This window comes from Sciurus vulgaris (assembly GCF_902686455.1).
Source record: "Sciurus vulgaris genome assembly, chromosome: 11".
Classification (NCBI taxonomy): Eukaryota; Metazoa; Chordata; class Mammalia; order Rodentia; family Sciuridae; genus Sciurus; species Sciurus vulgaris.
This window is the reverse complement of record NC_136472.1, coordinates 100814380-100886468: the sequence shown is the minus strand read 5'-3', so window position 1 is coordinate 100886468 and position 72089 is coordinate 100814380. Positions and strand designations below refer to the sequence as shown.

Sequence of the window (72089 nt, the reverse complement as noted above, 5' to 3'; positions counted from 1 at the left end):
CTCTGTATATTCTTTCTCATTTCTTTCTTATTCTCACTTCGTACCCTCAAGGAATTGTAAAACAAATTTCTCATGGGCAGAGTTCCTGCTATAATCTAAGATTCTGTGACCTGAAAGTACCTTGGGAAATGAAAATAACTAGAAACTACTTAGGAAATAATACTAGTAAACACAAATAAGTAGGTGTAATCATTATTTCTCAACCTGTGTACATGCCCTGCCTATAAAATAGGACTGCCTTGCCTGTCATTCCAACTGTACACCCAGTGATAATGTGAGAGGCCATGGCTGGTGATTCTCATCCTCAGAGCAGAGGTCTTGGGGATGAACTAATCTAAGAAAGAGCTGTCTTTCTCATTACTTTTGGTGACGATTCATGAAAGTAGCCTTGGGATGGCAGAAAGAAATGGGAGAATTGAGGGAGGAGGGGAGAAACTCAGTAAGGCTTTTACTGAATTCTGAAGAAAATATAAGGCTGAGAGGAGTCTAGGACTCTATCGGTTGCTTTGCTTCTCTTATCTGAATTCGAAGAGTCATGAGTTAGCTGAGTATTGAGAGTGGACACAAGATGTGAATCAACAGCTACTGTTCCCAAAGGAAAATGCTTGTCAACCCATCTAAGAATTCAAAACATCAAAGAGTATAAGACCAGAATGACTTCTGATATTCAGGAGGTTAACAAACAAAAAAATTATGTGGAGTAGAAGCCTCAAAATTCAAAGGTGTTAGATCATACCTTGAGATTTCTGTTCCCTGTGGAGAGGAAAATTTGACTAGAAAAGACAAAAGTAATCACTTTGATGTTGGTGAATTAAGAGTGAAATTGTCCTATGTTCATTATTTGAGGGTTTTTTTTTTTTTTTTTTTTTTTTTTCACTCCCTGGAGATAAGACCCGAGTAACAAGAGGCTGTTGATCTATTTGGTGAGCAAGGTGCAGTTCATGCTGGCTGCATGACCTGTTAGAGACTGGAGTGATTTGCCAGGAGACAGACAAATGTTAGAAATGATGCTGCCACAGTCACAGAAAAGGCTCCATTCTTGATTGGCCCTGAGATTAGAAAAGGAGGTCAAGCTTGCCACATCAAGTACCACTGTGAAGAATAGCCTGGACTTGCATGGAAGAGGGGGCTTCACTCAGGAGAGGTCCAGGGGTTCAACCTCACACCTAAAGTAGTGCCTATATCCTGAGCCCAATTACTGTTATCCTCTTTAGTCTTGCCAGTGTAGAAAAGGCTTCCTATCATCTCAACCTCATATTCTATTCCTGTGTGTGTGTGTGTGTGTGTGTGTGTGTGTGTGTGAGACCCTGGTGCATATCTCCTGCCTCTCCTCCTCTGGGTCCCTTGCTCCTTATCTTTCCATTTTCTCTGCTGATTATGATGCATCATATCCAGTTCTGGGTAGGCAGTTGCTCATGATTGTGGTAGTTCTTGCTCAGAGTCAGGGTGTCTTCATTCTCAGTCCTTCTGAAGTCCCTGGGGACTAATGTATATTCTCTCCCTGAGCCTAAGAAGCTGATGAATTTATTGATATACAAATTTAGTATAATCTGTTTCTTGTTACCACCCTGTTCTTAACCTATATCCCTATTAGGTGCTTTTCAGAATATACAGTGATAACGGGTTTGTCAGAAAATAAAGTAAATGCATACATAAAATTTTGTGTGCATTAAATAATCATACTTGCATTAAAAATTGTGCATGGGTTCTGTTTGATGGTCAAATTTTTTACTTTGTGTATGTGTGTGTGTATAAATGGTCTCTGGCACAGTCCCAGTCTATGGGCCATTCTTTGAAACCTGCCCTCTCTGATTATTGTTCTGGCAGTAGGATAACAAGACTAGAGATAAAAGGCAGAAAAGTCAACTCAGCTTTTGAGATTATATGGTCAGCAGAAAGAAACTGGAGCCACGCAAAGCAAAGTCACAAAGGCAAGGCCACTGAGATGAGGCAATAGTCTGTCCCACACTGAAAATAATATCAGAGACTTATCCAGATAATAAAGGGCAAATTCCAGGTGGAGAGGGGCACACACATACATAGCATAGTCTCTTAAGTAACCCATAGTTAACCTTTACTTACCAGCACATAGTAAAGCACACCCCTTTATGTGGAAACTTACAGATAGTGAGACATGCCACACATGAAGAGTCATAACAAAGAGTACAGCTGCAAGTAAAATCCCACCTCTACATGGGATCACATCAAGAAACCAAGGAGCTCCTGCCTACCCTGAGGATTCCATACAAGCTGCACAGTTTGTCCTTTGTATGAGCTGGCCTGATACTCTGGGCCCACACTGTCTCACTTCTGAATCGAACAGAAATTCTCAGTAAAGCCTTGACTGTATTAAATTCTTTCTGGGTCCAGTTTTCAATTACTAACTCTCAAACTAAGGACCTGAGTACAGTAATAACAAGTCCACAGAGTGAAGGTGGGATGGCTGGTGGACTTCTGACACTTTCCCAAGTTGCTTCAGGAGGAGAAGATGTTCTTATGAGAGGAAAAAAAATAATTTGCATCAGATGTGAAGCTGATTAGTGTTAACAGTGATTGCATATTTCGAATAAATCTCTTACATTGCTTCTTTGGTCTTTTCCCTCCCCATTCCAAACAAGGTCAATTCATCTAGGGCAATGAAAGTCATGGATGGTTGTATTGTAGTTGAGTCAGTCTCTTCTATTCCTTTTGGTTTTTGCTCATGATCCCCCTGCAATCCTGAAGACACACAAACATCCCACTTTAATGCTTTTAGCACCAGGAATCTGCTCTGAGGGGGGGAACCAAATGAAGCCCCACTCAAACTTTTCAATAGCATTGCATCTTTCTAATGCTTTTATCTATCCTACTGTAATGCTCTTATCTGCTTTTACAGAGCCAGAACTACAATTATTCAATGTAATAAACAAACTTTTCTTGCTGGGAAAACAATAGAGAAGAACCACGGGTAGATATTTCATTGCCAGAAACCAAACTTCCTCAAACAAATGTTCATGAAAACACTGATAATAAATGTAGCCTTTCTAGTCCAAATGGGCAGCTTGCAACAAGATGTGGCTTGCTGCCTGAGGAATGAAGACCGGTGGAGTCAGCGCAACACGCTGACACCCTGTGGCTCTGCACCCTTCACGGCAGGAAATAGCCATTAGTTCTGCTTAGGCTGTCTTTCCCTTGCACACATAGTAATAAATAATGAAGTATTATCTTCTTAAAGGCTTAGGAGGGCTCCTAATTTGTTAGCTCACGCCAATTCCTAAAATTTCTGGCATAGACTAGAGCAGAAGTTTGGGTGTCCAGAATGAAGAGAAAGTATTTACTGGATGTTTCAGGTTGGTTCACTTTAGTTTTGGGGGTGGGCACTGGGGATTGAACTCAGGGGCACTCAAGCAGAGTCACATCCTCAGTCCTTTTTTGTATTTTATTTAGAGACATGGTCTCCATAAGTCGCTTAGCACCTCACTTTTGCTGAGGCTGGTTTTGAACTCACAATCCTCCTGTGTCAGCCTCCAGAGCCACTGGAATTACAGGCATGGGCCACCTTACCCAACTGGTTCACTTTTGATAGGCTTTTACAAGGCTAAACTGAAATTTAATGTGGTTCCTTTCTTTTTTTAACTTGCCAGTCATAAACTGGGGAAAAATCATTGTGGGTTTACACCAAATTCAGGAAGTCAGGGCTTTCAATATTTTCTTCTGCAGCAAAGCCTATGCCACTGATGTGGAATTTTCTATGTACCTGTGAGGTGTCAGAGCTCAGGGCTCTCTTAGTAATCAGATGGTTTCTTTGAGGAAACACCCTTTGAGGATGGTTTGTCTGTATGTTCCGTGATAAGAGTACAGGTTGAGGTCAAGGTAGGTCTGTCATAAGCTCTATGATCATTTGAAAAGTTGTTTGATCTTTCTCAGGCACAGTGTGTTTTTTGTGTAAAGTGGAATTGACATAATCCACATGGAATCCTTGACGAAACCAAGTGATCTTGCAAAGGCTAAGCCTAGTGCTTGCCAACAAGTGAAAAATCAACGTCGTTTGCTGTAAGTAGAATCACTTTATTGCTACTTTTATTCATAGAGATACAGGATCATAACGAAGTAAAACAGAGAAATTCCTGGGCTAGAGAATCATAACCCAAATTGTAGAGTTCACAATTTTTCTCTGATTTTGTGAATAGTATGAAACATAAAAATAATTGAGTCAAGATGGTGAAAACTTGTTTGGTCCATATGATTTATGTGAGGATTAAAGGAGCAGTTAAAGCAAATTAAGGAGTCCAGGAACAACCAATCAGCCCTGAGTTCTGAGATGGTCCCTGAAATGACTGATTTAAAGGAGTAACACCTCCAGGCTGCCCGTTTCCTACTTTACCTGACTTGATTCCTGCAGCTCAGAAACCCTCAATCACCCTAGTTTACATATATCTTAATTAAATAGTAGAACCTGGAAACACACACATACACACACACATACACACACAATTTTTTCTGTTTTCCCCCATATCCCGGTCAGCTCTGAGCTGCACAGCTTCATGCAGGAAATACTTATCATGCAGTGCTGCCCAGTCTGGGATCCATAAGGACATGCCTATTTCAAGAGATGAGTTTCACTTTAAGACATCAATCAGCAAGTGCCTTTGTTTCCAGGTAATCACACCTTGAAGTGGATCATCAGTCAGCCTATGAAAGGAATTGTCGCTGACAAATACCCAGGGTATTTATGAAAATAATCTTTAGGACTGATAAGTAACTGTTTTAATAACTTTAATCCTCTTAATCTAGAAATGATTCTCCTTTTTCAGAAATAAATGTTGTTTTCAAAGCAAGCGCATCCTTTGGAGTCCGTGTCCTTAAGTATTAAACACTCATCCATGAAGTTGATCCATGGTGAGAGACTAATGGAGATTTCTCAGAAATTGATTCTTAGCCACACTCAGATGCTCTTTGAGCTGTCTTTTCCACTTCCATAGCTTAGGTTTTATCTACAGCCTTTTTCTTGCATCAAATTCTCAAATTCAGACAACTCTCCTGAGTTTCTAGCTTCTCTCCTAACTGCCTAGAAGACATCTTCAATCACTTTAAACTCAATGTGTCCAAAGCTAAAATCCCCATCTTTCCACAAGGTTTCTCTTCTACTCAGTCCTATCTACAAATGGCAACACAACTACTCGGCCTTTCATCTGAGTACTTTCAGTTAATCCCTGACTTCTCTTTTCCTGCTGTGGGAACCCAGCATTCAAGCAATAACCAATTTTTTGATTCTTTCATCAGGTTACATTTTCCATCCCTCTGCCACCACCATATTTTACACCACTGATCCTCCAGTTTTGTGCATTGCCTCTGAAAAACTGTAATTGCTTTTTTCATTATATCATTTCATTGCATTTTTATTTTCTAAGTCCATTGATCTTTCTCCCCAATGAGAACAGTGAATGCATATATGTCATATTTGCAATGATACCCTATGTAGCAGATCTGGTTCATAGTAGGTACACATAGTAGTTGTTGAATGGAATGATTAAGTGACTAATACTATAAAATGTAGCAATAGCTGTCCAATAGATATATTTTTATTGCACATCTGCTGTATCAAGGCACTGTTCTGTTGGATAAAAATACTAGGATTATCACAACAAATTAAGGTACTGTTCATATAGACTTCATATAAATAAATTATTCATAAACAAATTAATAAATTATGTACTGAAGATGGAAGGATCGTTAAAAGTCTCTCTGTATGATATAATTAATAAACTAAAAATGTATGATGGTTTAAATGTGACTAACATGTATTTTTTATGCACAGCAATTCCAAAAAGAATATTCCTATTCAGTGCATGGCTCTCCTCCAAGAGGTGATTCAAGAATCAAAGCTCTATTTATTTTTGGCTTGAACATTTTTAGCTTATAGTTGCCAAGATCAAAGTTCTCTCTCATCTAAGTGACAGAAAGTGATATGCGATGGAGTACATATGTGAATCTAGGTACAAAGTCTGGTTCTTTATAATGCCTATTTGCTTAAATTTAAATACAGAATTTTGTAATCTTCCTTTTTGAAAGGCAAAAATTATCACTTAAAATGTGTCATTACTTTTGTTCAAAAATGACTTATCCTAGACAAACAAAAATGGTTCTCTCTTAATAATTTGATCTCTTTGTCAAGTATTTCTGGGGCTATTGCTTTAGGAAACACTTAAGGAGGTAGACTTACTATTGTTTGTTTTTGTCAATTATCAAAAATATATCATTTGTAATCAAAGTGAAAATACTACACTCTGTAAGTCAAATAAAGATAGTACATATTTTTATTACAGATAAAATTTTTTTAATATTAGACATTGTGGTAGAAAAGAGAAAAAAATCAAGAAAAAAATTTAGGGTAAATATATGTTAATATATGTTCCTGATTATAACTACCTAAAAACTAAGGTAAGAGAGTAATTTTGGAGAATAAAAATTATTCATTAAATCCCATTATTATCTTAGGTTGAAGAGGTGGCAATTTCTTATAGGGGTCCAGATATCAGGGACATGAAGGAAAAAATGTATCAAAAGATGATGCTGGAGTGGGAGAAAATCTTAACCACACACACATTTGATAAAGTACTAATCCCCAAGATATATAAAAAACTCAAGGGATGGGAATATAGCTCAGTTGGTAGTGTGCTTGCCTTGCATTCACAAGGCCCTGGGTTCAGTTCCCAGCACCAAAAAAAAAAAAAAAAAAAAAAAAAAAAAAAAAAAAATTCTCAAAAACTTAATACCAAAAATCAAAAAACCCAGATAACTCAATCAATAAATGGGTTAAGGAACTGAGCAGTCACTTCAAAGAAGAAGATGTGCAATTGATCAATAAATATATAAAAAAAAGTTCAACATCTCTAGCAATTAGAGAAATGTGAATCAAAACTACTCTAAGATTTCATCTTACTTCAGTCAGAATGGCAATTATCAAGAATACAAGCAACAATAAATGTTGTCAAGGATGCAGGGAAAAAGGTACACTCATACATTGCTGGTGGGACTGCAAATTGTTACAATCACTCTGGAAAAGCAGTTTGGAGATTCCTTAGAAAACTTGGAATGGAACAACCATATGACCCAGCTATCCCACTCCTCAGTTTATACCCAAACAATTCAAAATCAGCTTACTACAGTGACATAGCTACATGAATGTTTATAGCAATTTAATTCATAACAGCTAAGCTGGAACCAACCTAGATGCCCTTCAATAGATGAATGGATTAAGAAACTATTGGTATATATACACTGTAGAATATATCAGCCTTAAAGGAGAATAAAGTTATGGCATTTGCAGATACATGGATGGAGTTAGAGAATATCATGCTAAGCAAAATAAAACATTCCCAAGAAATCAAAGGCCGAATGTTTTCTCTCATATATGGATACTGATCCATAAAGCGGGGGAGGCAAGGGAAGAATGGAGGAATTTTGGATTGGGCAGAGGGGAGTGAGGGGAGAGGAGGAAACATGGGAGTGAGAGAGATGGTGAATGAGAGGGACATCATGTATAACCAGATAAATGAAAAGTTGTGCTCCATTCATGTACAATGAATCGAAATGCATTGTGCTGTCATGTATAACAAATTAGAACAAATAAAAAAAGAAAAAATTTAAAAAGTGATTCTGAGACAACTGGATTTCCACAAGGAAAAGAATGCAAGTAGATATACTACCTCATACCATATACCAAAAAAATTAAAACAAATTCACTACCAAAACTATTAAAATCTTAGGAAAAAACATGGGGTAAACCTTAACAATGTTGTATTTGGGACACTCTTAGATATGACCCTAAAATTAAGTATATTTATATCTGTACTTTTTATATTAAATTCCATTATTGATAAGGGTTTAAAATCCAGACTATATGAATAATTCCTAGAGCTCAACAATAAATTTCTAAACAACCCATTTAAAAATGGACAATGACCTAAACATTTCTCCAAAGAAGGTATACAACTAGATAATAAATATACAAAAACATGCTAAACACTTTAGTCATCAGGTAAATGAAAATCAAATCACAATGAGATACTATTTCACACCTACTAAGATGACTATAATAAACACAAACAAACAAACCTAGAATAAAAAAAATTGGCAAGGATGTTGAGAAATTGGAACTCTTGTATACTTCTGATGGAATTGTAAAATGGTTCAGCTACTATAGAGGGTAGAACAATGGAATATATACAACTGAACTTTCAGATGCACATATATGAATATACCACAGTGAATCTCAACATTAAGTATATCCACAAGACAGTAATTAAAAACAAAACTATAAGTAAATTGAAGAAATATCAGTAAAGTAGAGGAAGAGGAGTAGGGGAGAGGGGTAAAGGCGGAAGTGTTGAGGACTGAATTAGAGCAAATTCTATTCCATGCCATTGTGATTATGTCAAAATGAATCCTAATGTTTTATACAACTACAAAGAATATATATGTATATGTGTATACACACACACACACACACACACACACAGACACGCACGCACATGAAGAGTTTTGTGTTTTCCAAAAACCTATGTAACTCAGTAAAGAAGTTGAAAATAGGATTTGGATACTTACAATTCAATGTTCATTTTAACAGCCTTATTCACAATAACCAAACAATGGGAACAGTCAAGCATTCATATATGGATATACAATGGATAAACAAATGCATTATATAATACAATGGGATATTATTTAACTATAAAAATGAATGCAGTTCTGATACATGCTACAACATGGATGTATTATAAAAAACATTATGCTGGGTGAAAAGAACCAGATAGTGCTAGACAAAATATTTAATTTTTCCATATGAATTATCTGAAATGAACAATATTATAGGAGACAGAAAGTAGATTAGGGATCACCAAGGTTGGAGATAGGAGTTATTGCTTAACAGAGTTTCTTTTTGGGGGTGATGAAAGTTTTTGGTTTCATTCATATATATATATATATACACACACACGCACGCACACATATATATATACATATATATAATGATTGTCACACATTATAAATGAAATTAAACAATTAAATTATATGATTAAATTTCTTTGAATGGAAAATTCTATGGCATATATATTTTACCATGGTAAAAACAAGTTTAAAGACCAGGAAGAATGAGTTGAAAGGTCAGGTCTTTAATCACAATTTAAAACATCATAGGTCTATGACTTGCAAAAAACACTCATCTGAAAGACAAAATCCCTAATTACTAAAAATATCCATGGAACAAACATCTAAAGTGCCTGTGGTATGCAAGTATTGTGCTAGGTGGTGCAAATACAGTGGTAAGCATGAAAGACATTCCCTGCTTTCAGAGAACTAATATGCAGTGGGAGAATTGACAATAAAAAGTGGACCCATCTGTCCATCTATTTATATTTATCTACCTGTCTACAATCTATCATCTATCAATTTTCATAATTTGTGGTAAGTGCTCTAAAACAAAGAACTAAGTCTCATGAACAAAAACTAAGGAGAAATTTTTATTTACGTGGAGTCATGTTCAAATTTTGAATTTTGATAAAGGATGTGGAATCCATCAGTGAAGATATGGGACATTTCACAAATGAAAGAATCAAATCCAAGTACCTGGTTTGGCACATCGAATGGAAAGTGTGTGCTGTTTCTTGGCAGGAAAACTGTTTCTGATCCGGAGGTGGTAATAGGGGGAGAAATGTCAAATTTAATTGATACCCAAGTAGCACAAACAACAGAGTATGTTAAAAATAGTACATTTTATTCTCTTTAGAAGCCAAGATGGGATCACACAGTCTTTGGTTCCTAATCCCTTGGTGTATGGCCTTGAACATTTACCAAGGTGTAATGATTTTCAGCTGAAACTGACCTGAGTGCTCCAAACAGATCATCTAGTAATCATTAACCCTGACCCAACTGCACTGTCACCAGTTAAAATCAGGACAAAAGAATAACTCTTCACATCCTAGACTCCATAATAAATCATTAATTACTTGGTGTTATTTCAAATATATTTTATTGTATTTTAAGCTTTTAAATTTAAATTCAATTTTTAAATAAAGTTTCCCACAATATTCTGCCCTCTCAGTCACCATTCCCAACCCTAGATAGCCAACCATTGTTATATAATCCTTTTTTAACCTCCCAGGATTTTCATGGAATATATAAGACAATACAAATATATACTCTTTTATCCTAAATATTGAAAAACAGGTAAGGTGTTATTAATACTGTAATATATTTTATTTTTTTCATTTAAAATCATTAAGATGTTTTTGTATAAGTACATTTCAAAAGTACCAAGTTCATATAACTTCTCCCTGTATTGTGAATATTTAATTTGTTTCCAAAGTTTTTCCAGTGCACAAATGACATGATGTAGAGAAACCTTTGCAGATGTATATAACTGTAACTGCAGAGTAGTTTCCTAGAAGTGAATTTCCTGGTTCAAAAGGTCCATGTATTTATATAGTCAATAGTCAAGATTTCCCTATACTCCCTTCAATAATATACAGAAATGCCCATTTTCAAACTACATCACCAAAAGAATGATAGTATCAATTTTGGAGAATTTTAATAACTTGATGTGTGAAAAAGTATTAATTCATTAATACTTTTTATTATGTATACCATACTCAACAAAGTCATAGAACACCTATTATATACTTGCACATTTTGGGGTCTATTAGTAATTTATTTTCTCATGAAGGGAACAAATGATAGCTATAATATTTGTTAACAAATTGGGTAAATTTTATTCAGAGTTTTAATGCTTCTTTGTTTCCTCATTCTGTATGTTGCTTAATAACTTTAATTAAAATAAACTGATAACTAGACACATAAAGTAGAAATAAAGTTTCTGTCTGATTAGGTCAGTGTCCTTACCACTGAAACATTGTTCACATTGTAACACTTAAGAGAAAGTTAGTTTATCAGAACAGGAAGGTTGAAGGGTCTCAGTATGATGACTGAGGACTAGCAGAGCCTAGACTATTAGAGAAGATTTAGGATGTAAATGCTAGGAGACAGGATCACAGCAAAGTGGCATCATATGAATTTTAGAATCCTTGGAAAGTTTATTTCAGCTTTCACAGGATAGAAGTTTACAAAGTTGAAGACTTGATATGCTGTGCTTAGTGGCACAGGCCTATAAGCCTAGTGGTTTGGAAGGTTGAAGCAAGAGGATCACAAGTTCAAAGCCATCCTCAGCAAAAGTGAGGCACTAAGCAACTCAGTGAGACCCTGTCTCCAAATAAAACACAAAAAAGAACTGGGAATGTGGTTCAGTGATCGAGCGCCCCTGAGTTTAATCTCAGTATCAAAATACAAAAAACGAAAAACAAAAAAACTGATATGAAGGACTTGGTTTTAAAATAATGTAGGAGAAGAGAAAGGTTTTTCTGCCTTCTAACTAAAGAGAGAATATCCTAATGAGAATTTCCCATAAATAGTCATATTTCTTAGGTTGAGGTTTTGGAAAGTTAAACCACAATGATATTAAAAATCACCTATTGATCTGTCACAGAACAGTCTGAATCGATGTCAGTAATTGTGTTTTGGAAGCAGATTGAGATATCAAAATTCTGACCACAGCAAGATCAGAAATAAGCTTGAGGATAGGTTGTGAAATCAAGATTCTTAACAATGGTGTCTCAGGGATCAGATGGATGAAAGGGTTTAAGAAGTTCAGTCTTTCATGATAAGAACTTGGGATTTAAACTGGTTTAAATTTAGAAGGAGTCAACCCTTGATGAAATCCAAGAATGGACAAGGTCCTAAAGATGACATACAACCCCAATCTGGTAATTAGAGAAAGGATGACATGAGGTAAGTGACATCTTGAAAAATCTTTATTTGAGGAGTTTATTTTCTGTTAAAGTACAGGTTGTGATCTAAGAGGGTCAGTAAAGAGATTCTGTGACCGGCTTGAATGATCCTCGGAATATCTGCTGACTAGATCTCATTTGGAGCTTTAAAACTCTTCTTCCTTGAAAATTCCATCAATGTTTTCAACTCAAGTTATCTTCTGTGCCCATTTGTGAGTGTACTCTTCTGTTGTTGAATTTTAAAATTTCATATAGATTCTGTATAGTATGCCTTTGCCAGATGAATAGTTTGTAATTTTTTACCAATCTATAGATTGTCACTTCACTCTTGTTGACAGTCTCCTTTGCTGTAAAGAAGTTTCTTAGTATGATATAATTCCATTTGTCTATTTTTACATTTGTTTTCTATGATTTTAGAGTCTTATCCAAAAAATTGCTGCCTATACTCATGTCTTCAAGTGTTTTTTGTATTCTTTTTTCTAGTATTTTAGTAGTTTCAGGGCCTACATTTAGATCTTTCATCCATTTTTAGATTATTTTTGTATAGGTGAGAGAGTGGAGCCAAGCTTCAGTCTTGAGCATGTAAGTAACCAATTTTCTCAGAACAATTTATTAAGGAGACTATCTTTTCTCCAGTGTACGTTTTTTGTGCCTTTGTCTTGAATCAGTTGGCTATAAATGCATGGGATTATTTCTGGTCACCCTGTTCTGTTTCATTGCTCTGGGCATCTGTTTTTATACCAAAAACCATGGTGTTTTGATTGAGTTTTGAAATCAGATAGTATAACTTCGGTTTTATTATTTTTGATTATTTAGATTATTTTGTGTTTCTACATGAAATTTAAGATTGTTTATTGTATTCTGTAGAATTCTGACATTTTAATGGAGATTGCATTGAAACTGTAGATTGCTTTGTGTGGCACAAATATTTAGCAATATTAATCTTCTAATCCATAGGTGGTATTTCCATTTTCTTGTGTCATTAATTTCTCTTATCAGAGCTTTATAATTTATATTGTAGGGGTCTTTCACTTTCTTTGACAAATTTATTCCTTGGTATTGTTTTTATTGTAGCTGTCGTCAATGGGATTCCTTTTGTGATTTCTTTCTCAGCAATCTCATTATTGGTACATAAAAATGCTACTGATTTTGCATGTTGATTTTGTATCCTGAAATATTATTGAGTTTGTTTGGTGGAGTCTTTTATGTATTTTCCTATAGAGAATGATATCATCTACCAGAAAGACGACTTCCTCTCTTCCTGTTTGTTTACGTCTTATTTCCTTCTCTTGCCTAATTGTTCTGGTCAATCTTTCCAGTAATATATTGATGAACAGTGTGAAAGTTGACATCTTTTTATTCCAGATTTTACAGCAAAAGCATTATACTTTCAGTACAAAGTTGTCTGTGGATTTTTTTACATATGTGTTGAAATACATCCCTTGTGCAACTAATTTCTTCAGTTTTTATCATGAAGGAATGATGAATTTTATTGAATACTCTTTTTCCTTCAATTCCTATAATGACATGATTTTTTTTTTTTTGTCCTTTGGTTAATGTAATGTATTGTACTTATTAATATGTAGTTATTGAACCTTTCTTGCATCTCTGGGATCAATCCCATTTGATAGTGATGAACGATCTTTTTGATATGCTGTGTTAGCCAGCTTCCCATTACGGTAACCAAATACCTGAGATCATCAACTTAAAGATTTATTTTGGATCAGAGTTTTGCTTGTTTCAGTCCATGGTCAATCGACCACATTGCCTTTGGTCCTGTGGCAAGGCAACAAGCCATGAAGGGATACATAAAGGAAGAAGCTGCTTACCTTGTCATGCCAGGAGGTGACAAAAGAGATAAAGAGACCAGAGACTCACAATTCCCTCCAATATTATGTCTCCAGTGACCTAACTTTCTCTCACTAGGCTCCATCTTTCCAAGGATCCATTACTTCCTAATAGCTCCACAGGCTGTGTCAAACCTTTAGCACATGGACCTTTGGGGGAGGCTTATCCAAACTGGCATTTCCTATTGAATTCAATTTCCTAGGATTTTGTTGAGAATTCTTTCATGTATGTTCATTAGAGATATTGTTCCACAGTTTGCTTTTATATTGTGTCATGGTCTGGTTTTGGTTTCAGACTAATGCTGGCATTGCCAAATAGGTTTGAAAGAATTTCATGCCTTTATATTTTTAAAAATAGTTTCAGAATAATTGGTATTAGTTCTTTCTTAAAATAGCTAGGTTGTGGAACCAACTTAGATGACCTTCAATAGATGAATGAATTAAGAAACTGTGATATATATACACGATGGAATGCTACTCAGTTAAAAGGAAGAACAAATTTATGGCATTTGCTGGTAAACAGATGGAGTTGAAGAATATCATGCTAAGTGAAATAAGCCAATTCCAAAAACCAAAAGATGAATGTTTTCTCTGATAAGTGGATGATGATACATAACATGGTTGGGAGGCAAAAATGGAGGCAGGATGGATTATGTAGAGGGCAATGAAGTAGGAGAGGTGGGAAAAGGAAAGATAGTGGACTGAGACAGACATTATTGCCCTATGTACATGCGATTACAAGGATAGTGTGAATCCACATTGTGTACAACCATAGAAATGAAAAGTTGTACCCCATTTGTGTATAATGAATCCAAATGCAGTCTGTAAAAATTAAAAAAAAAAAAAGTAAAAAATAAGTTTAGTAAAATTCAGCAGTGAAAGTATCTGATATTGGGGTTTTCTTTGTTGGAAGACTTTCTATTACTGATTTAATTGCATTCCTCATTATTGTTTTATATAGGTTTTCTACGTCTTCATAGCTCAATTTTGGATCATGTGTTCAGAAATATACCACTTTTTCTAGGTTCTTCAATTCATTACTCTATAATTTTTCAATTCATTACTCTATAATTTTTCATAATAGTCTGTAATGACCCTTGGTATTTCTACAGTATCAGTTATATCTAAAGGCAATGATTTCAGTATATCAAGGACACTCCTTGACACCCATGTTTGTTGCTACACTATTCACAATAGATAGTACATGAAATCAACCTAGATGTGCATCAGTGATGAATGTATACAGAAAATGTGATATATTTGTTCCAGATGTTAGAGCAAAAGCATTAAGCTTTCCCCAGTCAGTAGGATATTGGCTGTGGGTTTATTATTATAGCCTGTTGTGTTAGTCAGGCTTCTCTAAAGGAACAGAATCAACAGGAAGTAAGATTATAAAAAGGGGTTTATTAGACTGACTTACAGAACTAGAAGCTGGATAGTCCACAATGGATGTCTGTAGCTAGAGAGCTGGAAGAACCGGCAGTTGCACAGTTAAAGAGGCAGAAGCCTCAGAACTAGAAGGATTAACAGTACTACCCTAGTCCAAGACCAAGGATTCTAGAAACTAACTGGAGAATCAGGCAGAGTCAGCTTTGGAAGAGTGAAGAAGTGGGAGTCTGATATCCTAAGACCACTGAAGCAGCAACAAAGATCCCGTTCAAGAAGCAAGCTTGCATTTGCATCTATTTCCTTGTCCTTCCAAATTTTATTCCATTCAAGCCACCAGCCTTTTGGGTGGTGCTGCCCACACTTAGGGAGGGTCTCCACCTCAGTTCACTATCCCACATTCCAATCATTCCTAGACACGCCCTCATTGGCACACCCAGAAGCCTCTTAATCATTGGCATCTCTTAATCCAATCAAGTTGATGATTCAAATTAACCATTACACCTATATTGTGCTGAAGTATGATCCTTCTATACCTAATAAGTTTTATATATATATATATACATATATATGGATATATACACATATATAATAAGGAATAATATCCTGCCATAAAATGACATTTATGACATAAAATGACATAATTTGTAGCAAAATGGATAGAACTAGAGGTAGTTGCGTTATGTAAAAAATACACAGAATGACAAATACTACATGATCACTATTATAGATGGATTTTTTTAAAAACTTGATCAAAATATATAATAGCTATAATATCAATAAGTGTAGGCTGAGAAGAGCTGAGTAGAGGGAGGTGAAGGGAGATTAGATATCAGGTTCTCAAGCATAGTTATCTAGAACTTCTAGTATTCTGTAGCACAATAGGGTGACTGTAGTTCCCAACAATCTATTATATGTTATGAACAACCAGAAAAGAGTAGCTCCAAGTCTCTAAATACAATAAAATGGTAAGGGGGGATGAAAATATTAATTCCCATAATTTGATCAATACATGTTTCATACTGCACCACATAAATATGTACAATGATCAGGTGTTAATCAAACATTTTTAAACATTAAAATGGATTTTAGGCCTTTCATTATCAGCATACTTATTATTAGTGTTCTGAAATGCAGAGTATGACAGTGATTAAACCACCTGATTTTGACATCAAGTATTTGTCTATTTGTCATCTATCACCCAGTCAAGGGCATTATCAACCCAGCTGAATATCCATCATTATTCGTCTCAAGAATCATTGACCATTCCTCTTTGTTTGAGGGTAATGCTGCTGAATGTCTCTTGTAACTTCTTACCATTCTTGAACAAATAAAGACACATTTGGTGAGTAGAGACTAACAGTATAAACAATGAAGCTACTGTTATTCCAGGCAATGGTTTAAGGTAGCTTTTGACCAAACTCTCATTTCTTTTTCATTTTTGCCAGAAATAACAATTCAACCTTAACATATTAGAATTAAACTTACCAGTTCACCAACTTTATTTTATTTCTTGCTGTATTCCAATAAAACATAAAACAAATTAATGCTTTGTCTTTTGAGTTCTTTAGTGGGAATTACAATTTATACATGAGGAATCGAGTCAGTAACATCTTGAGATGGAAAGAGAGAATTAACTAATTTAAGATTCATTACTGTTTGTTCAACTGGCTTTAATGAGTAAGTTGTTCTTCAGTCAAATCCAAATTCAGTGGTTCTGGAACCTTTCAATATGGGACTTCAGTGTGAAATCATTTACTCCCAACCCAGAACTTTAGTTGCTGTTTGTAACTTTTCTTGTGTTGCTCTATTGTGATATCTCAGAAGGTATTAGCTAGAAGAAGCATTTAGAGCACTGTTTTCAAACTTAAATTTTCAGAAAAGCTACCTGGTGATCTTATAAAATATCATTTTTAAAAGTAGGTATATGTGGTACCTGAGAATATGTATTTCTTGTGAGCTACAGATAATTCCAATGCTGCTGCATTAAGGAAAATTTTCACGGATCTAATGTATGCTCCAAACTCGCTGCAGCACCATCTTCCAAATATGGGACACTTGGTGCTGTTACTGATTTTAAGGAGAAACTAAAGGTCAGAATCATCTAGTACTACCATTGGTAAGTGTTGTGTTGCTTTATTATAGGGAACATGACAAATTTATAATTTAACATGTCACTGTTTTTCACTATGCTGAAATGGTGCTTAAAGCCTGATGAAAGACAAAAAAAGTTTCCAGTGTTTTTTGGACCTTTCTTCCTGCATTTATTATGCATTTAGCTGATTGAACAAACTAAAAATGAATGTTTAAGCTAGGTATGGTGGTACACACCTGTAATCCCAGAGGCTCCAGAGGCTGAGGCAGGAGGATCGCGAGTTCAAAGCCAGCCTAAGCAACTTAGTGAGGCCCTAAGCAACTCAGTGAGACCTTTTCTCTAAATAAAATACAAAATAGGGCTGGGAATATGGCTCAGTGGTTGAGGGCCCCTCGGTTCATCCTCAGTACCAAAAATAAAATAAAATAAAAAATAAAAAATTTGCTTAATCCAATATTTTACTGTTAACGTTAATTTTGTTTTATCCTTTTCAAAGTGTATTGTGCTCATATAGTAGTATTTTCAGGAAAAGATAAATAAAGTCTTGGTGACTGGTGGGAAGTGAGACAATGGGGCAGTAGGTTTTGAGTAAGTGCAAACAAATGTGTGTGTGTGTGTGTGTGTGATGTGAGAGGGAGGGAGAGAGAGAGAGAAACAGAGAGAAGGGATTAGTAGAGTGGAAGGAGACTAAGAAAAAAGAAAATATGAGGATTATTACACCAACATTTACTTGTCAGTGACTAGTAAGGAACATAAACACAGTGTTTTGTGAAAGAAGATTATACTTAGGTGAAAAATTCACTAGAGTACCTGTGGACACTTCCTTATTGGCCCCTGATGATATCACTAATAAAACCCATCAGAGAAAGTTGTTTTCTTCATGTTTCGTTTTTCCTTTCTACCTTTTACGGAGAACCGCTGTTTGCTGCTGGGGCTGCTTCAAGCGGCTCCGCAGCCGCTTCTCTTATGGGAAACCGCAGCTTCTTTGCCCGGCTTGCTCTAAGCGGTTCGGTGTGGCTTCTTGCTCTTTTCGCTTACCTAAAACCACCACTCTCTGCGCTTCCGGCCCGACCAGCGGGACAGAAGACTCGTACACTTCAAAGGTTCATCAAGCAGCTTCCCCTTTATTCAAATAACATCCTCAATATATAAGCAGTCTCATGCATAAGCAATTGTAACGAGATATGTCCATCCAATCCTGTTAAAGGTCAAGCGATCACTGGCTCAAGCATACATGTAAAGTATATCTGTCTACGCGCAAGGCGGCTGAACTGATTATCATGCAGCCAATTGTAAACGCAGTTCTGCCTTTCTCCGTGCATATTCAGATGCCATCTTTGGATGCACGTGTTGTAACCCTGGGCCCCGGTTCCACCCACCACACCTTTCAATCCCAAGGAAGCAGTTCCTTAAAAGTTTTTAAAATCAATGGTCACTAATACCCAGACTTAAATAAACGAAAAAATAGAAGGATCAGGGGGTCATGTGCTACTCACACCTAAGTGAAGAAGTTTAGGCAACTCAAATGAGGGTCTCAGTGTTTACATGGAGTTTTGTATGTTGTTTTATGCTTTCTCCTTATGCTGCCTCTTATTCCACTTATCTATAAAAAAATTATCCTACACTATCCCTGTCAAATGCCATTTGACTGTAATTTAATAATCTCCTCAAGGAGTAGTGGAGGAATCACGAAGGAGTAGAGCGTTCTCAGACTAAAACAAAACAAACCCCAAAACAATGAGCTTGTATTCTGACTAGTCAGACAAGACAAATATTTAGGGATTACACAGTGACTTGGATGGTGTATCGGTAACAAATTCATACTGGGGAGATAAGTCTAATGGGAGACAATGGCAATATAAGTCTAATGAGATATGGGGACATACTTCCAAGGTTTTAAAAGCTAAGGTAAGAAATCTGTTGAGAAATATGGACTATTAAAAATACATGAATCTGACACTCTTTTTAGACTATATCTGGGGAGCGAAACTAATTTGAATATGTATCCAAATCCACTTAGGCCCCATGTTTGTTATTACATGTATGAGTTTATGTATAATTAATCTTAGCCAGCTACAGATTTTGTCAGTGAGGAGAGTTAATGATAACAATCTGAGACTGTAGTAAGAATTACATGACATGATGAATGTAGAAAATTAGCATCCTAAATTCCACAAAGAAAATATTTAATAAAGATGATAATGATGAAGACCATTGCAACGGATGATGATGGTGCTAATGACTCATTTTGGAAGCACCTGAAAGCAGAGATGGGGTCAGAGATTTGAATAGCTTATTTGGACAGAAAGGAAGATAATAGTATGAAGAGTTGCATTGATGGATTCCCTGATGCTTTGAGCAACCAGATTTTAATCATTGCTGAGGAGCCTTTGGAATCATGTAGAACCTACCTTATCAGATGATGGGAAATTAGGAGCAGGGATATTCATTAATTAACTCCTGCCATCCTTTGGTTGAAATTTTCCCACAGAGTCAGGCCTCTATTACATTTCTGTGCTCTCCTGCACAGAGTGGAGTAGCCCTCAGTACTTATGTGAACATCTCCAGGAAGGAAACAGAAAGAACCTGATATACAGTGACTTGATGTGGGCCACAGGCCACAGGAGAACTCTTCACCTTAGAAGCACTAAAAGCAAATGGGCTGAAGTGGTGAATATGTGATGAAGATTTTCTCAGATTTATAGTGAGAATTAACGTCACATACTACATCTCTAATGAAACTTATGTTCTTTATCCCTTAAATTTATTTTATTGTAATTGCTCACTTGGACTCTTTGTGGAAATATGTTCTTTTACTCATATGAAAACTTTTCTCTTACAACACTTCATACTTTGCTAGCTTATAGATACTTGAAGGGTTATATTAAGGTGATAAATAACATTACTGGTTATCTGTTGTTCAAAAGCTATTGTTGTTTTTCAGGCATTAAATTAATCCAACAACTTCTCCAAGGAAAGAGATTTCTAGTTAGAAAAATTGAGACTCAAGGTAGATAATTATCATGTTGATCATTACACCAGTGTAAAGTGTTGATAATTATTATTAATAATTATAAGATTGGTTAAGTCCAGTATTTGGTCTCTACTTTCCCCAGCAGATGTCACAAAATATAAGCATCCCTCAGACTTGCCAGGGAACATAGGCTGAGTTAGTTAGGTTAGGTGGAAATGGGGAAAAGGGAGAATAGGTGAATGCATAATGAGACATCAGGGTCTCAGTTCCAGGTCACTTTTGCTATGTGCAAATTCAGGCAGGACAGGGCTGCAGGGCAAATTTTTATTTGGTTTCTCACAATTTTTCACTTCTGATAAATACTTTTAAGTTAAAATAATTAAGCCTGTGAAAGTCAAGGAAAATACATCTGTGATTGTCCATAGTCACCCAATTTTTTATTTTTGTTCCATCATGAGTGTTCTCTCCTCTAGTACTGGAGTCTAAATCCAGGATGTTACCATGCTCCTCACTCACTAGCCTAAGTAGTTCATCTCTCTACAACTTAATGCACATCATCTGCAAAATGGAATCAGTAATGCCTATATTCATTTTCTAGGGCTGCCAAAGCAAGTTAGCACCAACTGGGAGACTTAATATGGAAATGTCAGTCACAGTTTTGTGGTGAGAAGCCTGGGGTCCAGGTGTCAGCAGGGCCATCCTCTCTCTCCTCACTGATATTTTATTCTGACGTGCTTCATTATCCATGCTTGCAGGCGTGTTCCTCCAAACTCTGCTTTCATCATCCTGTGTCTTCAGATGTTGTCTTCTCTGTCTCTGTCCCCAAGTCTCTGCTTTTTATAAGGACACCAGTCTTATTGGATTAAGGGGCCATCTTACTCTAACATGACCTCATCTTAGCTAACTACATCTTCAAGGACCCTAATTCCTAATAAGGGCACATTCTGAGTCAAAGGAAGTTGGGATTTCAATACATTTTTGTGGGACACAGCTCAACCCAGAATAATGCTTAACTTACAGGACTGTTAAAATATAGTTAACTCTTGTGCGCACGTTTTACTATGTAACAACAAACCCCACAGTGTGTACAAGTATAACACACCAATAAAATATGGAAAAATGAAAAAAAAATGCAGTTACTCTTTAAACTTATCCTGTGTACCATATATTTTACTTTCTCATTCAATGGATTTACATTCTTTTTCATTTTAGAAAATTCTCAGTTGATTTCCCCTTTTCTATGCTCTCCATTCTGTCTGTCTGAATTTTGAACATATATATCTAAGAATTTCTCCTTCCATCTTTCATATCTCTGAATTCTTCTTTCAATCTTTCCAGCTCCACACCTCTGTTGCACTCTAGATAAACTGCTTGAATACATTTGCTGATTGATTTAGGTTCTCATAAACTTTGTGTGTCTGCTTTTTAATCTGTCCATTGTTCATTTATAATTGATATTTTGGGGATACATACTCTATTATTACTTATTATAAAATAATTTCTTTTTACTTCCCATTTTTGCATCCGTTGTACACTGCCATTTTACATATTTGGTTGGTTCAACATCTACTTTATCTGTGGGAATCTAGAATTGTGGTTTACTGTTTATGCTGATATATTCTTAGAGCAGTATCTCACTTCTCCTCCTCTTCCTCCTCCTCCTCTTCCTCCTTCTTCTTTTTTGGGTACTGGGGATTGAATCCAGGGGTGCTTTATCACTGAGCTGCATCCCCAGTCCTTTTTATTTTTTATTTTGAGATAGGGACTTCCTAAGTTGCCTAGAGTCTCACCAAGTTGCTGAAGCTGGCCTCAAACTTGTGATCTTTCTCCCTCAGTCTCCCAGATTGTTGGGATTACAGGTGTATGCCACTGTGCCTAGTCTTATAGTGCCTCACTTTCTAGTGTGTCTTTACATCTCCCTGGTCAGTATTGCTCATATGTTGAATGTAAGACCTGTGGAGAAGACTTGGAGAAGCTAGCTTCTGCTTCTGCTGCCAGGTGGCACAGCACATTTAAAACCATAGGCATCTCCTCAGTGTTTGACTCAATGTGATTCTAATCAGTTTTCACATTGTAGAACGTCCTTAGGTCAGGATTTTCTATACTTTTGGTGGAAAAATCAGTTTCAAAGAGACCACACCCTTCCCAGCTGCCTATTAATCTTGACCAAATGTTCTGCTCCAACCCAATTCGCTAACTCTGCGGCTCCTTTATACAGTCAATTCCAGCTCCCAAGCACTTTCACCCTTCCTCATGGGCCCAGTCACTCAAGGCTCAGATCCTGGTTAATTTGTAACTATGTCTCAAAGAATATGTTCATTTTAAATCTAGATGCTGCTGGGCATAGTGGTGCATGCTTGTAATCCCAGAGACTCCAGAGTCTGAGGAGGATGGCAAGTTTGGGGCTAGCCTTAGCAAATTAGTGAAACTGAGCAACATAGTGAGATCCTATCTCAAAATAAATAAAATAAAAAGGGCTAAAGATGTGACTCAGTCATTAAGCATCCCTGGGTTTAATCCCCAGTACAAAAAAAAAATTCTGAATGTTGCTATCCATACCAATCTCAGATATCTTCTAACCATACTTCAGTTTAGAAGAGGACATTCAACAGTGATATTCAGTAAAAGATATACATTAAAACCACTTAGGTTTTTTTTTAAATATAGCCGTAATCCTGAGCTTTACCTTCGGAGAGTCTGATTAGATAATCTGGGATTAGCCTGAGGATCAATAGCTTTGAAAGGTTGGGCTAGCAGAACACTACGAACTAAGTACATATTTCAGAGTCTAAGTCTTATTAAGCATTCAAAATAAAATAGCTACTTTAAAAGAAGCATGATGGTTAATATGACTTCTACTAAAGAAGCTGCTTCGTCTCCCCATTGCCTGTCATGTCTGTTAAAATCCCTCACCAAGTCTGATTGTCACAAATTGTTACATTTGGAACCGGGTCTCTCTCAAATTTTAGTTTCCACTCATCCCAAACAAGCTCTTTTTGATTTAAGAAAAGTTATTTTTCTAATTAACTCTTCCTCCCATGATGCTGTCCTCTACATAATGTTCATGTTATTCTCCCTCCCTCCTGCACTAGTCTCACATTTCTACTTTCCATAGATTAAACTACAAACAAAAAACTTGATTTTTGGATAAATCTATCAAATTACATTTTGTATAATTTTGTATTCATGGACTCTGCTCTTGAAAAGGAGCTATTCACTCTGAAAATTAACTTACTGATTTTAAAATAGAAGACTAATAATAATTTCCCAGCATTGATTGAGATGATCGAAGTAACCATGTCAGTAGCTAGAACACAGAAATGTCTCAACAGAGTTCCTTCTCCAACCTCCCAATTACCAACCCAGATGTGATCCCTCTGGCAGCTGCAGAGTGTGTTCTGCCATCCTGAAGCATCCTTCTCTGCCTGATCCAGATACATATATTTGACCCTCCTCTGATATCTCATAGAACTTTTGCCTATGTCCTTTTATTGTCATTATACCTATTCTCTATGCTTATATTTTATATCTTTCAAGTTATCTTCAGTTTCATAAGAGCAAGTACATATCTTAGCCTCTGCTTATATAGCCCAGTGCAGTGCAGGTTGAAGAGCACCCTTTCACATAGGGCGAGTGTCAGGTGAGAATAAGAGCAAGGTTTTCACCCGAATTCTGCAAATTGTCCTTGCCAAATCTTTGAACAAACATTTCACTTCTTATTCATAACATGGAATTAATAGTTATTTAACCTGTCAAATTTGCACATCTGTTATGACAAACCATGAGGTAAAACATAAGAAAACTGTAGACGCACTTCAGAAAGAAGTGCATTTTGAAATTACTTTGCTTCCTGGTCTACTATATATGGGAGGCACTGTGATATGGTCTTTACACCTGTCATTCCAGTCCAGAATGTAAGCCTGATTATGAGCTCCCTCATACAATAGGAAAAAAGCTCAGAGACATTAAGTAACTTGCCCAAGATCTATACAACTAGTAAGTAAAAATCTATCCAAAATGTGAGAACTCAAAGTCGGTGTTGATAAGCTTTAATAAGTGAAAGACCTGGACACATACAAAAAAATAAACTGTTATAAATGATTAGTTCTCTCACTAAGTTGTATTAATCAAAATGTCCTAGCAATTCAAAACAGATGAAGAAGAATATGAGATTAATAAACTGAAACAGTAAGTGTCATTCTAAGGACTGAAAACAGCAGAAGCAGAATTCAAGCACATGGATCTTCTGCTTTCTGTCAGAGCTTTTCATTATGCCTAACAGTATTATTTAAAATGATATTATTTCAGATTTATCACAGGGAATTCTGAAATAAGGATTTTAAAATCATTGTTCTTCATTTAAAATATAACTTGTCAATGAACTCATACATTCATATATTTCAAGTTGCCTTTACCTCCTTTATCTATGTAATACTATTTTTCAAAAAGAGAGCCATGATCCCTATAAATTATCGCCATTCTGTCCATAAATCCCTGCTCAATAGGTTAGGGGTAATTCCTTTTCAGTCATTGAAGGAACCTCTTCCTTTTACCAGAATTTTGCCTGATATAAAGGCTAGAGTATGTCCAGAAAAAGAAGAAAAGAAAATCTTCTCCAATCATTATAGATATTGATCTTTTTAGTTTAAAAAATATTATTGTAGCAAATGATCTAAATATAATGTATCTTATGTATTCTTTAAAAAGATTCAGTGAAATTTTTTCTATCCTTCATTTCCAATTTTAGTTTCTTCATTGTACAGTGATAATCAAAAATTACTTACAATGCAGAGTGCAGAATTTCATAATTTTAATATTCTTTTAGAATATATCACCTATACCTTATTTAATGACCATTTTTAAACCTCACCATAATAAATCTTGACAAGCATTCAGTCTAAGTGTTTATAGATTTAACAAATTTCTCTTCATACTTCTAAGGTTTCTGTGGCTTTACTTAATATCTAATTAAGTTATGTAATTATAGGAACTAACAGATGTTGTGAAATGTTTGAAAATAAACATACCTGATCTCCATGAACATAATTCAAGTGGTGAGAGTGGAAGTTTGCAGGCATTTAGAACTATAATTTAGTCTACTGGCCCTAAGAATTCAACCTACCACAGGCAACAATTGGTTTTAAGTAAAAACACATGGAATAACAGAAATGCTGGCATCATTATGAAGAAAAAGTTGCACTATCAGGAAAATTTATAGAATAAACCTTTATATCAAACAAAGTAAAACATTTCAAACAACTTCACAATTCAATTCAGGGATCTGGAAGAGCAAGAACCAACCAAAATTGAGTATCTCATCTGTAATTTTTACTTTATTTATTGCAATTTTAAGTCATAAGATTTCTTTTTATTACTATTCCAAATCTCTACCTCTTCACTAAATTTCTCATTCAGATCATGAATTAGTTTCCCAATTTCATTGAATTATCTTTTAGTACTCATCTCTCTTTTTCCTTAAGATCATAACTTTGAATTCATTTTCAGGAAATTCACCACTTAATTTTTTGCTTTTAGGGGAGAAGTCTGTTTCTAGAGAGTTATTATATTTATTTGGAATTGTCATGTTGCCTTGAGTTGACATGCTTCTTTTCTTCCTATGTTGATACTTTTACATCGGGCAGACCAGTTGCCTCTACCAATTTGAAGGGAGTCTTTTATAATAAAATACTTTATCCTAGATATATATATTCTTGGGAATTGATTTCACGGGATACATTGGCTTTAGTTCCAAGTGAGCACAATAATGGAGTGACCATGTGGCTTCCTTAGCTATAAACAATGTAATCAATGTAATCAACGTCTGTGAGAGTTTTGCTGGCTCAGGTTATGGTGGATGTAGGATTCCTCTGCCAGCTGCATTTGTAGACATGGTAGATTCACTGACAGTCCTTGGCTTGACACACTTGGTTGCAGGGGTGGGACACCTAACAATTTCCATGGATTGTGTCATGGCAGATACACAATAGCCAGTCTAAACAGGAAAGGTGTGGCTGTCACAACAGCAGAGGCTGTTTCCATCAGTTTCTCAAAACTTTTTGATATGACACTGAAATATAGGAAGGAATAATATCGGCATTTTGCAATTAGTCTATCCAATATATTTATAAAACAAATTGGTTAAATTGGGTTTATTCTGGGATGATCAATTAAACATGTACTTAGAAAACAGTGATCTCTTTGGGTCTTCCTTAGCTCCTCTGCCTATACTTTCAAAGAGTCTTCCTATATGTCATCACCCACTTTCCTAATTTTTACTACTTAGCATTTAACCTCACTCTAACATTAACAATATCTAGTTGCATATTGGCTTCCATGTTTGTCTTCTCCTCTTGAATATGAGGCCATATGGGCAGAGGTTCAGGGCCTGGTTTGGTGGATCTCTTGTAACTTAGAACAGTGTCAGGGATGCAGTATGTACTCTGCATACATTTTCTTTCTTTCTCTTTTTTTTTTCCTAGATGCATGAATGAATGAGATATATGAGGATCAACAGTCATAGCATTTTCAAATAACTAACTTCAGTGAGTCTTCTAGCGATAAGTACTAATGTTAAAAGCATAAGACTACAGATCATGTGCCAAGCAATGGTCAATGCAATTTCTTTATTTTCACTAATTTTTGTTCAAAATTGTGTAGGTATGTATCATTTAATATAGCTTTTTTACATATAGAGAAACACATAGGAAAAGTCTAATACCCTGACCAAGAAGGAAAGGTTAAAATGTTAAATCCAAAATTCTTAGCTCAGAGTATGAGCTTTTAGTAATTATGATACAGCGTCATCTGAAAATGAAAAAAACATTAGATAAGGCAAGATTCAGTTTCACTAAAAATTGTTTCCATTCCTAACAGCAAAACTGCTTCACAGGGACATGTAACTTCTGGGACTCGCCTATGAGCTGCAGGGTAGGGCAAGGAGAAGAGCGGTTCAAAGTCTCCAAGAATAAGGCAGTTTTCTGGATCTCACTTCTTAATGATTGGGTGACTCTACATTGTATGTGTCTAATTGTATACGTACTTTCTCATTTCTTATTCTCCAAGCCCCAATCCTGTCCTACTCTGAGCTCTTCCTGGTAGTAGTGAAGAAAATATTTCAGAATTCCTAATGAATTCTGAATTTCAGAAATCTGTGTTCTTCGTTAGGGAAAAGAAGCATGCATATGCATGTGTGGTGGTTATTTCTCAATATGTGTGCACACCCAACTGAAAAGGAAGGTGGAACATGCTTTCAGTTTCATATTACACCCGAGGGTAGGAACGAAAAGACATGGCTGGTGAGTTTTTTTTTTTTTTTTTTTCCCTCCATTAAAAGGACAGGTCTTGGGGAAGAAATAGTTTTGAAAGGGACTGGCTCTATGGAAGCTTGCATTAGGTTCTGTGGATGTTTAAGTGAGCAAAATGAGGGAGAGGGAAGAGGGAAAAAAGAAAGATGACAAGGTTTTCAAAGCTGTCAGAAAGGAAAGGGAAGGGTGAGAAGGAGCTAGTGCTTTACTGGCATCCTGCTGTCATTTTGCAATCTTAACTCTCAAATGTCATTAAGCCTGACTCAGCAAAGGATGAACACTAGAAGCTGTTTCCCCCAAAGAAACTGAGCTATTATTGTCTCATGGCTTTATTATTCATATTTGAATGAACAAGGGAGATGAAAGGATGACCTCTGCTTTCAGGTACTAAGAGAGAGACAGTAACTCTCAGTCTTCAGACCACTCTAAGTGCATATATGTGTAATATTGAAGGGAAAAAGTGGCACAGCAATAGAATAAGAGAAGAGGTGGCAGTGTGTGGAGAAGGATGTGTTACTGAATAAATCTAGACCATTCCCCGTTGATGATGAAAAGGAGGCTGTTTCCATTACTTAGGAAATTCTTGTGCTCCAAACAGACAAAATCCTGAAGGAGAAGAGAAGACAGTTTATCCAGTCAGTGGGCGCTGGCACAATAAATGGCTTGCTGGATGAATTATTAGAGAAAAGAGTGTTGAACCAGGAAGAGATGGAAAAAGTAAGAGCTGAAAATGCTACAGTTATGGATAAGGCCCGAGCTTTGATTGACTCTGTCATTCGGAAAGGGCCCCAGGCATGCCAAGTCTGTATCAGTCACATTTGTGAAGATGATTGCCACCTTGCAGGGACACTGGGGCTTTCCTCAGGTAAGGATAAGTGACTCAGGTTAATGTTTGCATAGTCCATGTGTCTCCGTGCCCAACATCGGATTTCTTTAATTGCCAGGTTTGTTTCAAAGCACCTTCCTTGCCTTTGATTTCAGGGCCCCATTTCTGTGTTCCTGGGGAATATCAACAGACTCTTTGTTTCTATTACTTATGCCTTAGTGGTCTTTTCTTTAAATTTTCTATCCTAAAGTATGTGGTTACTCATTTATTGAAGTTCTTGAGAATGTTCTTAAAAACTTCATACTAAATGCTCCAGTCTGTAAAGCAAGGCACTTTGTTCTGTTGTTTGTTTATTTTCTGTAGGTCCAGAGCTCTCTAGGTACTAATCTACTTGTATTATATAGAGGCTTAAGATCTGTAATAAAGTACTTCATATAAATTTTCTCTAAATGTTTGCTTTCTATGAAGAATAAAATATATTTGAGAGATGGTGGAACACTGAATAATTTGAAAGTTTATAGCAAAGGTTTTTTTAAAAAAAAATTTAGTTGTAGATGGACACAATACCTTTATTTTTATTTATTTTATTTACATGTGTGGTGCTGAGGATCGAACCCAGTGCCCCACGTATGAGAGGCAAGCACTCAACCACTGGGCCTCAACCCCAGCCCCAAAGTAAATATTTTTAAGTGAATTTTTCTTTCACTTATGTCCTTGAATCTTCTCTCAATCTCGTCACTGGCACTGTGGCCTCCCAGTCACGAAACTCTATTGCACTTCCCAAAGCTACAGCAGAGGAGATGTACTTTGAAAGTCAGATGCCTTTTTTCTAGGCCTTAGGGGAAGTCTCTGCCTGTCTAAGCTGACATTGCAGTGTTTCCTGTGTTCTGTGTGTAATTAATTTCTTGTTTTTCTTCTAATACTTCCTTTTCATTTTATATCCTCTTCTATCCCCTCAAAGACAACCAGAAAATGCCAATAAGGTTCAGAAATGATTGTTGAATAGCCAAGGTGCCATCTACCTTGCTCCAATCCTGTCAACCCATAGTTCTTGAAATTTAGAGGTACTTGCATAACTCACTATGGCTATGCTATTTCCTGATATCGGTCTCTCTCTAGTTATCAAATGATATCTCCTTATTCAGGGTTGTTTTGGGGGCCATAAAATGTAATAACTAGAGGTAATACATAAATGTATATCAATGAAAGAGAAAGAGATATTTCTGGAAGGAAGTTCTTGGCATTATGCAATTGCCATAATAAAGTGTCTTCCAGAGAATGTTCTTGAATTTGTTGGTGACAAATGTAGTCCAGCAGTCAAGATGGGAAGGATGGGGCAAACTGCAGCCTCCCTTATTTCTGGAGTCTTTATGAACTATGGAACTCTCACTAATTCATGAGAGTTGGGATTATTAATTTAAGTGAGGAATACATTTGAAAGACTTTTTAAAAATTTGTGATGAAATTGTATTGATTTGGAATAAAAATCTGTGATTCTGGGTTGATGAATATATACTATGAGAAAATTGAAGTACCCTGCCAGTCCAAGCATTTCTCTGACCCACTCCTTCCCAGGATGTAAATAGACTGCTGAGAAATTCACCAACTTATGAAGATAAGTTGAAACTAGCACTTGAAACTAGCGTTTGTTCTTCCCTGATTTTGATAAAGGGTCACCTCATGATTTTCTGCTGCAATATAGCTAGCAAGGGTAAGTATTCATACGTCTTGTCCTCATAGTTTTCTTTAAAATCATAGTCTGCTCTGAGGTAGACAAATTTACTTTGCACTCACATGTAATGCAGTAGAGTTAACCTCAGGAGACATTTGAAATACATACATCAAGAAATTTTTTGATTCTATAGCCAATGATGTCTCCTTTCCATTTTTACTATAGAGCCAAGTTTAAGAGAGTCAGCTAGAAACATTCTTATGTTCTGCCTCAAATGCTAAAGCACTATACAGCCATCCATGTCTAGAGGCTTTTTTCCCCCAGTGATGAATGTGGTTGCAGGTGAGTCACATATTGAACAGGATTAATTATCAAACAGGTCTGGGAAAGGAATTTTCATGGGGAGTAACCATCACCTGGGGCAAAGTTCTTCAGAGGTGATGAATTTTAATAACCTTTATCTTTCTTCAGGTCCACAAACTGAAGATTACTTTAGTATGCGAGATTCCCGAGACATGTTTGTTTCCTTCTCAGGTAATCATTTTTTCAAAGGAAGAACATTCTTTGAACCCCATTTTCCTAGTTGTTGACTTCATGCAGTAAACCCAGGACAAGGGTTCCATAGGTTGATCCTATGCCTTTTTCTCTTCTTAATCTACTCTTCTTTAGCAGAAGCATTTCTCACAGCTTCACTATCCATATATTTACTAAAAATTTATGAACCTGTGTCTCAAATCCTAATTTCCCATTTGTGTGCCAAAACTTCACTCAAGTGCCTGCTGAACAGATTCATCCACATCTTCCATAGACATCTTTATCTAAGCTTTACCAGAGCTGAACTTGCCATTCTTCACCCAGTTAACTCTGCTTTTGCTAATTGTGTCACCATACTGTTTATTCAAACCTGAAATCTAATATTCATACTTGGCTCTTTCTTTTCCCTTACCTATAACTTTCAAGCAGTGGCTAACTTTTATTGATTCCTCTCTCAAATCTGGATCTGTTTTTCCTTTTTTACCTAGACTACTATATTTCAAAGTCCTTATTCTCAATGTGCCCAGTAATTCTCCAGCCATAACTCTCACTACGTTTTTTCCTGTTTTTCAAATACATTTATCTTTTCTTTCTTTTGGATTTTATGCTTCATGATGAATGAAATGAAACCTATTTATTTATTCATAGTTATAGTACCATCTAACCTTGGCTGGTTTACAGTGTGCATACAATAAATAATTGTTAAAAAACATTTCATTAGATAATATTGTGAATGTCATATTTTCATTAGATAATATTATACCATAATTACTATCAGTTACTAGTCAATTAGGAAAATCTTTTGTACATTTACTCTGTTCCAGATCCTGTACTGTTAGAGAATAATGAACAAGACAAATAATGTTTTTGTTTGAATTGAATTTGCACAGATGCATAAATCTCTAATGAATAGGTATCTCTATCATCAAATTAAAGTCATCAAAATTTTAGGAATAGAAAAGATACTACACACTCAGCTGTGTACATTAAGACAACATGGGATGCAATAATAAAGTTGAAATTTTATAATGTCTCATATATAATAGAAAATCGTTTTCATTCATGACAATTCTGAAATGGCCTTTCTTGATCAGCAGCCCCTCCCTTCCAACTGCTAACCCAAATACCTAGATTTCTTCCATCCTGTGCTGCCAATATCTGTAACATACAATGCTAAAATATCTATGGACATAATCATCCAGTTAGTGCCATTGGGGAAGAATGTGGAGGATCATCTAGTCTCAGTCTAGTTGCATAGCACCAAACATGTTTGCGTTATAATCAGTCACTTGGCTATACCTAACTTCTGGAGTGATTAGCAGCATGAACTAGCTGTATACCATGAGGAAGAGAGGAAGATCTTGTGGACCTTGTAGATGCTCAGAGTGTACAGCCAGTCTCTGCCACAAAAAATTAAGTAAAACCTTTTCATTTCATAGAATATTAGAGGTAATACAGAAAAAAAAAAAAAAAAAAAAAACCCTCAGGTCTCAGAGGACCAGCAACATCTTAAGTGTTTTAATACTGTACCTTGAAAATGATCTCAGCCTTATGAAATCTTGACATGGTCAACATGTACAACTTTCCTTATTGGCAAATCTTATTTTTGATGAGTCCACACTCTTAAAAATATTTAGTGTTCTTATTTGTGCTGAAATTGTTTTTCATTCTCAATTCTATACTAATTTAATCTAAAAGTGATTCTTTTCTCTTAAAATGAAAGAAACTTATATTTGGAAGAAATTTAGAAGCCAGGAAAGCAAATATTTCACTGTTGAAAACATTGCTCTACTGAATCAAATAATGTAGAATAATCCACATATGTTTTCTTAAATATTTCATGGGGAGGGATGATCACTATAAACAAATGCACTATCCCAGTACTAAGAAAAAGAATGTCCAATGTAATTCAAATATTTCTATTTATTTTTTTCGACTGTATTTTTCCCACCTAAAAATTATTTCTATTTGTTTCCCAATACATCCATTCTTCTTAGCCCTTTTTCTCATGTCAATACACATAATGGTACCTTGATTTACTTTGTTGGGTATACAAAAGTTTTTATTAAATATCTCTTTGAGATTAAATGTAATTTTTCAACCTAACAGTTTAGTCTCTAAAAGGTCCTCCACTTATCTAAATAAGTCATTTCTATTTTGAACTACAACAAATTACATTTTTTTTAGCAAGCGCATCACATTGTTGCATGTATTGAATTTGCGATCAAATGAAAGCCTCAGGAATTTTTGCATATCAACTGCTGTGAAAACTCTTCTTCATATATGAGTGTGTCAATGTTTAGTGATATGAATCCCTTCAGTTTGTATCTTGATTTTAGCATTTATCATTCTTCATTCCAGGTCATATATTCAACCTTGCCTCTCCTTTTCCTTACTCTTAAGTAATTTACCAGTAGGAAAATATCTTTTATAAAACATTCTAATAGAGTTCATTAAAACCTCCACCTCTAAACTCCCACACTTTTGTTGTAGTCTTTAAATGTTTTAAAAAAAAAGTTATAACTTCAATATTTTTAAAATACTGGTTGTTTTCTCCGTATTTTTATCATGCCTGGCCTTAACAAGCTCCCTTTCTATGTATTTATCAAAAATACTTGTTACAATGCTGATCCTGATCCCTGTATCCAACTCTTGGAAGTCTCTGGCTCGGAGAGTGTTCCATTAGCAGTGAACTCACTCTCCAATGTTTGTGACTAACCCAAGGTTGAACTTTTGAGACTAAATTCCCTTAAACTGAGACCATCAGGGATATAATTATTCATAACACTTCTTGTTTCTTGCAGCTCCTCAGGAAGTGAAAAACCACCAAGCTGAGCTCCTGTCCTCAGGCCCAGGAGGCCTCAAGCTTTGCCCCTTAGAAACAGTCCGAAGGATTTGGAAAGAAAAGTCCACAGAGGTGCCCTGCTCAGGAAACAAGAATGGAGTGGGCTAAAAGACATCCTTGAGGTTCTTCTGAGTATAGTGGTTCTTCCTTAGAACCAATTTCCTTGGGAAGTTCTGGAAAATAATTGGGCTGCTCCCCTTAAATAGATGATTCCCACCTCTAGAATCCCAGTCTTATATAGAATTCCAAGTTTGGTTCAGTTCCCTGTGTAAATTATAATAGTAATAACCACAACATCAGTGTCTGGTATGGGCTGTGAGTCAGACGTTGCTCTGAATTCTTTGCATGTAACAATGCCTTTAACCCTCAAAATAATCCAGTTTAGAGTTCAGAAAACATGCAGGGGATGGTAAAAAAATTTTTTCCCAAGTCACACAATCAGAAAATGAAGTCAGTGTTGAAATTCAGTAATTCTGACATTAAAACTTGAGTATGTTTCAAAATCTCATATGAAAATTAGAGAGAGATGCTGAGCTGCCTTTTAATCATTTGCAAATTCCCAAATTAAGACTTAGTTGCCTTCTCTATTCCTAATTCATGGGATTTGTTTTCTCAATAGGATTAGGGAAGGAGAGGTTGTTTTAAACATACAGTTTGACTATTGAATTAAAGAAAACAAAACTGTTAATCCAATCTCCTTTCTTACAGATTTATCCAATAATGGATAGGATGACCCGCACACGTCTTGCCCTCATTATCTGCAACACAGAGTTTGACAATCTTCCCAGGAGGGCTGGAGCTGATGTTGACATCAGAGATATGAAAATGCTGCTAGAAAGTCTAGGATACAATGTGGATGTGAAAGAAAATCTCACTGCTTCAGTAAGGCTTCCAAACTGCAGTATCAATGGTCTTATACTTCATACTCCTAAACAATAATAGAAATCATGCTTTAGTACCAGGAAACTTGGTCTCTTGGCAGTGTATGATTCCAATTTTTCCTTGGAGGATGCTTGTTGTTACATATTCCCTTCCCATGTTGGAGTCTTTTAGCAAAATCTGGTATAACTTTTAAATGGGAAGTGTTCTATTAACTCAACTATGCCCCTTTCTCTCTACTAGAAATCTCAGAATGACTTCCTATAAGCTTTTCTTTCTTTATCACAGAATTGAGACATGAATTTTATTTTCCACTTCACTGATTTTCATAGAATTCCTCAAGGAATCCTTAAGTGTCTCTGTATTAGATTCCCAAAGTACAATGATAGTAAATCACATGGCCTAAAATCCAGTGGTTTCTTTCAGGACATGACTACAGAACTGAAGGCATTTGCTGCCCGCCCAGAGCACCAGACCTCTGACAGTACTTTTCTGGTGTTCATGTCTCATGGTATCCGGGATGGGATTTGTGGAAAGAGATACTCTGAGCAAGTCTTGGATGTATTAGAGGTCAACACTATCTTTCAAATGCTGAACACCTGGAACTGTCCAAGTTTGAAGGACAAACCCAAGGTGATCATTATCCAGGCCTGCCGTGGTGGTAAGTCCTGATGTCTCTGAGGACACAAGTCATCCAACACTAACCTGAGTGCAGTTTTATACATCTGGTGTCTTTGGATCTGTTCCTAAATATCAAAGAACACTTGTTTTTCCCACTCAATAATAGTGGCTTCTGTGTAGATTGTTTCTGGTTGGTAGTTACCTGTTCCATTATCAACTAAAGACAAATCACTTTTAGTCTTAAGATGCTTGGATGTCATAACTTCACCCATTAGAATTATTAGGTAAGAATTATTGAGATCTTTCATGTGAATATGTCACAATAAATTCCACTATTAGGTATAATAATAATAATGCATGGATAAAGAAAGAAAGGATTATTGAAAAGGTAACTCCCAAGATACATGTACGTAATGTGTATGTGAATAAAAGACAAATAAGTGAGTGTGATTCAACAGCAGTTTAGAGGAAGTAGTTCTCTTGGCAGTTGGTAATAACATGAAGCTAAACTTTGTCTTTCCAGAGAACCAAGGGGTGGTGTGGTTAAAAGATTCAGCAGGAGACACTGAAGGTAAATTCTTACTGGATCCAGAAGACCTTGAAGATGATGGTATTAAGAAAGCCCATATAGAGAAGGATTTTATTGCTTTCTGCTCTTCAACACCAGGTAATGGGTTTTTGTGCAGGATATCTTTTGAGGGGTTTCTAATTATTAATTCACTCACCTGTTAGAGGGCAGTCACCTCTATTTAACTTTAGAGGAGAATTTTGAAGACCAGTTCAAGATTTCATCCCATTAGTACTTTCAGTTTCCCTCACCAAAGAGACAAAATGGGCATATGCTTTTGCTGAAGTAATAATTAGTAAATTCCGCTGTGGTGAAACATATTTCTTCCTGGAACTGTGAGGAATAACAGAAAATTAAGTAAAAGTGTAATTACACTGAAATGAAATTGGAATCCAACTTCACATAGTAAAAGGTATACAATGTTCAGATCACTCAACAGTCCAATTGCTTAGACATAATTTACTTAGAGAAAAATAACAAGGACAAAAAGGTAGACAAAGCATAATTGGGCCCTAAGCTAGACTGAGTTTCAACCAGAAGTATGGAGTATATAAAAACAGAATACACCGAAGATTCCAAGTGTAAGCTATAGAGCAATATCATTGTGACTATATCTTAACCCTTCTATTGAGTACTTGGTAAACTAGGACTATTTATTAAACTTCTCTGAGTTTCTTTTAATTCCTTACTAATACATGTAAATATAATATCATTGTTCTAATGATTAAATAATATATGTGAAATGTTGAATATGCCACAGAGTAAAACATACATTAAATGATTTGCTATTAAAGATGTTTCTTTTATAACATAACTCAAATTCATTTTCTTATTAATGATTAAATAGAAATCATTGAATCCTTTTATCTACTGCATTTTACAACTTCCTGGGACTTACATTCTCTTAGTTACCTCTGGTTCTAAGGCCCTTCTTCTGCTCAAAGAGTTTAGTTTACAGATTATTTTCTGTAATGCAATGCCATCCCTCTAGAGATAGCCTGGTTCTGCATTGTGCTGACTATGTCTTGATACAGAACTCAGTGAATATTTTTTCATTAATCAAGACAATAATACCATGCAAAAAAATCCCATACATGTCCAGCTTAAGTAATAAGGAGATTTTAATATTGTATATAATAGTTCTTTTAAATCCTTTGATCCCAATCTTTCAGGAGAAATTTACCTCTGGCAGTAATATAATCCATTGCAGTCTCTGAACTTCTTGACAACCATTTTGTTGATTTCTGTCTCCTTTATTTGCTTCCCTCACTTCTCTTTTCAAGATGACTCCTGGAAACTCCCATTCAATTATCTTGACTTAACTACAGAACCTAGTTCCATGTTCCCCAGCATAAATTCCAACACAACTTGGTGTTTTCCTGAATAACACTTACCATCTACTCCCTTAATTTTAAAAGGGACTTGCAGTGACACCTACCTCAGCTCTCTGCTATCCTTTTCCTTTAACTGGTGAGAGCATGATAAATCAGTTTTGCTTTTAAATAGAATTTTAATTTTTCATGTGCATTATATCACCATTATTAGCTAAAAGATTTGATCAGAGAATGTAGCCACAATTATATGCATACCTGTTGCTATTGCTTTTTCTCTTATGCATTCCCTTGAGTAATTTTTAAATCTCTTCATTTCTTCTCAGTGTCTCCTATGTTATACAGTTAGTGTTGTTCCACTTAAGAAATTCTTGTCTCTGAAAAATCTTTTGTCCTCCAACAGGATGTGATCGTTCCCTCTTGAACCCATTCTAGTTTGTATTTTCATTGTGCTGGTACCGTTTTCATTCCACTATTTTCTATTATATATCTTATATCCTCTCAAACATTCATGATGCATTACATCTATTCCTCAAATATCTCTTTGTATCAAAAATTATTACTCTCCACTTCGTATTTTAGGCCATGCATTTCAAAGTGAATAACTTAAATCAGAGTCATTAAGTACCATCCCTGAAATGCACACTCGGAATCTCATAGACCCAATCAATCCTCTCTACTCAATTCTATCTTTTTCTCCGTTTCTGCTAGATTTTTCAGCTCCTTGAAATCAGGCACTATGCCCCAGTGTGTTCACTGTATACAGCACCTTTTTGAGTACTGATAAAAATTTAATCATGGAATTTTGAATATGTTCATCAAAAAACGGCAGGCAGTGTGTAAGAAAACAGAATGAACTCAATAACATGCCCCAGTGGAAGTGGAAACACTAGAGCTACTTCTCTATGTCGAATCAAAATCCTGTCATGAGATTTGGAATGTGACTTTTTTTTTTTTTTTTTAACAGATAATGTTTCTTGGAGGCATCCCACAAGGGGCTCTCTTTTTATTATGAAACTCATCAAAACTATGCAAGAATATGCCTGGTCCTGTGATCTGGAGGAAATTTTCCGAAAGGTAGGTCTCCAAATGCTTCTTCCACTCTAGTTCCCTGGAGTTTGGCTATTCCAACATCATAAGGGACAGCTCTGGACATGTTTATCTTCCAATAATTCCATTTTTCCTTTCAAAGAAACTCTGAGGTTCTTTGGTGTGTGGGTATACCTGAGAGCCAGATCTAATCTGCTATGCTACACAACCCCTATGAAACAATCACTTACCTTAACTTTCATTCCATCTATTCCAGTAGATAAGTGAGTAAACTCTAATTTGCCTGAGTGTATAACAACTATTGGATCCAGCAACAGATTTTAAATCTGGGAGGTCATTCCATGTTTAGATATGCCTATTGCTATGGTTCTTGCAGATGTAAATTTTTTTTTTGTTTATATCATTTATTTTACTGTATCCATTGCAGTTTTTCCAGCTTAATTCAAGCTTCTCCACTAAGAAAAAAAAAAAATCAACAGACTTTTCTTTTCCTTTTAGGTTAGATTTTCATTTGAGCTACCAGATGGTAGGGCACAGATGCCCACCACTGAAAGGGTGACTTTGACAAGATGTTTCTACCTCTTCCCAGGACATTAAAATAAGTAAGTTGTATCAGTGTCTGTACATGTTTATGCATATGTATGTGTTGAGGAGAAGAAGTCTAAAGCCCCATGCTAGCCAAGGCTTTTAGGTCTGGTGTAATATATGGAAAGACACTGAAGAGAGGTCTTTTCTTCCTCAGTGCAGGAAGTTTCTGCAGAGTCAGATGGTCCTTTCTCAGGGTCAGCTGCTATAGGTCAAAAGGTAGTCATATGATTATGAAAGCTCACTTTTGAATGCACTTCCTTCACCTCCATAGGACATAGTATATAAGCACAGTATTTAAGCATAACATATGGGCACATTCCCTTGGTAAGTGTATGTTCCCATTGGTAAAGTGACATCATAACTTGCATATTGTTTAGCAAAACACTTTCTTATACATGTGTTACTTTCTTTTTCCTAGGAAGTCAGTTGTCTTGCTGTACCTGTTTTTGGAATCATGTCTATTGAAACCAAACATTTCTTTAAACAAGCTAATAAATCTGAAAAAAAAAATTTTTTTGTCCTGTTTTTTTTTTTTTTCTTTTTTTAATTTTCCTATGCTGGAAAGAGAGGAGGTGGAACTTAGAGCAGGTAGCAGATTTCCTGTCTTTTGACTTGACTTATAACAGCTGCACTGGCTAATGACACCACTCTTTCTTATAATATACACTTGCTGGGCTTTTTGCTTTAGTGATACAGATACAAAATAGGTATAGTCACAATGGGTACCTGACTTCAAAGAATCTAGAGTCTATCCGAAGAGGTGCAGAGAAGACACAGCGATGACAGCAGCAGCAATGTGTGATAAGAAATTTATCCCAAGAGCCAACGTACACTGCTGACAGAGTTATTACCAAAACCTACCTAGTTCTACCCTTTGTTAAGAAATTTGGGGGACGCAAATTAAGTTTTGATTTAACCTTTTGATTTAACCTCCCTCGTAAGTTACAGTCTCCTTGAGAAGACAAAATAGTCAACAAACTTGAAACAAACAGCAGACATATATGACACTGTGAACGAGCACGAGGGTGTGATTTCTCTTTATGGTCTTGTGAAAATAAGCTTTGAGTGAATCATTCACTCATCAATGTTTGCTTTGGGAATGGCTGGGAAAAGCATCGCTGCTACTTGGAAGAAGAAGTCCTTTCTAATCCTAAACTCCTTAAAGTAAAGGTGAATTTTGATCTTTGAAAACCTGCAAAGTTGAATACATCACAGCCTTTTCCCCAGTTGTCATTAATTGTTCCTCCAGACAGACCTGTCTTTTACACGCATGCATTCCTTCTACAGCCTGAGACCTCATCTGTGGAGCCTTTGGACAGAAGATTTTAAAAAGCAGAGAATAGCTACCCTCAAAAAAATTTAAATGTCAGGGCAGTCTTAGGCATTTAAAGAAAACTTGTTGAGGAGAGGAGGAAAGGGTTCCTTCAAAACAATTCCCAGTAAAAAATGAAGAAGACAGAGAGACAGAGAGGGGAAGATACTATCATGAGTGACACAGTCTAACGAGGAAACAGAATCAACATGGTTAATGCTATCTGGAAATGAAATGACACTAGTTAGATGTAAATCCTTCAGGATGTGTGCTTTCAGTGAGCAGAGGTAGAAATACTGAGAGCAGAGAAGGAAGGACTGAGACAGGTGTGGGACTGTGTACAGAGAAAAGAGTAAGAAAGGAAACACATTGCAGCTGTCAGCCTGTAGGACAACGCTTTGTCATTTCCATTGTTTTTTCCTCCTTTCCAAAGAGGAAACTGGGGTTCAGGACTAAGTTCATAGTTCAAAACTAAGAGGCTACTTTGGGAACTACAGGGGACTTTCCAGCAAGGAAGCTAGAAATTCTGAGCAGCAGTTTCGAAATCCATAATTAGAATGTCCCGCCCTCTAGACTAAAGAAAAGCTGGGGGACTTTCGTTTTCCAGTCTGGTGCTCTCTCCACCACAGAAGGAAAGGATCCAACCCAGGCTGTTATCCATGGCTGGTGAGTAGGCTCCCCTCCTGAGTACGAACTAGGAACTTGGGCCTTAGAAAACATTTTATTCATTGCTGTGTGACAGATGTAAAAAAAGGGAAGCAGACCAGCTGTATGCAAGCTGAATTCTTCCTCTTATTACTTGTGTGCTACTGGACTCAGGAAGTGGATTTAGAGACATGAACAGGTACCTTTGAATCAGACAGAAGTTTATTCCTTTCTTACAGTTTCTCATGATCAAGGAAGGTAAAGATAGAGTAATGCTTGAGAGACAACTCTGGAAGTTTCTAAATGATTTCTGAAACTTTTTTTCTGTTTCCTATAGACTCTGAATTAGTCTTCAATTCATAAACAATCTTTCCAGAAACAGATCTGAGAGCCTTTGAGTTCCTACCCCTTTCAGTTTCTTATGTTGAATTATATTCTTGTTCTATTTAAAGTGGCTCCATTTTTCTTCCAATCTCTCTGGTTGTCATACTGAAAACTCTGGAACAATATGTCTTAGGTTACTATCACAGTTTTTTAGCTAGTATCCCTCTCTCCAGGACTTAGCCTCCAATCAGTCCATCCTGCACATGGTTTCCAGGTCACCTGTCTCATACCCAGAAAGGAAAGGCTTAAGTCAGGTGTCATTAGGTATTGGGGCAGCTAGTATTCAAACACATCATATCACTATTTTGGCTTTATTCTCCTCATTTGAAAATGAAGAGGTTGGACTAGATCAGCAGTTTCTAAACTTTATATTTTAAGTGTCTAATATTTGGATATTAGATCTGATATATCTCAATAACCTACAGTCATTTTAAAAATTCAGGATTTGTGCTTTTAGTGAACAGAGACGGAAATGCTGAGAGATCAGAGGAGAAAAACAGATTGAGAGAAGGTATGGGGACCATGGACATAGAAGAGAAAGAAGAGGAAGACACATCAGAGGTGCCAGCATAAAGGACAAAATTTTGTCATTTTTGTCACGTTACCCTCACCCTGCATAGTTCTTTTTTTCTTTTTTCTTTTTTTTTTAACCAGGACATAACTACTGAGCCACATCCCCAGCCTTTTCTTAATTTTTGATTTTGAGACAGTCTCATTAAGTTGCTTAGGGCCTCCATAAATTGCTGAGACAGGCTTTGAACTTGGAATCCTCCTGCCTCAGTCTCTTAAATTGCTGGAGTTATAGTTGTGCACCACCATACCCAGCTGTATAGTTAGTTCATTCTTACATAAACTGTGGACGTGTATAATCTTTCAGAGATCTACCCAATTCACTTGTAGCTGGCTTTGTGTAAGTTTATCTGCAGATTTGCACTTCTGGCAAAGATCAGTTAGTTAACGCTTAGTTCTTACATTCTATGTACCTATTCCTGCAATTTTCTTATTCAGGAACATACAATGGCTACTTACTGCCTTTTAAAATCTATCTGAGCTTTTTAGACAAGTTTTCCACCTCTCTCAGTCTTGTTTTCACTAATCCCCTTAAGGCATAATTTCAGCATACAAACAGAATGTATTCACTGTAATTGCTATACTTAGAAATTCTTGTTGTGTTTATTTACTTCTTTGAATCTCTCTGTAGGATAATTCTTTCCAGGTCTTGCATCTTATCTCAAAAAAATTAAATTCAGATCAAAAAATACAAGGATGGATTGTTTTCTTTCCTTGTCATCTTCTTAGTGTAATATGGAATTGTCTAAAAAGGAGTAAGTTAAATCCATGCCCATGGCTGCTACTTCAGTCAGGCAGGTCTACTTCATTAGTTATTGGATTACAATCAGGGCATCATTAGATAATAGATGGGAAAATTTAAATCACTAGACAAAACCATATAAAATGGTTCAATAAATATAAACAAACTAGTTTTTAGGCCATTGTTAACAAAAATTCCTGAGGATTAGTACCTACAATGCATCAGGACCAAAATTGTGGCCTTGATTAATTTTTCTTCTACATTATTTCCTCCATTTTTATTATTCCTACGACCTCAATTTAGCCATCACTATTGCAATAACAAATAACAACTGATTTTTTTGAAAACAATTTGTATGGCAGCTATTTATGCTCTTTGCTTAAAGATTTAAAACTATGCAATTAGATCTGTGTTATTATTGCCATTTTACACTGAAGAAGATACTTAGAGATGAGTTATATAATTTGCCTTAGGTCAAATGTTTCCTGAGCAGAGTGATTGCAGATAGACCTGATTCTCAAACCAAAGATCCTGAGATAGTGGCATTACCTTAATTTTCTTCAAAACTCCCCAAATTGCTGCTTGCATCTGATCTCTCCCATTTCAGTTTTTGCTGTACATTTTGTTTACTGGAACATTCCTTCTAATGCCCAACTTTACAAGCTTCTTTATTACATCAGATCTGGAGCCTTTGTGCTTCTGCCCAAGATGCTTCCTGCCAGAAGACAAACTCTCAGGTTCTTAAAGGTATAGCTACCCACTAATCTTTTGGGTCTCAGTCCCAAGCCCTTACTCCTGTGGGCAGCCATCCTCTACCATGGAAAACAGTTTTTTTTTCCCCCCAATGCTTTTTATTATTCATATGCCTATTACTTAAATTATTAGTATTTGTATTTACTCAATTGCATATCCATCTCTTCATTTGCATGCAAACCTTGATATCTAAGAATATCTTTCCAAAATAGCATCCCCAACATTAGCAAAATATATTTAATAGCAGACATTCATTACATATCCCAGAATGAAGAGAAGAATGAACGTAACTACCATCACTTGAAAATTTCCAATGTGCTCTTATTACCTGTCAAATATCTCAAATTTACTTAACTTGCTATTAAACATTCTTTAAGTCAGTCATGGCTCAATTTTATACTATAATTTTTTACTACATTCAGTGATCAGTGATTCAGTAGAAAATCACTGAATGCCCTCTGAGTGCCAATAGGGAAGACCTCGCTCACAGACCCTGGACTCACAGAACAAGCATAGAATATAATAATGAGATACTGAAAAGGTTAGGATCATACTTATATGGAAAATAATGCTAGCCTTGGGAGAAACAAGCCACCCTAAATCACATACATTTGACGCTTTTGTCTAGGGAGCATCAAGCAGTGTTCCCCTAAGAAGGTGTTGTCTCATCTGAGAAATGGACGATAAAAGGAGGTAGCAGGAGGACAGGCAGGAATGAAGGGGTAGGAGACTGAAAATGCAGGAATCCATAAGTAGAGGCTTTCTAGAAACAAAAAGAAGGGCAGAATATTTAAACTGTAGTGAGAAGGTGAAGACAGGATCAAGATGAAGCTGAATGATGAAGCCTAAATAGGTTAGATTGAGAGGTTTGATGATCAAATCTAGAGAGTGGAACGTTGACTCTGCTTCTTTGTGAAGAATAGATAAGAAGGGGATTAGAAGGATGTATAAGACTCTTAGGGTAATTAAGAAAGAAAGATGTTGGCCTGCACAGGATAAAGGAACAGTTAGAATTCTGAAAATAGCTAGCAGATGAAACCAGTGCATAATCGATGGTGACAGAAAATAAGCTCTGAGTAAGGTGGAAGATGTGCACAGCACCAAGTTTTGCTGATTTCTTATATTGGAAGTTAGATATTATTTAGTAGCAAGGAAATGAAAGAAGGGAATTAAAATAAGTTCACCTTTAAAAGTTAAACTGAATGAGTTTGTGGGATATGGAGAAGAAATATAACATTGACTCTAGGACAAATCATTCTCAGTACTGGGATCCATGTCTAGGCTGACTGTATGCATTCAAGAGCCATTAATCACTATTTAAAATTTACAGTTGGTTCAATGAGATTATGTAGATTATAGAATAAGTACTCCAAACCTCTTTATCTTTTTAATTATAATTTATGTACTTATTTATTTTAATTGGCAAAATAAAATTATATGTATTATGTTTTAAAATACACGTACACTGTGGAATGCCTAAATAGAGCTAAATAACATCATATTGTTTCCTGTGCTTATCAGATTTTTGGTGAGGACAGTTTAAATTTACTCTCTGAAAAAATTTAAATGATACAACACATAACTGTTAACTATAATCATCATGTTGCTCAATAGACGTCTTGAGCTCGTTTCTCCTACATATCTGCGATTTTGATTCCTGTGAACAGTATCTTCCAAACTAACTTCCCTCTTGTGAGCACCTTTCTATTCTCCATTTATATGAGTTTTACTTTCTATAGATTCTGCATATAAGTGAGATATCATGTGGAATTTGACTTTCAGTGTTTGGCCTATCTCATTTCACTTAGCATACTATCTTTCAATTTAAAAATTAAGAAAGGGCGAGGAATATGGCTCAGTGCTTAAGTGCCCTTGGTTTCAATTCCTGGTTAAAAAAAAAAAAAAAAAAAAAGAGAATAAACTATGGAGGGTGAGGGTAACATGACAAAACATGAGCAAAATGTTTTCACAAATGACAGAATTTACTTTGTTAATGGCCAAACGGTATTTCGTTGAGTATAGATATCATATTTTCCTTACCTCTTTTTCTGTCCACAGATACTGACACTGATTTCATTTCTTGGCTGTTGTGATTACTGCTGCAATAAACATTACAAGTGCAAAAAATATTCAACAAACTAATTTCATATACTTCGAATATATTCCCAGTAGTGGACTTGGTAGATCATTTAGTAGTTCTATTTATTATTTTTCAGGAAACTCCATGTTGTTTTCCATAGTGGCTGTACTAATTTATACTCCCATCAATAGTGTCCAAGAGTTCCCTTTTCTACATATCTGGTGCAACACCTAATTTGTATCTTTTGATAATGGTCAATCTAATAGATATTGAAGTGATGATTCATGGAGGCTTTAACTTGCATTTCCCTGCTGATTAGAGATCTTGAACATTTTTTCAAATACCTATGGGCAATTTGTGTGTCCAATTTGATAACTGTCTATTCAAGTCCTATGTCCATTTAAAAATCACTTTGTTCTGTTAGTATTAAATGGCTTCAGGATTTTTTGTTTGTTTTTGTTTTTAAATATTTTGAATATGAACCCCTAACCAGATGTACCATTTGCAGTATTTTCTCCCATTCTGTAGGTTATGCTTCACTCTGTTGTTTCCCTTCCTGTATAAAGTGTTTTAGTTTTATGTAATCTTTTTTCTTTTTATATGCGCTTTCATTATCTGTGCTTCTGGGGTCCATCATTGCCCAGATCAATGCATTGGAACTTTTCTCTCTGTCTTCTAGATGTTTTACAACTTTGGCTTTAAGTGTACATCTTTAACCTCTTATTTTATTTTATTTTTTATTTTTGTATTTTTTAATTTTACAGACTGCATTTTGATTCATTGTACACAAATGGGGTATATCATTTCGTTTCTATGGTTGTGCATGATGTAGATTCATACCATTTGTGTAATCATACATGTACATAGGGTAATGATGTCTGTCTCATTCCACCATTTTTCATATCCCCTCTCCCTCATTTCCCTCTATGTAATCTAAAGTTCCTTCATTCTTCTCTCACACCTACCTTCTACCCTCATTATATATCATCATCCACTTATCAGGGAAAACATTTGGCCTTTGGTTTTTGGGGATTGGCCTATTTCATTTAGCATGATATTCTCCAATTCCATCCATTTATATGCAAATGCCATAATATTCTTCTTCTTTATGGCTGAATAGTATTCCATTGTGTATATGTACCACAGTTTCTTTATCCATTCAGCTGCTGAAGGACACCAAGGTTGGTTCTACAATCTAGCTATTGTGAATTGAGCTGCTATAAACATTGAGGTGGCTGCTTTACTGTAGTATGCTGATTTTAAGTCCTTTGGGTATAAACGGAGGAGTGAGATTACTGGGTCAAAATGTGGGTCCATTCCAAGTTTTCTGAGGATTCTCCACACTGCTTTCCATAGTGACTGCACCAATTTGCAACTACACCAGCAATGTAAAAGTGTGCCTTTTCCCCCACATTGACACCAACATCTATTATTGTTTGTGTTCTTGATTGAAAAGAGAGCCTACAGAGGGAGAAAATCTTTTCCACATGCATTTCAGATAGAGCACTAATCTCCAAAATTTATAAAGAACTTACAAAATTTACACCAAAAATACAAAGAACCCAATCAATAAATGGGTCAAGGAACTGAACAGACACTTTACAGAAGATATACAGGTGATTAATAAATATTTGAAAAAGTGTTCAACATCTCTAGTAACTAGAGAAATGCAAATTTAACCTCTTTTTTGAGTTATTTTTTTTGTATACAGTATGAAATAAGGGTCTAATTTCATTCTTCTATATATGACTATCCAGTTTTCCCCAAAGCCTTTTATTGAAGAGAATGTCTTTTTCCCCTTGTGTGTTCTTGGCACTTTTATTGAAAATCAAACGACTGTAAGTACTTGGATTTATTTCTATGCTTTCTCTCCTGGTCCACTGGTCCATGTGTTTGTTTTTATGCCAGGACTATGCTTTTTTGATTACTTGAATTTTGTGGTATATTTTGAAACCAGGACATTGCCTTCAACTTTATTTTTTTACTTAAAAGTGTCTTTGCTGTTTGTGTGTATGTGTGTGTGTGTGTGTGTGTGTGTGTGTGTGTTGTCACTTGAATTTTAGTTTTTATTCCTATTTTTATAAAAATTTCATTGCAATTTTTAAAGGCATTGCATTGAGTCTTTAGATTACTTTAGGCATTGTGACTATCTTAACAATATTAATTCTTTCAACTCGTGAACATGGGATATAATTCCATTTACATGTCTTATTTCATTTCTTTCACAACTGTTTTATAGTTTTCAATACATGTTTTAATCTCCTTATTTAAATTTATTCCTAAGTATTTTATTGATTTATTTCTGCAGCTATTTTAAGTAAAATTACCTTCTTAATTTATTTTTCAGACATTTTGTTTTTAGTGGCCAGAAGGGTTACTCATTTTTGTGTGTTGATTTTGCATCCTGAAATTTTACTGAATTCATTTATTTGTTCTAATAGATTTATGGTGGACTGTGTAGGGTTTTCTGTGTATTAAATCATGTGTTCTACAAACAGGGGTACTATAACTTCTGCCTTTCCAATATTTTATTTCTTTCTCTTGCCCAATTGTTTCTGTTAGGATTCCAGTATTGTGTTCAATAAAAGTAGCAGGAGTAGTATCTTTCCCCTGTTCCCAATCTTATTAAAAATCTTCAACATTTGATTATTGAATATGATGTTGATGGCTTGTATTCTGGTCTTTATTCTTTTGTAAATCTCTAATTTATTACTTGCCATGTAAGCAATGTACCCTATCATTACCCTATGTATCATTCATTCAGTCAACATTTTGCTATACGTTGAGCACACAAATAAGCAAAACAGAAGCCCAGAACTCAGGCAGAGTGGATATTTCACACACTAACCCAAGAGTTTACAACTCTTCAAAGGTTCTACTGCAACACTGTGTATTTCAAGACCAGTGATTTTTCTGCCACCTCTTCTATGCAACATCAATAACCTCACCAGCTAGAATGCATGCATCTTTTCTGAGTCGCCAAAGTGTTTTATTTGTTTTCCTTTAAGTGACTTTTCACCAAGTACATGTAATGTCATTTGATAATTCAAAGTAGAGTTTCTCAATTCTAAAACCCTTGGTTTTTAGTTCTTGTTCCCCTAATTAGCTTATATTCTTATCCCTTGACCTTGACCAATTACTTAACTAATTTTTCTCTGTTTGAGATGTAAGATATAGTAATATACCCTTTAGATAGATTTTATTATATTTTAGTGAGAAGATTTATGTCAAGCACTTGACATGATGTGGGCTTAATAAATTTTAACTATTGTTGCTGAAGCTATGTGATATTTAACTGTAGAACATGGGATAAGAACATAATTTGAACAATGTGTGCATTTGGGGTAAAGTTATTATTTAAATTACATATATTTTAAAATTTATTTATCACTTTATTATGTAAAATAGGGAAATAATAACTAATCCATTCATTTAGTGTGAGAATCCTGGTATCAACTGATATTTATAAACAATGTGGAGATTTAGAAATAATGCTGGTGTACAGTGGTTTGTTTCATATTCTTTTCATAACTAGTCATAACTAGTGCATAAAGTGTATTTTTCATTAAATTAATTGATATTACGAAACTTTTCTTCACGTTTTGCAGCTTCCCTATGCCTTTCTCATAATAATTACTCAATAAACATTTTTAAAAAATATAACTCAAGATAGTATGAACGATGTGGTTGGTACTTCTAGGTTAAAGTTCTTGTTCAATGTCTTGACCTTTACTTTAGATAATGTCATTTTGTGTCAAAGTTATTGTGACGTCTGGAAAGATTGGAAAACTATGTTTATAGAGTTAACTGAGAATTGATCAGGTATCCTGCCTTCCTATTTATAACCTGTCCAATTTATATGGGTAGTATCAAAATTAAAGTTTCATATATTACTTTGATATTTGTATCTTATTCATCTATAAAATTTTAAATTATAGTAAGCAATAGTGATACAGTAACCCAGTGCCAAATTAATTTACCACAATGGAAGATTTGTCATCATATTTTCAATTCTGAATTTTTATTGGGAATAAAATTTTAAAGAATTAGGACTTTAAGGTCATTCCTTCACTTGTTCACTAATTCATATATTTAGTAAGCATATGAAGTCTTTTAAAACTTTTTAGGCACAGAGATGTGGGTATAGGATCTGTATAAAATGATGTGCATTCTAAGATAGCACTTTAACCAAAGATAGAATACAGAGGAGAGGAGAGAGCCTGTGGTCTAGTGGGAGGAATGAACTGCCAAGACAAGAGCATGGAGTTTCCTGGGATCACACATCCCAGGAGAAGCATCATCATCACCATTGACTGTAAGCAAGAGAACAAGAATACAAAAACAATGGATGATGAGGAATTAACATTTGACCCAAAGCCACATTTGGGAGAAAAGAAACTATTAAAAACCAAACAAACAAAAACACTCTAACACTTAAGTGACAATGAATCATCATGGTCTGTTACAAATTTAAGGAGGTGAGAGTCATCCACGGGTATAATGAAGAGGTGAGCAGTTTGGGAGATGGTGATTGGAATCTCAGCGGTATTTTATGTTACTAATGCTGTGTCTAAAGTGAGAGTAAAACTCTTAAAACTGGGCCTACAATTGAAGGAGTCTTTCTATTTCTAACAGAAAAAGATCAACGAAAAAAATTACTTAGGAGTTTGGAAATCGCAGGCAAAGAAGCCATCACCGAACTTTTGGATAATTTGGTGCAAAAAGATATGGTGAAATTAAAGGAAGAAGAAAAGAAAAAGTTTAATGATGCAAAACCTAAAGAGAAGGCCTGGGTCTTTGTGGACTGCCTGCTACAGAAGCCCCATGAGGCTGGTCAGTTGGTTGTCCAAAGTTTTTTTAATGTGGACACAAAGTCCAATGATACAGAAGGTAAGACTGAAATCTTGACAAAGGATACCTCAAAATTTCCAGAATTTTTCAAACCTTGGACCCATTCAGAGTCTCCATAATCCCCTATCATTCTATCATGAATGTAATTTTCACAAAAACATGCGATCCAGGTTCTAATTCGCTAAAAAGCTATCTTCATGTTTAAGCTGTTCATAGACATCATTAATTATTAGAAATATTATAGAAAGGGAAATCTATACCTACATTCTGTTACCTTGTGAATTACATAAAATTTTACAAGTTTCTCCACCTCTTCAGTCATCTCACTTAGCATCTGGTAAATGGGGATGATCTCTACTTCTTTATACGACTTTGTAAGGTTAGGAACATAGTAATGCCAGACACATGATAACGTTGAAAATATTAGGTCTCATCCAAAGCCTTCTCCAGAAACTCCAGACTCATTTAGCTTCAACTGCATATTTAACATTTCTACTCAAATGTTCCACCGATTTCATAAAACTAACATATTTTAAATTAAAGACTTGCTCCCTCATTAAAACTGTTCCACTTCTATTCCCTTTCCATCTCAGTAGACAAGACTAGCATCTACCAGGATTTTCCCACTAGGATATACCTGATTTCTTATTCAATAAGTAACAGCAGTAAGTAAGAGTTCCTGACACATAGCAAACACCTAATTAATGTAAGATGAATAAACAAATGAAGGATATGCATGTGACAAATATCAGTTATGATTATTATGTAAGTACCAAGATTTAGACTTTTCCAATGCTTACACATTTCTGTGAATTACATAATATGAGTAGGAAAACCCCTTTAAAATGTCCAAAATTTCATAACTTTTCAAAAAACATTTTTTCCCAAATTAAATAATGATAATTGCTAGAGTTCTAAAGTTCTGAGACACAAGTCACCAGTGACAGACTTAATTTTCCAGAGTTCAAATGACTTGTCCAGTATGGGACATTGTACCATCTAATATGGTAACCACTAGCCACATGTACATTGAATTGTAGCTAGTTATACAGGTTTAAATTATAATATTTTGAACATATTCCACACTATTTTTAACATAGAAAACATACTATTAAAATTAATTTTCCCCATTTATTTTTACTTTTTTAACATAGATAGAAGAAAATTTTAAATTGCACATGCAATTCACATTTTATATCCAATGGAACACACACTGATATTTTCTCAGTATATTCTTGCTCAGAGATCACTGATGTCTACATGAATGAGTGAATACCATAAAGTAAAACCACTGGAAAAATCACTGTTATTGCAGAATGTGGAAAGGTCAAATTCGACTTCAAAACTTGGAGGTGTTTTCCTCAGAATTATGAGAAACTGTTCTTACGTTTTTTTTTTTTTTTTTTTTTTGTGGTTCCGCTTTCTCTATCAAAAACTTATCTCTTCTTCCCCTGTCATAATATATCTCCGTGTACCAGCTGTTCGATGTGAGTATAGTCTCTAGTTATTTAAAATTCTTAATTCTCTCAAACTTCTCACATGATAAATAGGGTCAAAGATGCAGAAATGAAAATTTATATAATGTAATGCATCCTGCAGCTCATTCAGGAACTAAGGCCGGAACAGTAGAACCAGTAGAATCAACTAATACCCTCAAGTTTTGTTCTCCTGAGGAATTCCAGAGAAGGCATAATGAAAACCCTGAGAAGGTACTGGGATCTGTGCATGAAACAGAGGAGAAATAAGCAATTACTCTCACTAAGGATATAAACACTAAGTTCAGGGAGGTGGGACAGTTACCTTTATCATAGATGCTTTGGAGCAAGGAGGAGATCACATTGCTTCAGTTAGAGTCCAGTTCTCTTTTAACTCCATGTTAAAAGGCATCTGACCCATATTGTTGATTTATTCACTTTCATATATTTTGGGGTTTTGAAATTTCAGCTGCACAGAGAGAATCAAAATATTTATGAAATAACATGACTGAGTAGTAATTATCTGTACTCTAATTGAGATGCCTAGACTTGAAGGATATTTTTTAAAAATCATTAAAGCTCCCACAGGATTTTAAGCCGGTGTGTTAAAGGCAATGTGAAAATATAAAGTTGCCAAACGGTGTTTGTTTCATTCATTTTTTACTGGAGTCAACAACAAATACTTCTTGGATTTTATGAAGTTTGATCAAAACCTTGAATATTAAGAAAGATTTACCAGGTGGAACAGAAAGAGGAGGAGAATGTAGGGATTATTCTAGTTTTCTTAATATTCTCGAGTAACCATTCTAGATGTGTCCTGATTCTGGCTCTAGGATCTTTGGAGAGAAAGACGGTTCCTTTTCTAGATGTTAGGGGACAGGACACTTATATGAAACCTAATAAAGTAATGCTTATGGGCATATGGACATTTAAAAGGGCTCAGCTAAATCAAATTTGTTGCATATCCATTTTATATAGATCTATCCCATAAAGAAGAAAAATAATCGCACTCGTCAGGCTCTCATTATATGCAATATAGAGTTTAAGGATCTTTCTCTGAGGAGTGGGTCTGAACATGACATCATAGGAATGAAGGGGCTACTGGAAAGCCTGGACTACACTGTGCATGTGAAAGAGAATCTTACAGCTGAGGTAAGAGCCCCTCACTCACCTCAAACTAATACACATTTAAGGTATATCCTTCTACTAACAAATTAGCTCTATTGATAGGCAAAAAGCTTAATTACTTTATGTTGTGTGTGATCAAAATGAAAGAATTAGGTTAAACATTTCTACTTATTTCTATGGTTATTTATTTATTGGTGCATGATGATTATACTTGTAAGTGGGATTTGTCGTGACATATTTGTACATGCACATAATTTAATCAATTTCATTCCCCATCTTCTCCCTTTGCTCTACCCTCAACACCTATCCTATTGGTCTCTTTCTATTTCCACGAGATCCCTTTTCTTTCTTTTCTTTCTCTCCAGTTTGTATATATGAGAGACAACATAAAACCCTTGACTTTCTGAGTTGGCCTTACTTCACTTAACATAATGCTTTCTAGTCCCATACATTTTGATGTGAATTACATATTTTCATTCTTCATTATGGCTGTGTATATATACCACATTTTCTTTACCCATTTATCTATTGGTAGACGCTTAGATTTGTACCATAATTTGACTAATTGTACCATAATTTGTGAATTGTGCTGGTATAAACATGAGTATGAATGTATCTATAAACTATGCTGACTTATTTTGGGTGAATAGCAAGGAGTGGTTTAGCTACATCTTGAGGTGGTTCCATTCCTAATCTTTTGAAGAACCTCCATACAGATATCCATTCCTACCAACAGTATATCAAAGTTCCCTTTTCCCCACATTCTCACTAGTGTTGTTATTTGTATGCTTGATGATGGCCATTCTATCTTGAGTGAGATGAACTCTCAGTGCAGCTTTTATTTGCAATTATTTGATTTCTAAAAATGTTTGACCTTTTTTAAATCTATTTGTTGGCCATTTGTATTTCTTCTTCTGAGAAATTGCCTGTTTAGTTCATATGCCTATTTATCAATTGGGTTATTTGTAAGTTTTGTTTTAGTTTTAACTTTTACGAGTTCTTTATATATTGTGAATAGAGAGCCTATGTTGGAAGAATGGATGGCAAAGATTTTCTCTCAATCTCTAGGTTCTCTATTGATGCTCTTAAATGTTCACATTGCAGAAACTTTTAAATTTCATTCCATCCCATTTTTTAAATATTAAAAATTATTTTCTGAGCTTTAGGAATGAATCTTAATGAGAAAGTTATTGCCTGTGTCTATGTGTTGGAGTACTGCCCCTGTTTTCTTTTAGCAGTAGCAATATTTCTTGTCTAATGAGTGATTCTTTGGTTCATTTTGAGTTAGCTTTTGTGCCGGGTGAAAGATAGGGATCTAGTTTCATTCTTTTACATGTGGATATCCAGTTTTCTCACCACCATTTGTTAAAAAGGTTGTATTTTCTCCAACATATTTTTTTGTGCCTTTGTCAAGGATTAGACGACTGTCTCTGTTTGGGTTTATCTCTTGGTCTTCTATTCTATCCCATTGTTATATATTTCTGTTTTTATACCTGTACTGTTGTTTAAGTATGACACATCTATAATTTTAAATGTATAATTTGAAATTGGGTATTGTGCTGATTCTAGTGTTGCTTCTTTTGTTCAGTGTTGTATTGACTATTCTAGGTTTATTATTCTCCCATGTGAATTTAAGGAGCATTTTTCTAGTTCTGTAAAGAATTTTCATTTGTATTTTAATGGGAATTGCATTGAATCTTCAGATCACTTTTGGTATTACAGCCATTTTACCAATATTAATTCTATTCTTCAACACAGCATGTCTTTTCATCTTCTAGTATATTCTTCAAATTTTTTTCAGTGTTCTGTAATTTTTACTGTAGAGATTTTCCACATTCTTGTTTAGATTTATTGTTAGGTATTTTTTGAGATTATTGTGATAGGCATTAATTTTCTTATTTCTTTCTCAGCAAAGAGTGAGAGATTTCTCACTCTTGGATTACAGAAAAGTTTCTTATTTTGTATGCTAATTTTATATTCTACTAGTTTACTGATTTTTTTTTTTACCAGCTCTAGAAGAGTTTTGGTGAATCTTTTAGGATCTTCTAATTATTGAAGCATGTAATTTGCAAACCAGTGATACTTTATTTTTTCCTTTCTTATTTGTATTTTTTAAATTTACTTTTCTTGCCTACTTGCCCTGGATAGAATTTCAATTACTGTACTGAATAAAAGTGGTGAGAGTTAATAATCTTGCCTTTTTCAGATTTTAGAGGAAATGCTTTTAGATTGCCCCCATTCACTATAATGCTGCCTTTGGGCTTATTGTATAGAGCCCATATAATGCTATTTAAGTTACTTTGGTCCCTAGTTTCTATAATGTTTTTGTCATGAATGAATGCTGAAATTTTTGAAGGTTTTCTTTGTGTCTACTCTATTTTGTGATGAATTACAATTTATTGATTTGCATATGTCAAACCACCCTTGTGTCCTTGGAATGAAGCCAAATTGGTCATGATGTACAATCTGTTTAATGTGTTTTGAATATGATTTACCAATATTTTATTAAGAATTTTTCATCTGTGTTTAAGAGGCATATTGGTCTGTAGTTTCCTTGCCTTGATAGATCCTTACCTGGTTTAGGTATTGGAGTGATACTGGTTTCAGAGAATGAGCATGGAAGTGGTTCACCTGTTTTCATTTCATAATAGAATTTGAGGAGCATTGGCATTAATTTTTCTACAAATATCTGGTAGAGTTCAGATAGGAATCCATCTGGTTCTGAACTTTTCTTTGTTGGAAGGCTTCTTATTTCTCATTCATTTGCATTGCTTCCTCTAGGTCTATTTAGTTTTTTTTTTTTTTTTTCCTTTTTGGTTCAATTTTGGTAGTTCATATATGTCTAGGACTTTATCCATTTTCTCTTGATTTTTCTTGATTGAAATACAAATGTTTGATGTGGTTTCTATCATGTCTCTGAATTTCAGTGACATTAAGAGATCACAACTATTATCTTTTCAAAGAACCACATCTTTGTTCTGCTGATTCTTTGTATTTTTATTCTCTACTTCATCAGTTTTGCTTCTGATCTTTATTATTTCCTTCTTGGTTGTGCAATTGATTTTTCCAGTTTTCTAAGACCTTGAGCTGATTTTTTAACATAGGCATTCATAACTACGAACTTTATTCATAGAACTGCCTTTGTAGTGTGAAAGAAGTTTTGGCATATTTGTTTCTCTATTCTTCTTTGATTTTAAAAATATTTCAGTTTCTTCTGACTTTCTTGATGACCCATTCATCATTAAAATGTGTTTTGATCTATCTCCATGTGTTTATATGGTTTCTATAGTTTTTCTTATGTTGGTTTTTAATATCATTCCATTATGATCTGTTAAAATTCAAGGAATTATATCAATCCATTTTATTTGCTAAGTCTTGTTTTGTAGCTAAACTGTGGACTATTTTGGAAAAGAGTTCCAAAATAGTATCTGAGAAGAAAGTAAATTCAGCTACTGTTGAATCAATTGTTCTGTAGATGTCTGTTAATTCTATTTGATTTATAATGTGTTTTAGATCTTTGCTCATTTTATAACTGATGACCTATCTATTGGTAAGAGATGTATTGAGAAATTATCAAGTTTTATTCTATTGGGATCTATCTCAACCTTTATGTTGAACAGAGTTTGGTTTATGCAATTAGGTATTTCAAAGTTTGGGGCATAACTCTTTATATCATTATATCTTCTTGTTGAACTGCTCTATTTACAAGTTTGTAGTGACTTTCATTTATCTCTTCAGATTTATTTCGGTGTCAAGTCTATTTTGCCAGGTATGAAAGTAATTGAATTCTGTTTGCTTTCAGGTTTAAAATATATGGAATATAATTTTTCATACTCTCACTTTCAACCTGTTAATGTATTTGCTTACGAGTTGTGTTTCTTGTAGGCTATATATAATTTGGTCTTTTTTAAAATCCAATCTTCCGATTTATGTCTTTTAAATGAACAGTTGAAATCATTAACATTCAGTGTTATTATAGAGAGGCATTTATTTTTTTTTCCTTAATTTTTTTTTATTGTAAACAAATGGGATACATGTTGTTTCTCTGTACATGGCATAAAGGCATACCATTTGTGTAATCATAAATTTACATAGAGTAATGTTGTTTAATTCATTCTGTTATTTTTTCCCTTCCCCCCACCCCTCCCAACCCTCTTTTCCTTCTATACAGAGCTTTTCTTCCTCCATACTTGCCCCCCTCCCTAACCCTAACTCTAACCCTAACACTAACCCTTCCCTCCCCCTATTATGTGTCATCATCCACTTATTAGCGATAACATTCTTCCTTTGGTTTTTTGAGATTGGCTTATCTCACTTAGCATGATATTCTCCAATTTCATCCATTTGCCTGCAAATGCCATAATTTTATCATTCTTTATGGCTGAGTAATATTCCATTATATATATATACCACAGCTTCTTTATCCACTCATCAATTGAAGGGCATCTAGGTTGGTTCCACAGTCTGGTTATTGTGAATTGAGCAGCTATGAACATTGATGTGGCTGTATCTCTGTAGTATGCTGATTTTAAGTCCTCTGGGTATAGGCCAAGGAGTGGGATAGCTGGGTCAAATGGAGGGTCCATTCCAAGTTTTCTAAGGAATCTCCACACTGTTTCCAGAGTGGCTGCACTAATTTGCAGTCCCACCAGCAATATATGAGTGTACCTTTCTCCCCACATCCTCGCCAACACCCGTTGTTGCTCATATTCTTGATAATCGCCATTCTAATTGGGGTGAGATGGAATCTTAGGGTGGTTTTGATTTGCATTTATCTTATTACTAGAGATGTTGAGCATTTTTCCATATGTTTGTTGATTGCTTGTAGATCTTCTTCTGTGAAGTGTCTATTCATTTCCTTAGCCCATTTGTCGACTGGATTATTTGAATTCTTGGAGTAGAGTTTTTTGAGTTCTTTATAGATTCTGGAGATTAGTGCTCTCTCTGAAGTATGATTGGCAAAGATATTCTCCCACTCTGTAGGCTCTTTCTTCGCATTGCTAATAGTTTCCTTTGCTGAGAGAAAACTTTTTAGTTTGAATCTATCCCAGTTATTGATTCTTGCTTTTATTTCTTGTGCGATGGGAGTCCTGTTAAGGAAGTCTGGTCCTAAGCTGACATGTTGAAGATCTGGACCTACTTTTTCTTCTATAATCTGCAGGGTCTCTGGTCTGATTCCGAGGCATTTATTTTTATTATTTTTTTTACCATCTTGACTTATTTCTAATGTCTGATTCAAATCTGGTTATTATTTTCCTACCTAGTCTTTTTTTTTTAATCTTTTAATAAGATTTATTTTTTCATGAACTTTGTTGGTTGTTATTACAATCTACTTCTGTGTGTAGGATTTTTTAGAGTATCTTTTTGCAATGTTGTCTTACCAGTTATGAATTTCTTTAGTGAGTCATTATCCCTTTGCAATGTGCTCTGAGTTGAGCAGTATATCTTGACTTCAGAACATCCAATCAGCATAATGATTCTAAATTCAACCACCACTTCAGCTTTGAGAGGAAAACGTAACTGCCCATAGCAGTGATAGCATAATAGCAAGCCATATATCAACATATGCTTAAAAAACTAATTACCAATAATCTATACAACTCCATTAAGCAATGAAGAAAGTAGGTAAGAAGTAATATAGAATAAACTGAAAGATTAAATATTAATGGTAGTATACTTAATATTAAGTTGTATTCAAAGAAGCAACAAAAAAGAGAAAGAAAAAATGGTGGAGGATGTAAGTGAGACAGAATTTAAAATGAGGATATAAAAAAGGGTGACAGAGAACGGAATGGAATGAAAAAAGAAGAAAGGAGTTATTGAGAGAGAATTTAATTAATTGACAAAATAAGTAAAATTAGATACAAATTTGAAAAAGAAACTGATAATGAGGGAAAACCCTAGAAATCACTTTGTAATCATAAAAAAAGGGGTTTCTCTGCTGAGGTTTTAAAAAAGGAGACATTTATTTCTAGCGTTTCAATTTTAGAATTCCCCAGCTATGAGGATGTTTATGTGACACATTTATCATTCTATTTGTTAGTTCTCAGCTCTTTCCCATCCTGGCTAAACTTGATAGGGACATGTATATTCTAAGCTCCACCCCCTCCTTAGCTAGAAACATGTATTGGGGGAGTGTGAACTTGTTTGGAGCAGAATTCACTTCAATATGATTGTGTTCTTGCAATTGGGGATGGGACTGCAACTCTGGCCGGTGCTACCTTGCAGGCCTCTCACCAGGAAGCCTGTGGAACAATCCAGATTGTGCTGCACCCCATGTTCTGAGAATCTGTTTCTGTGCTGGGAAGAGGTGTGTGGAAGTCCCCAGGTCATGTTACCAGATTCTCCAGACCCTTGTGGGCATAGGACATGTACTGGGGCTGGTAGCAGGACACTGCTGGCCATCACTTTCTGCCCAACCCTGTTTCTACCCTTCTAGGACTTGCTCCTTATCACAGAGTTCAGACCACCAATTGGAAATGAAAGTGCCCCTCATACTTCTCCATTCTGCAGCCAGTCAACCAGCAGCTGCAGCCTCTGTCACCACCCAGAGCCTCCTCCAGGTCCGTGCAGCAGTCTCAATCCTCTGCCCAGACTAACCCACACAATGGATTCCACTGCTCCAATGTAAAGCAAAGCACAAGTAGCCACTGGGTTGTGGGCACTGCAAAAGAAAGTATACTAAGATCAAGACAAAACAGAATGTAAAGAATAGAGTGTAAACAATAAAGGAAAACTGCACAGATTTCTAATTTCCTGCAAGAAGCCTAAACAGTCTTTCTAAGATCCTACCACTTCCCCACTTAAACTAACTCTGCTGAGAAGTCCTGATTCTCTCCTGCACCAGCTCATTTTGCAGTATCTGAATTCATTTTGTTTTGTTTTTATTTTCTGATCGTTTTGTGAATTTTCTAGATTGGGGTCTGATTTTCTAAAACTTACTGGGAGTTTCCCTCCTCACCTATCCACTGTATACCTAGTGCTGCTGCAGGTTATTCCTTTTATTAATTCCCTTTCTATCCTAAACACTTACGCTTCTGATGTTCATTTGGTTGCTAATTCTCTGAGTTGCCATCAAGCACTTTCCCAACATGCAGACTCAGAACTGTTGTTCTTATTCATTCTCAGAACGGCTACCATACACGTGGATTCCATTAGTTTACCATTTCCCAAGATCTCTATAACTCTTTTGAACTTCAAGTAGCCTTAATCACATGTATCTAGACAAAAATGCTTGGCATGGGTCCTGACCCCGATTATTAACTAATTCATAACTTGAATACACAAATTAAAGAGTAATGAATGTTAAGTAGGAGTGCAGTCATAAAACAGGTACCTTATTGGGTGCCAGGGACTTTTCCTGCCACTGGTGAGAGGTCTGTAAATGAGACGAAAAATAACCCAGCTTGTATTGATCTAAGTTAGGGTAGAGATGAACAATCAAAGTAGATTCTAAAATAAACAAGGAATTCATGTACGCGTAAGTGACCAGAAAGTAAAAATTATGTGAAAAACAATAACAACAAAAAGTAAAAAGAAAACAAAGAGAGGAATAAAGATTGGGGAGCAGTGTTTGATGAGGTGTTCCAGAAAATCTTCTGTAAGGAAATATCATAGGAACTGAGAAGTGTCTACTGGGAATGAGAGGTTCCTTGAAAGATGGGGGGGGGGATTGCCTTCCAAAGAGAGGGAGGCGCCAGTGAAGGGCTAAACTGAGAATAAATCTGGTATGAGGGAGAGACCAGCAAGACCAGCAAGGGCAGGGAATATAGCCGGAGAGTGGAGTGCAATCAAGTCAGAAGCTTTATATTTTATTTTAAGCTTATAGGAAGGGGTTCAGAAGGAAAGTGGTATGGTATATTTAAAACATAAGACTCCAGTTAGTTAAGGAAAGAAAAGATAGAGGGAGAAGGAAGAAGTAATGTGAGTAACATAAATGAATATGTAATATATTAATATAATAATGAATATGTAATGTATTAAGAGGACAGTTTATAGTATATCAGCAAGAACTGAAAGTTTGAACCTACTGTCCCAGTTAAGAAAGAACAATAAAATAACTATCACTATTGAGTAATCACTATATAAAGGTAGGATGATAAACACATTACGTGTGTTTCCTTGAATGCTTATAATGAATCTAGGAGGTGAGCTTAATTTTAATATTTGTCTCATTAAAGTAAGAAATTGGCCTTTTCCAGGATATGAAGTCAGAGTTGAAGAAATTTGCTGACTTACCACAGCACAAGTTCTCCGACAGTATGTTCCTGGTGCTTATGTCTCACGGCACACTTCATGGAATCTGTGGAACTATGCACAGTGAGAGAAATGAAGATGTGCTGCCTTATGACAACATCTTCCAGATATTCAACAACCGCAACTGTGTCTCTCTTAAAGACAAACCCAAGGTCATCATTGTGCAGGCCTGCAGAGGTGGTGAGTTTTGACATGGAAAATAAAATAATTATGAAGTTGTGCAGAAGGCTCTGATGGATGTTTCGTATTGAGGGGCACAATCACAGGCCTTATCTACTGCACACAAACTAAATTTAATTATTAGAAAATTCCATTTACAGTGGTATTATGAGAATTTTTCTTGTCAGTTAAGAAATTTTTTCCTTGTTATTCTTTTAGTTATACATAACATTAGAATTCATACTGACATAATTATAAAAGCATGGAATATAATTTGTTCTAATTCAGTGAAGAAATTTTTATGTAATTTTAATTCAGTATAAGTGGCAAAAGAGATTTCCAGAATTCCTAAGTTTGTTAAACATTAATGTTAAAAACTTCGAAAAGAATCATCTTAGTGAAATGTATTTGAGTGTCAGGAAATTCTGAAATACAATAATGGTGGATGACTTCAATGACCCACTCTCACCAATAGGTAGCTCTTCTAGGCACAAACCACCCCCACAAAAAGAAAAATAAAAAAACAAGGAAACATGACCACATTATAGATTAAATGGACTTGGCAATCATCTACAGAATATTTCATCCAACATTGAAAGAACACATTCTTTCTAGGCGTGCATGGAACTATTTTCAAAATATACCATTTCTTAGGTCATAAGCAAATCCTTTCAGATTAAGAAAAAAGTAAACTAATTTCTTGCATCTTATCACATTACAGTGAAATGAGACTAGAAATCAACAGCAAGAGAAACTAAAGAAATTATACAAACACATGGAGATTTTGAATGAACAGTGTGTTAGTTATTGAAGAAATCAGGGGTGGGAAATGTAAAAATTTCTAGAACCAAATGAAAATGGAAATACAACCTGCCAGAACCTATAGGACACAGCAGAAGCAGTACTAAGAGGGGAAGTTTACAGCAAAGAGTGCCTCCATGGAAAAACAAACAAACACATTTCAAATAACTAGAAGTCATACCTCCTAAGGGTTTAAAAAAATAAGAAATCAGACCAAATTTAGTAGAAGGAGACAAATGATAAAGATCAGAAGAGAAAAAAATGAAATAAAGACTAAGAAAATAGTGCAAAGGATCAAAAAAACAAAGAATTGTATCTTTGAAAAGATAAACAAACTTAACAGAATTTTAACCCCAAAAAGAAAAGATTCAACTAAATAAAACTAAACATGAAAAAGGAGACAACAGATATCACTAAATAGAAAGGATAATTGGGGAATATTTTAAAAACATATGCCAATGAATTAGATAATCTGAAAGAAATGGGCCATTTCTAGTCACATATGATTTGATAAAACAGAATCAAGTGGGTATAAAAACCTAAATGATTCATTATGAGTAGTGAGGATAAAGCAATAATAAAAAGACTTCCAACAAAGAAAGGCCCATGGCTAGATGGATTCATTGCTCAGTTCTACCAGATTTTAAACAAGAATTAATACCAAGGATACTCAAAATTTATTCCATAAAATGTAAAGGGATGTTGAACACTTTTTCATATATTTATTAATCGCCTGTATGTTGTCTTCTGTACAGTGTCTGTCCAGTTCTGTGGCCCAATTATTGATTGATTGGATTCTTTATATTTTTGGTATAAACTTTTGTAAGTTCTTTATAAATGTTGGAGATTAGTGCTCTATCTGAAGTGCACATGGAAAAGATTTTCTCCCACTCTGTAGGCTCTCTCTTCATATTCTTGATTGTATCCTTTGCTGATAAAAAGCTTTCTTGTTTGAGTCCATCCCATTTATTGATTCTTGCTTTGATTTCTTGTGCTTTGGGAGTCTTGTTGAGGAAGTCTGATCCTAAGCCAACATGATGAAGATTCCGGCCTACTTTGTCTTCTATTAGGTGCAGAGTCTCTGGTCTAATTCTTAAGTCCTTGATCCATGCTGAGTTGAGTTTTGTGCAGGGTGAGAAATAAAGATTTAATTTAATTTTATTGCATATAAATTTCCAGTTTTGTTCACCATTTGTTGAACAGGCTATCTTTTCTCCATTGTATGTTTTTGGCTCCTTTGTCTAGTATGAGGTGACTGTATTTATGTGTTTTTGTCTCTGTGTCTTCTATTCTGTACCATTGGTCTGCCTGACAGACACTTTACAGAAGAAGACATACAGGCAACTAATAAGTATATGAAAAAGTGTTCACATCTCTAGTAATTAGAGAAATGCAAATTAAAACAACTCTAAGATTTCATCTTACTCCAATTAGAATGGCTATTATCAAGAACACAAACAATAATGGATGTTGGCATGGATGTGGGGAAAAAGGCACACTTGTACATTGCCAGTGGAGTTGCAAATTGGTGCAGCCACTCTGGAAAGTAATGTAGAGAATTCTCAGAAAACTTGGAATGGACCCACATTTTGACCCGGTTATCCCACTTCTCCGTTTATTCCCAGAGGACTTAAAATCAGCATATTACAGTAACGCAGTCACATCAATGTTTATTGCAGCTCAATTCACAATAGCTAGATTGTGGAACCAACCTAGATGCCCTTCAACAGATGAGTGGGTAAAGAAACTGTGATATACATATGCAATGGAATATTATTCAGCCATAAAGAAGAATAATATTATGGCATTTGCAAATAAATGGATGAAATTGGAGAATATAATGCTAAGTAAAATAAGCCAATCTCAAAAATTCAAAGACTGAATGTTTTCCCTGATAAGTGGAGAATGATATATAATGGGGGGAGGGGAGGGAGTGAGAGAAGAATGGAGGAACTTTGGATTATATAGAAGGAAAGGAGAGGTGGGATATGAAAAATGGTGGAATGAGACAGACATCATTACCTTATGTGCACATATGATTACATGAATGGTATGAATCTACATTGTGCACAACCATGGAAATGAAATTATGTATGCCATTTGTGTACAGTGAATCAAAATGCAGTCTGTAAAAATTAAAAAAATAAATTAAATTTAAAAAAATAAAGAGAAGGAACCCTTTAAAACTCATTTTATGAAGCCAGTATTACCCTGCTAATAAAACCTGATAAGGACACAAGAACAAAGAAAACTATAGATGAATATCCCTGGTAAGCATTGATGCATAACTCCCCAATAAAATAGTGTAAATAAAACAGCACATTAAAAATATCATGCACGATGATCAAGTTCAATCATTCCAGGGATTCAAGGATGGTTCGATATATACAAATTAGCAATTATTATAAAGCACATCAATCAAATCCAGGATAAAAATCACATGATCATCTCAATTGATGCAATAAAATCCTTTGATAAAATTCAACATGACTTCCTGATAAAATTCCTGAACAAATTAAATATAGAAAAATTATACCTCAACATAATGAATGCTATGACAGATCCATAGCCAATGTCATACAGAATTGAGGAAACCCTAAAGTATTTCCTCTAAGATAGGAACAAGAAGAGGATGTCCACTCTCACCACTCTTACTCAATATGGTACTATAAATTATAGCTAGAGAAATTAGGTAAGAGAAAGAAATAAAAGGGATGCAAAGTAGAAAGGAGAAAGTCAAATTATCCCTGTTAGCAGATAATATGATTCTATAATTAGAAAACCTTCAAGACTTCACAAATAATGATAAACAAATTCATTAAGGTAGCAGAGTACAAAATCAACATACAAAAATAAGTTTCTTATACAACAATAAGAACTTGCTGGGAAGGAAATCAGGAAAGCAATTCCATTCACAATAACCTCAAAAGAAATGAAATAACTAGGAATAAACCTAGAATAAGGTAAAATGCCCCTAGTATGAAAATTATAAAACACTGAAAAAGAAATTGGAGAAGACACTAAAAGTTTGAAAAATCTTCCCATATTCCTGAATTGGGAGGATTAATACTCTTAAAATGGCAACATTACCCTGAATAAGCTATAGATTCAAAATACTATTGCTATTGCTGGGTGTGGTGGTGTGTCTATAATTTCAGAGACTTAGGATCCTGAGGTAGGAGGATTGTAAGTTCAAGGCCAGTTTCAGCAACTTAGTGAGGACCTAAGCAACATTGCTAGACACTGTCTTAAAACAGGAAACAAAAAGGTCATGCTGAGCAGGGCACAGAAGTGTAGAAAGTTAATGAGTTGATGTCTCTACAGTAAACAAAGGCGAAATATGGGTTGGAGACTCTCCAGCAGCTGTGGAAGACAGCTCTTTGTGCTCTCCTATGAACCTGGTTGAAGATGGTGTTCATAAGACCCACGTGGAGAAGGACTTCATTGCTTTCTACTCATCAACCCCACGTATGTCTTTCAGTTACAGACATTTATGGTCCTAAAGCCACTTTTCAAGGATTCTAGAAAATCAAGATAGGCCCTGTGCAGCAACAATCTGAGAGAAAGTTTGAATGCTTTTGATATATTTTACATAAATCTTATCTGTTCTGTAGGTACAGAGATCCTTAGCCTTAACACTTTAAAAAAATGTTTATTTTCAATATACTTTACAATCAAAGTTATGCCAAAATATTAAAGTAACCCAATACAAGGAATCCCCTTAACTACACACCATTTAAACACAAATGATTGATTCGGTTTTCTACTAAATCTACTTAACATTTTTTAGTGGGAATTTTATAAGACCCAGGACTGATCTTCCCCCTCATGTGATCAGCTCCAAGTCATTTTCTCCATATTTCCCCATTTGATTCTCCATGTAGTGATGCCATTACATGCCCCAGTAGGAATGTGAATATCCTTTTAAGAGTAGAAAATTTCATGGAGAGGCTCGTTCAATCTAATAATAGGTAACAGCAGTTAGTACTTCGACTCCAGATAAACACTTTTAGGAACCTTACATTCACTCTCCCTGAATTGCAAATTCTCAATGCTTACTTCTAAAATAATTTCATTGATGCAAAATTGGCATGAAAAAAACACTGTGTATATTTAATATATAGAACTTAATGAATTTGGAGATAATAAAAATCATCACCACAATCTGTGACATATACCTCCCCTCCAGAAACTTCCCTTCTCTATTTATTTTAATATTCTGTGTGTATGTGTGTGTGTGTGCGTGCGTGTGTGTGTGAGTGAGAGAGAGAGCGAGAGAGAGAGAGAGAGAGAGAGAGAGAGAGAGAGAGAGAGACTCAACATATGGCTTACCCTCTCAGCTTGATCTTAAGCATATAACATAATGCTATTAACAATTGCCATTATGCTGTACAGTAAATCTCTATGATTTATTCATCTTTTATAAATGACATGTGGTGTATTATCTATTTTTGCTTATTATATTATGAGAGACAGCCTAATATAATCTGTGGACAACCTTGGAACCAGGTGACCATGTTTTGTCACTTACTCAGCGTGTGAACTTGAGGAAGTTCTTCCATCTTTCTGAGTGCCTCCTTAGCCACCATAAAGCAGAATAATCCTGGTGACCTAGCAAGCCCTTTGTTTGAAGCTAAGTGAATGAACAGAAGGCACATTGTAGATAGCTCCAAGAGCTACAGTGCCATTACTATGCAACCTCTTGCCATTCTGAGAGTTCAACCTCTGCCGGGTTTTAGATTTCCTCTCTGTACCAAATAAGTCAATGTGGGATGATAAATGCTTTCCCTAAATCTGTGAAGGTGATTCCTAAGTTATGCTTTAAAAAGAAAAAAAAAAAAATCTACAAAAAACAAAACAAAACAAAAAAAAAAAAATAGAACAGAGAATATAGTGAAAGACCACAGACCAAGGCATAACACCGTAACACCTGAGTCTCCACAGATAATATGTCCTGGAGACACGAAATCAGGGGCTCTCCTTTCATTGGAGAACTCATCAAATGCTTCCAGAAGTATTCCTGCTGCGATCACCTAGAGGAATTATTTCTGAAGGTAAGCTTCTCTTTCCTTTTCAAATCATCAAGTTATTTGCTCATAAAGAATGCATTGTTATTCACCTTTCACATGTCAATGACATACTTTGTCAGGCAAGAAAAAGTACCTGTTTTCTGTCATTCAGGTATTTAAAATCAGATTTGGAAAAAGCAACCAATATGCTACAGTGGGAGATCAAAGTACAAGAAAATGACATAGAATCTAAGCTTTATGTTATGGGATAGAAAGCTATGAGTTCTTATAGTGCAGAGAATATAAAATATTTGACAATAACTTTTCATTGTTTCATTTATTAAACAAATCCATATTGGGTGGTCAACAAGGAATGGGTTCTATCCTCCTGATGTTTACATAAATGAGACCTATGTGTGGGCATAAGACCATCCAGGACTTACACTGTTGTCAGACATATAGGTACTAAACACGTAGATCAAAAAAGAAATATGTGATTACAGATTATGATGATATCCATGAAGAGAAAGACCTAGAAAGACCTAAATATGTGGAAGAAAACAAATGAACTTTTTAAATGGAATGGTCAAGGAAAGGAGACTTAATAATCCTTCCTTGATTTGGAACAATCCTTATTCACCCTTGTGAATTATTTTTCTTTATATATTTACCACCATCCACTCAGTATACATTTTATTTATGTGTTTTTGGGTTTTTTTAACCTGTTATTTTCTCACTAAAATGAAAGCTTCATGAAGGCAAGAATTTGCTGAACATTTCAACATGCACCAAGCAGACATTCAACTAATATTAATTGACTAAAGAGATGTATGAATGAATGAATAAATACTCCCTTTTTTTTTTTTTTTTTTTTTTTTTTTTTTTTTTTACAAAGGAGAGACTGGTATTAAAAACACAGGAAACTGTGGTTGTTTTAAAATTTAACACTGAAGAGGACAGTAATACTCCCTGGGGAAAAGAGATATACCTATGATAGGTTAGATAATATTCTCTTGTAACGAGACAGGGTTTCTGTGAATAAGAACCTAGGAAGTTAAAAGACCTGTTGGATGAATAGAAATTAGCCATAGTACTGTCAGGATGTCCTACAAGAAGACCAAAAATAGTGTATTTAGGGTAAGCCTCTCAGTGATAAGTCCAGGGCAAGACTTCAGAGGTCAGCTTGTTGTGGGGGTGGAAGTGAAAGCTGTTCTGTTCTGTACTCAAGTTTTGAAGACAATCCCATGAATCAATTCTTCTCGAATTGAGGAGTCACCATGAGTGGGGGTTAAAGATAGGGACTCTTCCAAATCCAATTCTCATTAACAGATCCCCTAGAATAATTAATCATGAGGTTTATAATTGACAAATGGAAAAGAGTGAAAATGTAGATAGAAAAGGCTTGGATCAGGCAGTTATTTCTTTTTTTAAGTAAAGACTACAGTCCTAGATGGATTGTCAATTCTGAAAGGCAGGGTAGAAATGGCAGGGAGTTAGAAAATCCATGGGTTTGGTCCCATTAGCTCCAGGAGTGCCCTTTCCACTCCTGGAATTTTCTGGTATATGGTGCAGAATGTTTTCTGTGTGCTTATAAGGTTTATCTCATCTAGAGCCTGTTTCTGGTTTTAGGTAAGAAGTTCATTTGATAAACCAGGTGTTCGAGCCCAGATGCCCACTGTTGAGAGAGCAACCTTGACGAAACGCTTCTACCTTTTTCCTGGCTATTGTAAGTCCTGAATTGATGTTAGGAAGTGAAATAACTAGGAGGGTTATATTGGTGGTGAGGTTCAGTAACCAATTGATGCTTCAATGATCACTCTAGTGTTTTTTGTTGACATAGTTGGTGATAATATGCTAGTTTTTATTCTCCTTGTAGACATCTATATTCCCTTCCTCTACACAACCAACAGAGCAGTCAATCAGTCAAGGAGACAAAACCAAGGCAAAAAGTGTTAAACAATAGAAGATCCTGGGTAGCAATTATTAAAATAAAAATGTACTCATACTTAAATTGTTACATATTCATTTCTCTCTATGAGGCCTCCTTCTCTCTTGAACTCTCTCATATAAACATGCACACACACACACACACACACTCTGTCTTGCCAAATGTTATATTGGACCCTGAAAATAACAGAAAACAGAGGAGGGAGCTGAATATGGAGGATGCAGCTCTTTGGTCCACTGAGTGCAATTACTGGCATTGGGCTACTACCACCAAATAATATAAAATAAATCCTGGAAATGTAAATTCAGTCACTCAGGAGACTAAGGCAGGGGGATCATAAGTTTGAGGTCAGCCTTGACAATTTAGCAAGACCCTGTCTCAAAATAAAAACATTTTAAAAACAAAAAACACTGGGTGTGGGTGTTGCTCAGTGGTAAAGCACTCTTGGGTCTAATCCTCATTTCTGAAAAAACTAAAATATAAAAAGTAAACAACAACAACAACAACAACATACATCTTGGACTTTGTGTGCTCTACGTGCTCTGGTTCTTCCGCTTTTCTCACACTGTAGATAACAGATCACTCACAGTATACCTCAGATCCTCAATTACTGCTCAGTAATTCCTTCAGACTTTCATGTTAACCCTCAAACATTTTTTTGATTAAAATATTTTAGAGCGAATAAATGAATTTAGACCTAATGATTACTTCATTCACTCATACCAGCTTTGCATCACACCATATCACATTATTGAGCTCCCTCTTAGAAACACACTTTAAATTACATCTTATTTTAAAATTTATTTCAACAATGAAAATATGTATTGACTTCATCTTTTATCCCTGCTTTCTGACACTCTAGTCATAAAACTGAATGGATATTTAAAAACAGGATTTATTATCTAATTCATCCAATAGGACCACACTTGGGAACCTGATTATTTTTTGACTAATATTTGTCGACACCGTCAGGTTCTGTTATAGATGCTTAGAACATACTAGGGAAAAAAGTAAATGGAAGATTTGCCCTCAAAGAATTAATATGCTAATAAGTAGAATCAGGTTCTAAATATGCAAACATGTAAATTTGCCAAAGTCACAGAAAGATAAGAGTTAAATAGAAAAACAAAGGAGCAAAGGAGGACAACAAGAGGTAGATGTTGTATTGCTATCGATAGGTTTTTCAGGAAAGCCTTCTTTGAAATCATGAAATCAGAACAAAGAATGGACAAAGTGAGGACATAAACCTGTTATTCTTAGGCAGGAGAGGGGTCTCACCCAGGACAAAGCAAGGACAAATGCCCTAGTGCAGATTTGGGGATTAGTATGTTTCAGAGCAGGGAGCTGGTGTAGCTAGAGAAGAAAGAGGGTGGGGAAATTGGCAGAGGCAGATTCAGAGAAATGGGGATGAGCCTGAGCACAGAGCCTTTGGTGATCCCACAGCAAATATTATATTTTTTTTTGTCCTGAGTGAGAAAGAAAACCCTTCAAGTGCTTTTGAACAGAGAAGGGATATAACTTAGGTTTTACAAAGTTCACTTAAGTGCCATTTCTTGAATAGAGTACAGAGTACACAGGTGGATGTCAAGGGCATCAGCAAGCACATGGGAGAGAAAGGAAGAGTCACGATGAGAGCAGAACTAGGGCCGCGTGGGACGACCTCTTGACCTTCTCTCCTTTATTTCTTGTGCAGGAAACCACAGGCAGCCCAGGCTTCCTTTATCAACTCTAAGAAGCACTTTTGTACATGTATTTAAGCCTTTGTATTTCATTAAAAATGAAAACAAATAACAGTGTCTTTTGGTATTCCTTAATAGATAATAGGATCTCGATTAACATGGTGAGTGTCTGAAAATGAATTGAGAAAAGCTGACTGGATTTTTTTTAGCTTATGGCTTATACAGTATTTGTACCTCACTGAGGAAAGACAACCAGCTGTGACTCAACTCCAGCAGCAGGGTGGAAGGAGATGGTACCTGAAACTGTGATGAGGCCCAATGGCCTAATTATTTTACACATAGGTTCCACCTCTTAAAAATTCTACCATCTCAATGCCACCACACTGGGAAACAAACTTCAAGTGCTAGTGCTTTCGGGGACATGCTAAAATGATATTCAAAACATAACAGTCAGTTATTAATTAGTGGATACAGATTTTCAGTTTTACAAGATGAAAAAAAAATTCTAATGATCAATAGTGATGATTGTGGCTCAGTATTATGAATGTGTCCGATGTCACTGGACTGAACACATAAAAATGGCCAAGATGGTAAATTTTGTGTTACACGGTTTTTGCATAATGAAGGCAATGAAAAACAAAGTGATGGCATGAGTGGGGGTGAGAAAAGATGGGGCAAATGGCATGGGACAGCTGTCATCGAATTACATACAGAAGATTAAGCTACTGAGCAGCACTGCTGTAAGAAAAAGGAAGTTTGAACGTATTATTTAATGTTTATAAATTAATCAAGGATAAAGGTGAGAGTCATAGTTTCACCAACAAGATAGAGACACATTTCATTTTCCACACAAGGTAGTCAGTGGCATAATTTTATTTAATATATCAGGAAACAGAGTGAGAAAATAGGCATTCTTGAGCTTTCTAAAGGTTATCACTGAGAAACAAAATCAGAAATAACAAGGAAATTTCACCTAAACTGTGGGACTGAGAGTGGGATGGAGAGGATGGTTTTTATCATGTGCTCTTCTATATTACTGAAATACTTGCCTTTTAACATGTTAAATGAACAAAACATTTTAAAATTTTAACCTACCAATACCTAATCTATACCTTCATCCAAAAATCAGACTGTCCTTACTGAGGCTTTTTGAAATATTTGTGAAGTTAAAAATAAAATTATTGACTGAAAGAGGGCAGATTAGCATGAGGCAGCATCTCTCCTAGCTCAGTTACCCAGGACTCAAACAGCAGGAATAACATGTCGTACTAAATGCACAGAAAGCATTTGATCAAATACAGCACCCCTTCATGTTCAAAACACTAGAAAACTAGGAATAGTAGGAACATACCTCAACACTGTAAAAGCTATCTATGCTAAACCCAAGGCTAACATCATTGTAAATGGAGAAAAATTGAAAGTATTCCCTCTAAGAACTGGAACAAGATAAGGATGCCCTTTTTCACCAGTTTCCTTCAACATTTTCCTTGAACCTCTAGCCAATGTAATTAGAAGAAGAAAAAAAATTAAAGAAATATGAATAAAAATAAGAATTCAAACTATCACTATTTACCAACAGCATGTTAGTATATTTAAAGGAGCAAAACATTCCACCAGAAAATTTCTAGAACTAATAAATGAATTCAGCAAAGTAGCAGGATAAAAAATTAATACCCATAAATTGAATGAGTTCCTACATATCACCAACGAATTCCCTGAAATACAAATTAGGAAAACTATTCCATTAACAATAGTGTTAAAAAAAAACCTTGGGAATCAATCTAACAAAAGAGGCGAAAGACCTCTACAATAGAAACTACAGAATTCAAAAGAAAGAAATTGAAGAAGACCTTAGAAGATGGAAAGATCTCCCATGCTCTTGGATAGGCAGAATTAATATTGTCAAAATGGCCATGCTACCAAAAGAATTATACAGATTTAATGCAATTCCTATTAAA

The 72089-nt window shown here is 35.4% G+C and overlaps 2 protein-coding genes across 4 annotated transcripts; both read left to right on the top strand.

The window, feature by feature from the left end:
* The first annotated feature begins 27347 nt into the window (after positions 1-27347).
* On the top strand, positions 27348-38848 carry LOC306638705 (caspase-1-like). Of its 2 annotated transcripts, XM_079101997.1 has the most exons (10): positions 27348-27416; positions 28024-28290; positions 30395-30457; positions 33262-33374; positions 34011-34184; positions 34608-34842; positions 35326-35469; positions 37669-37778; positions 38250-38353; positions 38758-38848. In XM_079101997.1, exons 1-9 carry the CDS (start codon positions 27410-27412, stop codon positions 38346-38348), a joined length of 1212 nt encoding a protein of 403 aa, XP_078958123.1. In that variant the 5' UTR covers positions 27348-27409; the 3' UTR covers positions 38349-38353; positions 38758-38848. The 2 variants fall into 2 exon arrangements, with proteins under 2 accessions (XP_078958123.1, XP_078958124.1); XM_079101998.1 differs by lacking the exons at positions 27348-27416; positions 28024-28290 and adding an exon at positions 29583-30265.
* Positions 38849-40132: 1284 nt separating this feature from the next.
* Positions 40133-70263, top strand: LOC306638707 (caspase-4-like). Of its 2 annotated transcripts, none has more exons than XM_079102000.1 (9): positions 40133-40317; positions 49461-49715; positions 51276-51385; positions 52130-52303; positions 60481-60715; positions 64820-64963; positions 66440-66549; positions 68134-68230; positions 70146-70263. In XM_079102000.1, coding segments are annotated over exons 1-9 (1134 nt in total). In that variant the 5' UTR covers positions 40133-40310; the 3' UTR covers positions 70148-70263. The 2 variants fall into 2 exon arrangements, with proteins under 2 accessions (XP_078958126.1, XP_078958127.1); XM_079102001.1 differs by lacking the exon at positions 40133-40317 and adding an exon at positions 40372-40495.
* Positions 70264-72089: the final 1826 nt, after the last annotated feature.

Bases quoted from the DNA above. Each gene is read 5' to 3' on its own strand.
- LOC306638705 (XM_079101997.1), top strand. The intron at 28,291-30,394 runs GTAAGGATAAGT...ATCTTTCTTCAG, and splicing joins GACACTGGGGCTTTCCTCAG to GTCCACAAACTGAAGATTAC. The intron at 30,458-33,261 runs GTAATCATTTTT...TGTTTCTTGCAG, and splicing joins CATGTTTGTTTCCTTCTCAG to CTCCTCAGGAAGTGAAAAAC.
- LOC306638707 (XM_079102000.1), top strand. The intron at 52,304-60,480 runs GTAAGAGCCCCT...GGCCTTTTCCAG, and splicing joins AAGAGAATCTTACAGCTGAG to GATATGAAGTCAGAGTTGAA. The intron at 60,716-64,819 runs GTGAGTTTTGAC...ATGTCTCTACAG, and splicing joins TGTGCAGGCCTGCAGAGGTG to TAAACAAAGGCGAAATATGG.